At 36.3% G+C, this 72,089-nt stretch overlaps 1 protein-coding gene, 1 long non-coding RNA gene and 2 pseudogenes across 2 annotated transcripts; 3 read left to right on the top strand and 1 right to left on the bottom strand.

Moving 5' to 3' along the window:
- Positions 1–33,062: 33,062 nt before the first annotated feature.
- On the top strand, positions 33,063–34,244 carry LOC145063485 (putative carboxylesterase 7). The gene has a single exon (XM_079011078.1). The coding sequence runs from the start codon at positions 33,063–33,065 to the stop codon at positions 34,116–34,118; it is 1,056 nt and encodes a 351-aa protein (XP_078867204.1). The 3' UTR covers positions 34,119–34,244.
- A 1,828-nt stretch (positions 34,245–36,072) lies between these two features.
- Positions 36,073–37,693, bottom strand: LOC145062576 (uncharacterized). Its single transcript, XR_013687616.1, has 2 exons — positions 37,373–37,693; positions 36,073–36,241 (listed from the first exon to the last, which is right to left on the bottom strand). It is a non-coding gene; the product is annotated as an uncharacterized LOC145062576 (long non-coding RNA).
- A 16,876-nt stretch (positions 37,694–54,569) lies between these two features.
- LOC145063672 (putative carboxylesterase 2 pseudogene) lies at positions 54,570–55,718 on the top strand (annotated as a pseudogene).
- A 14,244-nt stretch (positions 55,719–69,962) lies between these two features.
- On the top strand, positions 69,963–71,024 carry LOC145064492 (putative carboxylesterase 2 pseudogene; annotated as a pseudogene).
- Positions 71,025–72,089: the final 1,065 nt, after the last annotated feature.

Here is a 72,089-nt window from a genome sequence, read left to right as displayed (position 1 = left end):
TCTTCTTTTCTTTCTTTGGTGTTATGTGCAATTTTCGGAACAGCCATCTGTCCCGAACTTGCAGACCTGTTTACGTAAAATAGAGGCCGAATTAGAGAAAATCACTTGAGATAAAAGTTGTGGGAAATTGTTTCTAATCTCCAGGGATACCTGATTCGAATGATTTGGAGTTACGGTTGAGGAGTTATGGGCAAAACACTGAACATGGGTCAAAATGTCCAAAACCCTAGAATTTTCTTTTTTAAGCAATGTACTTTGGAGTGTGGGATTGAAATTTTTATTGGCTTTTTGACTCAATGGGTTTTCACTACTGCTAATGACTTGTTTCAAGAATATAAGCCATTTTGGGTTAAGTCTTAATGGGTTAATGAACTAAATAACCCAAATTAATCAAAGTTGGAATTGTTGGAAAAATGACTAATCTGTCCATGTCTTTGAAAGATCATATCTCGATCATGGAAAACCCTTTTTGGTCTAAATCACTGCACAAAGTTTCATAATTGAGTCCTCTACACTTCATTAGTTTTGAAAAAAATCCAGAAATGCCCCTAGCTAGGGTATAAACGACCATTTACCCAGACTTGTCCGGAATAATATATTATACGATGCAGTTTTGTAAAATTCACCATAAATCGTAGGAACATCGTATGGAAGTGTGTGAATACTACTTATAAAGCTAAGAATCTAATCTATCATCATGTGATACAGTTTTGAAAAATATGAAGTTTAAGGTTGTGAAAACAGGTCTCGAACCGACCCTAATTTTAATGTAGAAATCTGGAAAATTTACCCATTAGTTATATTCATAATTAAGGCAATTTAATAACTAAAACTAACTCAATTTATTATTATTAGGAAGTGTGAAGGGCAAGAAGGTGTGAGTGGGTTTTGGGTTTCTTTGGAGGCTGCTTTGTTTTTTAGGTGAGTTCTTCACTACACCGTGTTGTGTTATATTTTCTTTATGTTAGCTTGTGTGTGCTATGTGTTGCTTATGCGGGTAGTATTAGGCGGAGTAGTGTCTAGTGGTTTTCCCTCACATATTGAGGATTATGCATGGTAGGACTCGGAGCATCCGAGTGGGGATCGGGCATAGCCAATGTGTCCCAAAGGCTCGACGAACTGAGCAAGGGGGATCGGGCATGGCCAATGTGTCCCAATGGGTTCGGGTACGGGGGATCGGGCTTAGCCAATGTGTCCTTAGGGCTCGATGTATTGAACAAAGGGGATCGGGCATAGCCAATGTGTCCCAATAAGGGTATGTCTGTTACTGATTCGTTCTTTGACATGCATGCGTGGTTATGTGTTTGATACCGTTTGTATCCGTATATAGGGGTAAGGATTATATGATATGATACTGTGTATGTGTGGAATTCACTAAGCTTTGTGCTTACCCCTTTTCCCTTAAAAATATATTTCAGGTACACAGGATGGTCGGGCATGATTGTACACACTGGCTTGAGACGGATTTTTGGAATTAATATTGAATTTATTGTGTTTTCATAAATTTTAGAATTATAACTTATAATGTTTGGAAACAGAATTGATCTTGGGGTTTTGGTATTTCATTTGTTTTGTATAAAATATATTAAATTGATGATTTATGCTATTAAAAAAACAAATTTATTGGAAATTTTGGGATGTTTCATATGGATTTTTTGATTAGTTATCAAGATGATGTGAATAAGATGGTGAATATGACTTGGTGAAGATAAAAGGATGTGATGAAGTTAAAGCAAAGCCATAAGTGAAGGTACAATTATCCTAAAATATGATCATCTCTTTGACTAAATGAAATCATATTTTTATGTATTTGAATTTTTAATAATTGCTATAAAAACTTAATTAATATCACTGAAATAATTTCCCAAGTGTAATCCAAATCATTATCTCTATAGAACCCTATATTCAAATTGGGTGCCCATCAAAATTCTTGAATATCAAGAATATCAAAAACATAGGAATAGTTTTCTATTTACCGTTTTTTCAATTTACTTGAATAGAAATTAATGGCAATCAATTGCGTTGTTGGCTCAATCCGTTATTCCACCGGGAAGAAAGAGCTTGAACAAAACCGATTTTCTTTCTATTTTCTTAATCCAGGTTTCTTTCACTGCTTATTTATATTTTGCATTTGATGTGGATGTATGCAAATTAGAATAAAAAAGGTTTGTCTGAGCATGCACTTATGGGATTCTTGGTTTTGAAAACTCAAATTCTTCCATCATTTCACACTTGGCTTCATCTTGAAAAGTGTAATAGATATTTGCAGTGTTTATACGGTGATAATGGCGGTGTTTATATAGTTATTTGTTTTTATTTAGATGGTTCGTTAAACATAAAAAAGAAACAAACATTTTTAAAATGTTTTTTTGACATAGACATTATTTATCTACTCATAGTACACAAAACAAAAAATATGAATGGGTAGGGTCAGTTAAAATTATGTTTTCTTATATCAAGATTTGTTTCGTAATGAAATAGAAAATTTGATCAATAAAATTGGTTGGTTACCGTATTATATCATTCAAAAATTGTTTTCATATGTTCTATTTAAAATAGGGCTAATGGCCATATAAGAATAAGAAATGAAGATTTATTTATTACGAACTTGAAAACGAGATCGATCTAAATTAGTTTTATTGCAAATCAAATCCAAAATAGTTTTTTATACAACAGTAAAGTTGGGCCATAAAACTATAAATAAGCATATAACTAAAAACAAATTGTAAATATATAATAAAACATGTAATTATATTTTTTAGATTTATTATTGGCTATAGCATCTCACAACCACATCAGCTCAACTTGTGGTAAACTACTTCCAGTACAAGTAGTTCTCAAACCCTATCCAACGTACACAAAAACAACTAATACACTACAAAATACATTGTTTGTCGGAAAAAAAACGAATTGCCGAATTAAAATTAATCGCTACTGATACTTACCAAAATATTGTGTCTTATTTTCAATATGATATGTTTCCAAAGCAAACTAATCGTTTAATTGAAACTAATTGTTGTTCCTCGAAAAAACTAATTGTCGAAACAAACTATTCGTCGTCCGTCATTTTGCACGATTAATAATATACAATTAATCATGTGTTGGTACACATTTGTAAATAATCCAACTCTTCATTTTTTATTTTTACTGATTTTGTATTTACCAGCATAACTTTTATTGATAATTGTTTAGATATACTAAATTATTTGCTCAAAAGAACTAACCGCCTCTAGAAAAGTATCTGCACCCGTCACTTGGCGCGAGTAATGGCTAGTGTGTGTGTGTGTGTATATATATATATATATATATATATATATATAACACTTGGTTTTGGATTTGCTTCGTTGCTCGGGGCTATGACCCAATCATCAATTGTTATAAGGTTTAGGACCTTAGGAAAAGAAGGATTTGGCCCAATCTGGATGTGGGTGTCATAGTATAAGTGATCCAAGTTTTTGATTGTGTCTTCGGAGGCCAAGGGTATAATCGTAATTGGATATCTCGATCTTTTATGGATTTTGGGTTTTGTTTGGGAGGTTTTAAGGTTTGGATGTGTTCTTAAGACCCTAGGTCTTCTCGCTACCTTTTCATGGAAATAAGGTTCGTTGGTAACGGACTTAGGATGAGGGAATTATGGTATTTTGAAGATACTGATAGATTTGGCCCCTAATGGAAATATTTGGCAGATTAGTCCCATGCATGCAAGGATGCATGCGCGTGTTGGTTGGGTACGCCCAGTGCATAAAGATAAGTGGTCACTGGTGGTTTTGAGTACGTCGAGCGTACTATGGGGCACGCGGGGAGTACTCCCTTTAGAGCAAAACCCTAATTTCAGGGTTCCTACCCTATATAAGCAACATTATACCACCCCTTTGGTCATTTTAAGTCAGCCATCACCCCTTTTGTAACATCCCGACTCCCAGGTATAATTTTAAACGCCTTGTATTCATTTTATTGAGGGAACTCGACGAGCTGGAGGCCCTAACTCGCCATGTCGAACCTAGTCAGCCCGCGTGGTTTACGGCTCTTACTCGACGAGTTGGAGGACCCCAACTCGACGAGTAGAGGCTGTGCATGAAAAACCTAATTTTTTTTAGGGTTTGCACCCTATTTAAAGGACCTTAAGTCCTTTCCTCCAGCCTCCTTACCACCTGTTGGCGTCCAGAAGCAACCCTAATCGATCTAAACCCTATTCTTGGGTGTGTGAGAGGCTAAAAGTATGTTTTTGGTGCATTTGTTGAAGAAGCTTGAAGATTAAGAAGCTTGGAATGGGAAGAAGCTTATAGATCCAGTATCTACATCGTTTTGGAAACTAGTAGAAGGTGAAAAGTCTTTACCTTGGCCTTCCATTTCTTAGATCTCTTCTTATGTTTGGATATGGGCATTTTGGTGAAAAATGGAGTCACTTTCGGATTTCAGCTTGTCACAAGGGCATGGTTTCAGATCTGGACTCCTCTTGGCCCTTATGGACATAAAGCCTCAAGCTTTATGAAGCTTTGGCCCTCCTCCATGTCCAAAGCCTTCTTCTAAGGCTACTTATGAGTGTTTTAGCCTCTTGGAGCTTTGCATGCACGTAAAGTTAGCAACTTTACGTGGTAACAACACCTTAGGAGCCTAGTTCTATAGTTTGGAGCTTTGGTTTCACTTAAAAGCATCTGAATGAGAAATGGACTAAAGGAACTTGACGAGTTGCATAGTCAATTCAACAAGTTGAATGAGGGTTTCCCGCCTTCTGGATTTTGCATGAACTCGGCGAGTTGGAGAGGCAACTCGACAAGTTGGTTAGGGTTTTCCTAACATTCTGGACTCTACATGGACTCGATGAGTTGTCTGGAAACTCGACGAGTCGACTAGGATTTTCGTGATTTCTTGAGTTCTGAAGGAACTCGATGAGTCAGTAAGCTACACTCGACGAGTTGGGTCAACATGGACTGTTGACCTTGATCGTTGACTTTGACTTTGACCAAGGGGTTGACCAGTTTGGCTTCTAGCGATATTTTAGTAATTTGGAAATTTATGGAAGTGGATCATTGGTGGATGTAGGTGTTTGAGTTTGGAGCTGTGTTTGGGGAGTTTGACATTATCATCCCAAGCTACTTGTGAGGTGAGTTGTCTTCCTATACTAACAGGGTCGAAGGCACCAATGCCAGCCCTTCTTTTGGATTTTTATCATGGTTATTGCATGATGATATGCTTAGTGACCTGTTAGGTCGGTATCATAGTATACAGGATGATGTTATGTTAGTCACCGGTGAGATCGGTATCCTAGTATATAATGAAGCTATGGTTAGTGATCTGTTAGATCGGAATCCTGGTTTTAGGATAATGCTATGTTAGTGATTTGTTAGATCCGTATGACTATCTGTACATGCTAGCTAGTGTATGCTATTTATGTGCACATGATTGTTTGATTGGGGCTTGGGTTGAGGCGGTCATGCTTTGTGCTTGTGCCAATATACCCACGACGGACCGAATAGACTGCAGACCTGGTTAGGGTGTATTAGTCAGGCCGAAGGCCCGGCGAGCAGTCTGGAAAGACTGAAGGCCCTTAGAGGCGATCAAGATGTGCCGATGGCTCGAAGAGCGGTCCAGATAGACTGATGGCCCTGTGATGCGGTCCAGTCAGGTTGATGGCTCATTATGCATGTTGTTTGTTATCATATGGTTATATTTGTATGGCGTTGGTATATTAGGGGAACTCACTAAGCTTCGGGTTTACAGTTGTTGATTATGTTTCAGGTATTTCTGATGATCACAGGAAGGCAAAGGCGTGATCGTGCACCTCCTTATATTTTTATGATTTGATTGTTGGAAACTCTGACATGAAACCATTTTGAAAACAAATTTGTAATAATTATTGGTTTTTGAATGATTTAAAAAGTTTTAAATTGACATGATTTTATGGGTGATACAAGTTGGTATCAGATCCTTGTCCTACTCTAAATCTTTGCTTTATTGGACTCCCTAAGTAGTATACCTCAACGGTTGTAGCAGTCCGACTCAAAAGTGGAAAAGCAACCACCTACGTCGATAGAGTGAGAGATAGGTCTCATATTGCATCCTAAGGTCAATCTTGTTTTCGGGGGGTTCGTAAGCTGCAAGAAAGGAGAGAGAGACAGGCTATCTCTTTTTTGAAGTCAGTGCTTATATTTGGCCATCCAGTTCTTTTAGTGAATTGGAGGAAACACTCGTGTGTATCCAGTCTCAAACTAGATTTTCAAATGGTTTTCAAAATACTAAAGGAGGATGCAAGTGTACGATCAGCCGGAGCCAATAAGTAGACCCCAAAATACCTTACGAATTATTTGATTTTGTGATATGTTAGGACAGCATGCTAGTACTAGGCTAGGGATCTTCAGGAATGGCATGATAGAATTACCAGATTATATGATGCCTGGTAGCCTAGGGTTTTTCCTTATATGAAATTGACATCATTACTGTAGTTTCTTAGTGTATGCATCACGACTGTACATAATTAACATCTTATGACCTGAGAATGTTTAGTTTGGCCTTATTTCCTGTTCTTGTTTGATGAAGGGCTTAAGGTAGGATCAGGTATTCGAAAGTATGTAGCATCCAGCATTGTGTGTGGCTAGCATACACGAGTGCTGCAGGGTTGGTGGAAGTTTCATGGGTGGGTTATGCGGGGTTAGTCGGCCAGTTATGAGATATTTAGCCTTCCTCTAGGAGTGAGGATTGAGCGCGCGCCATGCTTACGTATATTGTTAGGGCATTGTGATGATACTTGAGACAAATATGGGTAGGTGTGGAAGGTAGTATGGGCTCGTACTACTGAAAGCACAGGACCTATATGCATAGCAAGGAAGTAACAACTCTTAGGGCTTTGTTGGGAGTTGGTTCCCGGATTATTATATGGAATATCTGATATCTTCCTGGTATATTTTCAACATGGTTGTTACTAGACGATTTATGACTGGATCCGGATCAGGATCAAGAGATAACGGTCAGGAGGGACTAGTAGTGCCTGAGGTCATTGGTCAGATGAGTTGGATGCCAGGATTTGAGACATCATGCATGATAAGGTTGCTACTATGTTCCGGGCATAGTTATCAAAGATGTTTGGGTCTATCAAGACCACTATGGTGGAGTACTTTAACGAGCGTTATGCAGCTATTCCTGAGACGGCTGCCGCTGTAGCCGTAGCATCCGCTGGTAGTGGGACCAGTCGGGCTTTTTCAGTACCAGGACTTCGATAACACGAAGCCCTCGACTTTTAATGGGATTCAGGACCTGATTGTATCCATGAGGTAGCTGTTTGATGTGGAGGGATGTTTCTTCACATCCTCATGTCATGCTGACCAGAAGGTTAGATGTGCCCTAAACTTGTTGGGGTTCGGGGCAAAGGACTGGTGGAGGTTGATGACAGGGTCGTACACTAATGATCAGATAGCTGCGGTTACTTGGGAGCAGTTCAGGGATATGTTCCGTGATCGCTACATTCCGCGGGTCGAGTAGGAGCGGTTAGCTCATGAGTTCTTGGAGTTGAGACAGGATGCTGAGACAGTGACGGAAATCACCTTATGTTCACTGAGAGGGAAATGTTCTACCTGGATTTTGCTTCCGAGCAGGCTCAGATGACACGTTATCTGAGCATGCTCAAGATTGACACCCGTCATTTTGTTGCCACCCAGTGTTGCGATACACTGCTGGAGTTACAGGAAACCGCTAGGAGGCCCGAGCTTGAGATCGCATTACAATTACGGGAGCAGAGGCAGGCCCCGACACAGTCACATCCGGCGCCAAAGCGGTCTAAGACCGCTGATTCTAGGTCGGGAGGCCAGCATGTCCGCACTTGTCGCATGTGCGGGAAGGGTCATTCGGGGGTTTGTAGATATGGTAGTGCATGCCGCAAATGCAGCAATGAGGGGCACTTTGCGAGGGATTGCCACCAGCCAGCCCCAGTTCAGGATACGAGGATTTGCTTGATAGGTTTTATGTACTCTAACATTCCTATGGTGCACATACAACCCTAAAGCTTTGGATCTAAGTTTTCTATAATCATACATGCAACACTGTTTTTTCCAAAGCATAAAGCCTAAACTAGCATGCAAGGTAACATTTGAATCATAAAAAACAGTTAGAAGATTACCTTGTGTAGTAGCTTACTTGTCTTTGACCTTTAGGAGCCTAGCACCTCAAGTGTGATGCCTCAAATGTCTTATAACAAACCAAGAACAAGAGAATGGACTTGAGTGAGAGGTTTGGGAGATCAAAATCGGCTAGCGACAACTCTAGTGTGCATGGGGGCCGATTTTAGGGTGTTAGGAACTTCTTTTATAGCTTAGGATTACAACCATGCAAACCCTAATGACTCTTCATATTTCTTAGATCTTTTGGGCTAAACCTTCTTGGACTCTCACATAGGTTTAGTCCAACTCTAATCAAAATGAGTCATGAGTCCAACTAGAAGTATTAATGATTTACCTAATCAGTCCCTATATCTTTAATCAGTTTCTTTTGATCACTAAATTAATATCAAATTAATTCTTGATCAATACTAGTTAAAAAATATGATTTCTCAGTTAATATATTATACTTATAATATTTTAATAAATCAAAATAACCTCTTCCTCAAATATCCATCCTATCAAATTGTTCAAGAGTGTTACAACCCAAATTGACCATGCCATTATCGGTTCAAGTACATACCAATTATAGTTATGGGCTTAGACACCTAATCCAACAGTCTCCCACTTGGATAAGTCTAATACTATAATTGCCAATGTAGCTTCAAAATTCGAGTAGGAATCGTAGCTCTCTAAAAGCCAATGTCAAATCCTAACGCGCCATTTAGATAAGGGATCATATAATCCTCTGTACTTCAAGATATCATGCGGAAAAATACATGGAACATAGTCATACTTATTTTCCAACAGTTTGTTTCCTGACTTCTAATTTGTTTGACATAGAACTTAATTGAACACATCAATTTAGTCTTGAACGGGCCCGACACATAAGTCAAAACAAAATCATCGAGAGGCCCAAGATATCGCTTTTAATCCTCTTAGGATAAAAGGAACAGATAAACTTCGACTTATATGCTTATACTAACTACTTGTTAAATTATACACAACACGTTTTATAACATCAAGTCACTGATGTGGTTTCGAACTGTCAATGTACAATCAACTCATAATCAACAACTCATATATCTCGGTTTGACAATTATATGATATTATCATCTCACAATCACTCGTGATAAATTCCATGAAGTGATTCATGTGAGTGTGGGTTTAGTCCAATGCTCAAATCTTATTTCAAGAGCACTCATGAATGTTTGTAGCAAACCTTTGCAATGTCTAACACCTTAGACAATCTTACAATACCCATTCATGACAATCTACTTACGGAACCTACTCCCAAAGTATGATCGATTGTGGATAGTTTGAATAATCTTATTATTCTGGAAGTCAAAACATGCAAAACGAAACAATAGTAAATAACTGACACAAGATAGTAACTTTACTTATAAATAAAACTCCTTTTATTCAATCATCAAATGTCAATTACATTTTAGCTATTACAAGTTTCTAAATATCTATCTAATCATTAAAAATAATATCGTCCTTCCACCCAATACTCCTTGCATGGAACAAGTGCTTATACATGCTGAGTCCGTTTGTAAGGGGATCTATTGGGTTCTTCTCTGACAATATCCTCTTCACTACGAGTAATCCTTCTTCTACTTGATGTCATATAAAGTGATATTTTATGTCGATGTGCCTAGATCTACCATGATCCCTTAGTTCCTTGGCTAAGGCAACTGCACTTTCATTGTCACATAAAATATCCATAGGCTCCTTTACACCAGGTACAACTCTAAGGTATCCAATAAAGTTCTTCAGCCATATTGCCTCCTTTGCTGCTTCACTTGCTGCTATGTACTCTGATTCGCACGTTAAATCAGCCACAGTTTCCTATTTGGAACTTTTCCATGTTATTGCTCCTCCATTAAAGGTAAATACCCAGTCCGACTGAGAGTGGAAATTATCTCTGTCGGTCTGAAAACTAGCGTCACTATACCATGTCACTCTTAAGTCATCACTCCCATAGAGGGTAAGGACCCAGTCCTTAGTCCTCCGCAAGTACTTAAGAATTTTCTTTACTGTATTCCAGTGAGCTTTACCAGGGTTCCCTTGATATCTACTGACCATGCTCAAAGTAAGGGCCACATCAAGACGAGTAAATGTCATAGCATACATGATCGAGCCAACTACAAAAGCATATGATATTCGACTCATCTCTGTTATCTTAGCCTCTGTACTCAGACTTTGAGTCCTACTCAGTTTGGTATTGCTCTGGATCGGTAAGTCTCCTTTCTTGGAATTCTCTATGCTTAAACGTTTCAAAACCTTGTCCAAGTAGGTGCTTTAACTAAGTCCTATTAGTCTTTTACTCCTATTTCCACTACAAGAAAAACGTGATTTTGCTACGGCAGGAATCCATTGTGAAAAGCTGAAATTCCGTTGTAAAGGATGATTTGCTATGGAATTTGCAACGACCCATTTCCGTCCCTAAAAACGTCGTAGCGAGGGTTTGCAACGGAAAAAATACTTCTGTCACAAATGTGAGAATGTAATGAAATCCGTGGTAGATGGTATTCCGTGGTAGTATTCCATCACACAATCCGTGGTAGTTATTCCATCACAAAATTATGTGGTGGTGATTTCCTAGCAACTTTTGTGGTGTGATTCCCTAGTAAATTTCATGGTGGTCATTCCCTAGTAAATTCTATGGTGGTGATTCCCATGCAAATTTCGTGATGGTCATTCCCTAGCAAATTCTGTGGTGGTGAATCTCTAGTAAATTCCGTGGTGGTCATTCCCTAGTAAATTATGTGGTGGTCATTTTGTAGCAAATTCCGTGGTGGTGATTTCGTAGCAAATTTCGTCATGTTAAATCCCTAGCAAATTTCGTTTGATGACTTACTAGCAAATTTTGTGGTCATGAATCCCTAGCAATTTTCGTGGTGTATATTATATACCAGATTCCATATGGACCGATGGATAATTGATTTATAAATTATATCCAAATTATTTTGTAGTAATATATCGAATCAAAAATAACAAAAAAAATCAAAACCATTATATCATAAAATAATACAATAATTATTTATTACATGGAAAAAAGAAAGTTGCTAATCTAAAATAAATACTCTGCAATAAACATAAATCAACCTACTATTGTTGTTGTTTTGTAAAGGCATTAATAAGATCCAATGCCGTTTGAAGTTGTTTTTCAAGATGCTCGTCCCTTGCGTTGTTTTCTTCTTGTTGGGCGTTCATCCTTTCTTTAAGCTCTTCGTTTTGTTGTTTTTGTTTAGCAACAAGCTCCCTCATTTCTTCTATTTCATCATTTTTCTGGAATGTAAGATACATCCGTTTTACCGTTCTTATTGGGAACCGCCTTTGCAAAAGAGCCTAATCCATAACGTCTTTTTTTTATCATGACCACCAACAACAACATAAAATAGCTTGTCCTCCTCAAATTCAACACCTTCAGCTTCAAACTCTTTCCGTTTTTCTATATAGGCCGCCTACAAAATAAAAATAATATAAGTTAAAGGATATCAAATTTATGAATGATATTATGGACTAGCTACAATATAAAAGCTTAACACTGAAATGAATATTACATGAATTTGTCTACCTTTTTCATTTGTGAAAGTGACTCCATCGTGATTCTTCGTGTGTGTATACAAGAACAATTCACTATGGGGTGGATCACGTCCTAATTTCCTCTTCTGCATAAATACCATATAAAATGTCAAATCTCCCTATACTAATAAAAGAGTAGTTCTTTTGCCATGTGTCACCATGTTAGGCATTGTAATAAATATCATGACACTTGTCAATCTATTGGCACTTGTAATTAATATTATGACACTTATCAATCTATTAATTCTCCATTTCAAATTTCAAATTTCAAAATTTAAATCACATTTTAATTACATTAAATTAATAATATTAGAATAAAAATAAAATAAAATTTATATAAATTATAATAAAATAAAATTTATACAAATTATAAGATGATATATTTTAGGTATTTATTTGAATCAACGATTATAATTTTATATATAACTAAAAAAATATCTTTTAATTAATAAGTTATTTAAAATTATTAATTAATAGTTTTGAGTTTTTACTTAGAAAGTTTAATTAATTTTCTAACCGTGGTTCCCACGGGTTATAAACTAGTGTACATATAAACATATATAAACATTGATACGATGTACCATTAAAAAAATTACCAAATAAGAAGCTATCTTCAAATGACTTGCGGATCCAACGTTATGTGTAGGTTTTGCTACTCCATCAGCCACACCGTTACACCTATTTTTCTTGTTCTGCTTAGATTTTAGCTTGTATTCTTCTGTATTCCATTTTAATTGCCAGGAGTTCCATACTTCCTGTAGAATATGAGCTCGTTTAAAGCCATGTTTGTTTCTTTTTAGGCTCCACATGTTGAAGAGATATTGACCATAACTTTGTGACACTTTCCTTGCCCAAGCTTGCCTCACCAGCGAGTCTATTGTTTCATCCCAACAACATTTTTTCTACACATTAACAATATAAACATAAGTTTAAGTGTAAATGTTTACCAAACAACGATTTATCACATATAGTTAATTACCTAAAACTCCTCCCAATATAATTCGCACATTTCTTTGCTTACTTTTCCCTAAGTGTACCCTTCTTGATCTACTCTTTGTAAAAAGGACCGACTAAAAAAGTGTGCACAAGGGCCTGGTGGCATTAGCCTGCAAGTAATCTTGTGATGTGTTAAGTTATGAATTGATATGTACGTGTAAACCAAAAGGTTATACATAGAAAAAGTTGTAATTTATATTTGATTGGTAACTCACGTTTTTTCCAAACATGAACAGTTAAACGTACATCTAGCCCACAATATTCAGAGGAATTGTTTTCACCTTCTACACTTTCCACTACAGATCTATTCAATGGTTGGTTGTGTTGGTGATGGGGTAGATTATGGGATAGGTGTTGTTGATGGGGTATATTTTGGGGTAGGTGTTGGGATAGATGTATATGTTGAGGATGTGGTAATTCCTTTACTTTAGGAGGGTGTGGTAGTTACTGTAGTTGTGGAGGATGGTAGTGTAAATGCAGGTTTTGAGGTTGTGGTAGTAGATATATGTGTTGATGATGTAGTAGTGGGTGCCAGTGTTGAGGATGGTTTAGATGATGTAGGTGCTGAAGTTTTGGTTATTGATGTAAGTGTTGAGGATTGTATTGTTCCAGTTTCTGAAGTTTTAGATGTATTTTATAAGGACGGTGTGGATGTTGTAAGTGATGTCGAGGAAGTGGTATTCATGGTTGATGTTAATGATTTAGGTATAGGGGTTTTGTTGGTAGATGTTATAGGTGCTTTGGATGTGGTGGTTGGTATTGGGAAGTCGATTTCTTCATCTTGTAATTGTCTGTTTATGAATTTTGCAGCTGAAATCCTGTTGCGTTTCATAACCTATGTTGGAATGAATTTAGTTGGCTTCACACCGGATGCTCCTTTTGCTTTCGAGTTCGACATCTTTCTTGCTTAAAAATTAACAAAAAACTGTAGTCAATACCAATGTATTAAAGATGATAAACTACTAAAGAGAAGAGAGAAACAAACAATAAAAATAAATTATATATGAAGGCATTACTACGCATGCAAACTATTGAATACAATCAAAACTAATTTACTTGTAATTTAAGATGATAATATACTTGAAGATGATAAGAGAACAAGAAACGATCATCACGATAACAATAAATTAAATAAAAATAAATTTTAGATGAGTGACAACCTATATCACCAAAGTCAGTGTACAAATGTATAATGAACAAAGATTTTGATCAATTAGCCACCGGAGATGATGATTACAGAAAATGTAAACCCTATTTCTAATCAATAAACGTACCCTAATATGCAACTTAATTGTGTGTAGGTTGGAGGGAAAGGAATTGCGAAATATTTTGAAGCTCCGCTAATGAAAAATTCGAACTGTGCTAATTATCGCTAAATATTTAGCAATTCAAATTTATTAAATTAGTTCTAGATTGATAGATAGGGTATATACATCTAGCTAATGTCAAGAAAGAACATACACTAACGAGGTGTTCATACTATAATTTTAATTTAAAATTATAAACAAGGATTAAACATTAACAAACTTCACATCTTTATGATTTTATGTATAAACCAAAATTTATATATAAAAGACGTACGGGTCATGTCAATATATATGGTAGTTGCTTATGGTGTCATGGTATCACCCATGGATGACATATGGGTCATTGGTCAACATGGTAGTTGCTTATGGTGTCCATGGATGACATATGGGTCATTGGTCAACATGGTAGTTGCTTATGGTGTGATGGTATCACCCATGCATGACATATGGGTCATTGGTCAACATGGTAGTTGCTTATTGTGTCCATGGATGACATACGAGTCATTGGTCAACATGGTAGTTGGTTGTGGTGTCCATGGATGACATATGGGTCATTGGTCAACATGGTAGTTGCTTATGGTGTCCATGGATGACATATGGGTCATTGGTCAACATTGTGTAGTTGCTTATGGTTTCCATTGACCTATATGTCATCCATGGACACCATAAGCAACTACCAAGTTGACCAATGACTCATATGTCATCCATGGACACCATAAGCAACTACCATGTTGACCAATGACTCGTATGTCATCCATGGACACCATAAGCAACTACACCATGTTGACCAATGACCCATATGTCATCCATGGACACCATAAGCAACTACAATGTTGACCAATGACCCATATGTCATCCATGGACACCATAAGCAACTACCATGTTAACCAATGACTCGTATGTCATCCATGGACACCAAAAGCAACTACCATGTTAACCAATGACTCGTATGTCATCCATGGACACCAAAAGCAACTACCATGTTGACCAATGACCCATATGTCATCCATGGGTGATACCATCACACCATAAGCAACTACCATGTTGACCAATGACCCATATGTCATCCATAGACACCATAAGCAACTACCATGTTGACCAATGACTCGTATGTCATCCATGGACACCATAAGAAATTACCATGTTGACCAATGACCCATATGTCATCCATGGACACCATAAGTAACTACCATGTTGACCAATGACCCATATGTCATCCATGGACACCATAAGCAACTACACCATATTGACCAATGACCCATATGTCATCCATGGACACCATAAGCAACTACCATGTTGACCAATGACCCATATGTCATCCATGGACACCATAAGCAACTAACATGTTGACCAATGACCCGTATGACATCCATGGACACCATAAGCAACTACCATGTTGACCACTGACCTGTATGTCATCCATGGACACCATAAAAAACTACCATGTTGACCAATGAACCGTATGTCATCCATGGACACCATAAGCAACTACCATGTTTACTAATGACCCATATGTCATCCATGTACACCATAAGCAACTACCATGTTGACCAATGACCTGTATGTCATCCAAGGACACCATAAGCAACTATCATGTTGACCAATGACCCACATGTCATCCATGGGTGATACCATTACACCATAAGCAACTACCATGTTGACCAATGACCCATATGTCATCCATTGACACCATAAACAACTAGCATGTTGACCAATGACACATATGTCATCCATGGACACCATAAGCAACTACCATGTTGACCAATGACTCGTATGTCATCCATGGACACCATAAGCAACTACACCATGTTGACCAATGACCCATATGTCATCCATGGACACCATAAGCAACTACCATGTTGACCAATGACTCATATGTCATCCATGGATACCATAAGCAACTACCATGTTGACTAATGACTCGTACGTCATTCATGGACACCATAAGCAACTACCATGTTGACCAATGACCCATATGTCATCCATGGGTGATGCCATCACACCATAAGCAACTAACATGTTGACCAATGACCCATATGTCATCCATGGATACCATAAGCATCTACCATGTTGACCAATGACCCATATGTCATCCATGGACCCCATAAGCAACTACCATGTTGATCAATGACCCATATGTCATCCATGGACACCATAAGCAACTACTATGTTGACCAATGACCCGTATGTCATCCATGGACACCATAATCAACTACACCATGTTGACCAATGACCCATATGTCATCCATGGATACCATTAGCAACTACCATGTTGACCAATGACCCATATGTCATCCATGGACACCATAAGCAACTACCATGTCGACCAATGACCCGTATGTCATTCATGGACACATTTAGAATTAATTTTGGGATTAAAGGAATTAATTAAAAGTGTAGGGACTAAAAGTGCCATTGTTCAATAGTTGAGCAAAAGGGTCCAGAACCTTCCTTAGGAAGGTGTTGGACAATTTTATATGTATATATATAAGATTAGTCTAGAATTTCTAGAATATCTTATCATATATGGATAATCAAAGGAGGTGGATAATTACCATATTTGAGATAATGATATTTTATTCAGATTAGGGTTATCCATAGCATTCTTGGTGCACTATATAAAGGGTGCTAAACGCTATGATTTTCGGCCAATGATTCTAAGTAGAAAAAACCGAAAATTTGATCTCCTTCCTTCTCTCTCATATCATTCTCTTGCATTGTGTGTTTGTGAGCCATTAAATGTGTTACAGTTGTGACACTAAGTTCTCAAGCTTCAATATCTACGAGGGAATCATTGTTATTATAGTATAACAATCAAGGTATGTAACCTAACCCTAGTTTTAAGTTGATTTCGAAATTTGTAGTTACATCCAAGGGTTTATCATTTTGTGTTCAAGTTTGCATGTTCAATTAGAGAAAACCAACATCCAAAGCATTAGGGTTGCATGCACACATAGAAATTGTTGTTATGCTCAAAAATCATCAAGGAGTACACATAAACTTTGATGGATTACGAAGCCTAGGTCCATCAGGTGTAGCTTCATTATCATCAAAGTGATTTGTAGTCCCTACAATTATTACCTCGTCATCTACCACCTACATTAATATGTTATAATTATTAATAAAATATATGTATTTATTAACAAATTATATCATAAATATAAGCTATAACATATAATAACCTTTTCTGCTTTATTATCATCCAAATCCAAAACATCCTCATCGAACTGATTTGTACTCTGCCACCATTCCTCTAACGCCTCTTCATCCAAGACCTATATTAATACATTATAATTATTAATAAAATATACATATTTATTAACAAAATTATATCATAAATATAAGGTATCATAACCTTTTCAACTTCATTTTCATAAAAAAAAAAAAAACATCATAATCGAATTGATTTCTAGTCCGCCTCCCTTTATCTAAAACCTACATTAATACATTTAAATTATTAATAAAATATACATATTTATTAACATGTTATGTCATAATTATCGGGTATCACTAACCTTTTCATCAAAAGAATAATTTCTTTGAAACTGTGTCGATTCATCAAAATTAATGTTGTTAAATATACTTTTGTCATTCATTTCTTCCACGTTCACCTCGGTACATTGTCGGTTCAAATACACCTTGTGTTCGAGTGTAATTAACCGATTCGCCAACTCTTCTAAACTTGATTTCCGACTTTGTCTTGCTCTACCGTGGGATCAGCCACTAGACGATAGACTACACGAAGTTCGTCTTGCCTCCTAAAATTCTTCCAGATTGGGATGGATCTGAAGGCGGTTCACCATACACGTACTCTGTGATGGGTTATGTGCATAACATCAATCCTATGGTGTTCATGCAACCCTAATTGCTTGGATCTAGTTTTTCTACTTTGAACATGTAATAAACTTCCAAGACTTACAAACCCTAGATCTAGCATACTAGTAATCATATTAACATATGAATTAGGGTTTAGATCTTACCTTGATTGTTATGTAGCAATAACAATCAATTCCTTAGCTTCAGAATGCTTAGTGCCTCAAGTGTTGCACCTATAATGGAGTCACAAACACCACTAAGCAACTTGGACGAAGAGAGAAGAGAGGGGAGCACCAAAAATCGTCCAGAAACCCTAAGGGAATCATTCACCACGTTTTTGGGGCTTAGGGGCTCCTTAAATAGGTAGGCAATTAGGGTTATCTAACAAGGAAACCCTAATTTGACTGCTTAAGCCCTAAGCAGCCCATGGACCCCTTCTGGAACATCCCTTGGACGATTTCTAATGGGCTTCCCCATAGAATTCGTCCAACCTATTATTCCAACGTGATCCATAGCCCAATTGCAATTATCTTATAATTACAATTCCAGCCCCCTAAGTTTAATTAATCTCTTTTAGCCACAAAATTAACTCTTTATTAATTCTTGACTAATATTTATTAAACAATATGATTTCTTCTTTAATATATTATTCTCATAATATATTAATAAATCATAATTAAACCGTTCTCTCCTTAATTCATCTTATATATTGCTATGGTGAAGGCAAACCAAAAGGATCATGCTCATAATCGGGTCAAGTACATACCAAAATAGTTATGGACTTAGACACTAATCCAACAGTCTCCCACTTGGATAAGTCTAATTACTATTTTGTATAACTTCAGAACTTGATCAGCAATCGTAGCTTTCAAAAGTCGTTGTCAACTCTGATCTTATCAGATACGCGTGCCCTTTAAATAAGGGATCATATATTCCTCCATTCTCAAGATATTGTATAGACAAACGACACGAATATTAATCATTCTTTCTATACTGTTTCCCGACTTCCGATTTATGACAACTGACAACAGACTACAATTGAATACATCAACTTAGTCTCGGCTTAGCCAAGCGCTTTAGGGTGTCATCACTAAATCATCGAGGGGCCCCAAAGATATCGCTTTTATCCCACTTTGGGTAAAAGGAATGGATAAACTTCGACTCATATGCTCGCTTGCATTCACTCGTAGAATCACACACAACAATAAGTTTTATAACACCAAGTTACTGGTGCGTTTACTTATCAACAATGTGTAATCGACCAGTAAATAAAACCTTACACGCCTCAGTTTAAAAAATATACAATATTATCGACTCACAATCACTCGTGATAAAATCCATGAAGTGATTCTTGTGAGCGTGGGTTTAATCCAATACTCTAATCTTATCAAAGCACTCATGAACCCTGCAACAAACTTGTGTTATGTCTAAACTCTTTAGACAATCAACAGACTCTTCATGACAGTCTTCCTTCATACCTACTTCCAACGTATGACCGACTGTGGAGGTTCGAATAACCCAGTTATTCTGGAAGTCAAAACATGCAAACTGAAACATAACAATAATACTTAATCCTATATGGCCCCAAACTTGTGGGAGTAAATAAAACACTTATATTTAACCACCATATTGATTACTCATTATTTATCATTAAATGTTTCGGATAATCAACCCATTACTTGAATTACAACAATAGTTGTCCCATGCACAAAGCATGCACACTATGTTTCCTATGTTCCTTACTTTGTGAAATAGATCAATTGAAAAACTTTTCCAATAATGCTCATTTCACAATTCCCAATCCTTATCATTAGTGTTAGAACATAAGGTTCTTGCCACTACTAGAATATGCTAGATTCTTACATTTTATGCAACGATCCTTTCGCAAAGTCATAGCACAAAAGTCACCAAGACTTGGCCAATGAAATTACAAAGTACTTTATCAGAAATTGTTACAAGACAATTCCATAGACGCGAAGTCTCACATTCAAAGTACGTTCCTTTGAACATCCTTCTTGCATAAAAGTTTCTAATCTAGACATAGTCTCTCAACATCCAACTCCCAATATGGAAACATTTCCATATTTTCCATATGACAACTCATTCTTAATAGAATCTTATCTATTCCTAATAATGTCGATATGGTCCATCCAATACCATACTTCCAACTACTCACAAACAACCAATTCTCAGCGAACTTTGGATCGTCCTTTGAAAGTTGTTTAATTATTTTAGTCAAAACCGATTCTGGTCCTTTTTCCCTCTTAATTTGCTAGACATTTGGAAAATTTTAGAATGGTCAAATATTATAGCATTTGCAATCAATCCTATACCCGAATTGTATGGGACACGATGCATAATGTCTTACAAAAAGATATGATACTTTATCAATCTTCTGCCATAATATTTTATGTGTCACATTCTCACAATTTGCACTATGAAGAGGGATGCCGTAATCATAATCGAAATTTAAGAACACACTATGTATCCTTTGACTAAATTTATTAAAATTTCTCAATCTAAGCTTTAGAGTTTGAAACGAAGTATAATATTCTCTCCCTTAATTATAGGAAAACAACTTTTCAACCCATGCAACCTTGCAAATTGAATCTTTGTTTTTCTATAATCAATATTTCTAACTTGCAATACTTACCATAATAATCATACAAGAATAACACTTATGCTCCCACTAACATGATGATTATTATAATATAAGCATAACACTTATGCTCCCACTAGCTTTGACATGTATTCAGAAAACAGCTGAACTTCCAGAAAACAATGCCTATTGAATTTCTGAAGTACGAGTCATTGATACCAGATGCTTCGATAAGCCTTTATCTAAGCTTCTTAAACTTATGCACCTTTGCTTTAGAAAGCTCACATGTGTGTCTAGACAAATTCAGAACTTATCTTACTAAGTCCCAAATGTTTAGACTAATTGTCAAATCTCACAATTTGAACTATGGAAAAGGATACCGTAACCATAATCGAATTTGAGAATACAATTTTCACAATTACTATCTTCTTAAAATCTCTCTTAGTGAAAGCATTTCCTCACAGTCATTTTCATGAACGAGGGAATCCTATGACACTTAGATTTTATGGTGTATGTGTTCCTATCCATGTGAATTTGCCAAAACCAAAGTTTACGACAAATCCAAACTCATATGCATCGAACTTTCTTAATCTTGATTTCTTGCCCTATGGTAACACGAGTGCCCACCATGTCTTCCAAGTAGTTTAGCAACTTATCCTTACATATCAATGTACTTTCCATCGATCAAGGTGCTTTGTCTTTATGCATTCAAATGAGAACTCATAGAACTCACAAGCATAATTAACTCAATTGGAATGGCAAAGAAACAAAATAATGTCAACACGACAGGTTGTAAACCTCAAGTCGTGTGCTAGTGATGATCGATAAGGTTTATTCTTGATTTGTTCTTGAAACTTTTTCAAGATCATTAAGACTCCCACTGACTCCTTGACATATAGGATTCTCTTGTCAAGAAACATTCCTTGACAAAACAAATATTCAAGTGTGACAATAGTCAATTTCGGGTCAAGTCAAAGTCAACGAGTCAAACCAGTCAACTCAATTAAACCTTCTATATTAGGGTTTACGTTATGTAATTACTGTACAACTCACTATTTTAATGAGAAAACGTCACTTGGAAAATTCGTGTGTTTAATTTTCCTTAGCCTTAGTGCTAAACAATGAACCAAACCGATAAAACAATGTTGCATACTCATCTGGAGTGTGTAAGATCCTAAAACATGGCTTAATGGGGTTTACGGAACTTGCATTGCAAAGACGGACACTCAAAAATGTCACAAACGAAACCTCTCTCAATCGTATTCACTCTATCTCTCCCAAATATCTCTCTGAATGCCAAATATCTCTAAGTATGTCAAATCTCTCCCAGATCTCTCCAAGAATGTCAAATCTCTCCCAAATCTCTAAAATCACTCGGGGCATCTCGGCCCTTAATTTAGTCAAAAACCGCTCGAAAACGGAAGTCTCCGCGAAAAACAGCCTTAAGGAGCCGAAACCCCTCTTAAGGAGCCGAAACCCCTCTTAGGGTCGAAAGTCCTCTTAGGGACCGAACCCTCTTGGATAGGACCCGAAGGTTGCTGAACCGAACCCGAAGGGTGCTCTCGGGCCCAAACCTCGCACAAGGAACCGAAGCTACCTTCGGTCCATTTCGCCTCCTACCCCTTTCGCTCCATTTCGCCTTCAGCCCATGATCAGAAAAGACCGAACCTTGGCCAGGACCGAGAGGTCTTGTAGGAAAGCCCATTTCTTCCTGGTTTTCGATTCCGACTTCGTTTTGCTTCGTTTTTCATCGTTTTAACGCGGGATTTTCACCCAAAACTTTATTTTATCAACTAAAGTCTCATAATTCATTAATTCCCACGTTTTTCGTGCAAATCTTATCCATGAAATGAGTGGGTAAAGTACAAAGGTTGAGTGTTGACTTCGCTTTACCTTATGACACAAGCCACCACCCCCCACACCCACTCTATGACCAGCCACACCTCCCCACCTTACCTAGGTCACTTGAATGTCCTTTCTAATCAATCATCAGCCCCTCCCACGTTCTAGAGCTGGAATAAATCAACCTCTCTCCTCATTTACACTCACTTGCTCTCATTTCACCAAAAATCAAACACAACTTTTCTCTCAAACTTTTCCCTCTATTTCGAGACTCCAAGACTGATCATCAAGCTTTATTATACCTTTGGTAAGTATAATTCATCCTCCTTGTGATTATTACACTTCATTATACTCCAATCATCGATTGCTCACACAAACTCCATCACTTTGATGTTAGATTCTCGAAAATCTTCAAGGCGTCTTCAAGTGTTCTTGAGTTGAACACTTCCCTTCTCCAACATTCATCTCCTGAAATCACATAAGGTGAGTTCATACCCCTACATTTTCATGTTTTCTTAAGTTTTTAGGGGGGGGGGAATACAAGTTAAAACACCAAGAACATAACTAAACTTTTCTAACAGCTTTCATCAGAAAAGTTGGACTCCATTCACAGACTATTTTGGACAACTTAAACATTTTAGTTTTCAAAACTGTATTAGTTGCAAATAGTTCAAGTTATTAGATTTAAAAGGACTGCTTGCACATCTCCATATGATTTTTATACAATTTATGGTGATTTTTACAAAACCGCCTATCATTTCAAACATCAATCCGGACCAGTCTGTGATTATGGACTTGTTCACACAAGTTAGAGGTCACTAAAAATCATGAAAAAAATAATAGAGAAACTAGACTCATTTTCCAAACTCTCAGAATTTTTGGATTCTGATTTGGACCTTTCATGATTTTTCTACAAATTTCCTAAGAACGGGGATAGAAAATGTTATCAACAGAGAAATACTATCAATTTCATTTCACCTTGTAACATGTTGAGCAAGGTGTATATCTTTATGTGATTATATGTTATTACAATATACGACATTATTGTCTTAGTATGTAGACATACTTCAGTTAACAAATGGAGTTTGCTAGACAAAGCATAGAAATAACTATTTGTTATAATCAAAGTACATCTATTACATACAAACATTTGAATAAACTATGTTTAGTATAGTTTATGTACATTACTGCTTTTACCCTTGTTTTGATAAACTATAATATGTATAGTTTATGATACATTACATAACACACTCATACAAAAAGGGTACATTTATACAAAAAGGAATTTCCAATACATTACACGTGAATTCGTTAATGACTTTTGTGAGACATTCGCTTCACCTTACCAATAAGTCATGTATTGTAACCAGAGTCTCCTGGAGGGAGAGCGTGATAGTTGTGTATAGATCTATATTGGGATTGACAAACCCACACCTGAGCTGCTTGCAACAGCTGGACCGGCAGGTCTGTGGTGACAAGTGTCATAACAGTTCCGACGCCTGAAGAACGTCGTTTCAGGCCAACTAGGTCATAGTATGGTTATAATAACTCACATTAAGTATTAACAAACATAGAATTTACAGGGATTTCACCGAAATCAAACGAGTTTATGTCAATTTAAACTTGCATTGTTTTACTATAAATATGACAAATTATTTGTACATTCCAGTCTTTGTGTTTTAAGACTACATTTACACATTAATGAAAATATTGGATTTTCTGCAACGGACACTACTTTTACAAGAAAGGGATTTCATAATTGCATACAAAAACTTATGAACTCACCAACCTTTGTGTTGACACTTTTTCAAAACAACTTGTATTCTTAGGAAAACACTAAACAGGTAACCAAGTGCTTTTGAGGATGGGACATTAAGGCGTCAAACATTTCACATTTTGTCAACATATTGTAATTGATTTGGAAACATGTAATTCATACAATGATGTAACTTTTTCAATTATATATATGTTGGTTGGGTTTGCTTAAATCACTATTGCAATTGTTGTTATGATACTATACATGAAGTCCTCTACCCCCGGACGATTCCGCCATCCTTGGTTTGGGGGTGTGACATCAAGAGTTAGTGTAGTTTTACCAAGACTATCACTTCACATAATTGGTTCTAGTTGGTCTTTGCCTTATCCAAGACATCACAGCTTACCAATCTCAAATGTGCAAGAATAAGAAAACTTTTCCAAATTCCACATTTGTTGAGTGTTATAAACCTTCTTAAGACTTGTCACTCAATTCACGATCTTGGAGTATAACTATAAGACTTGTTATTGGAATGAAGTATGATCGACTTCTTGATTTAACCATTTCCACAATTCTCGATTCCTCTTCTTAGACATACAAATGCACTAAGACTCACATAGAGGATCAATTGAGATATGGTTCTTAATCATTAAGACTTATCATAAAACACAATAAAAGGTACTCTCCCTTCTTCTTAGAATAGAGAAACTTTTATCTTTCTGCCAAATTGATTCTTATTATTCGTTCTGCCATTAATTGAAACATTTTCAATCAACTCAAAATTACATTTAATCTTATAATTATATCATATTTACTAAACTTTAGTAAATCATGACGAATATCTTTATCACTCTTGTGGTGGACTTAATCAACGCACAACCTAGTGTACTTGATCTCCTAGTCCTTCACTTGACACTTTGTCAAAGAATTAGTCTAATTTCCAAATATGAAGTTTCTCATTCATCACACAACCAAGTTATATGATTCCAAGTTTCTGTCCAATTGAAACTTGGGCGATGAGAAACTCTCCCTATTTGGTAAATTTTTGACATTTCCACAAATAACATAATTAAAAATCAAATCCATTATTGCTAATAGTAGAAACATTCAAACACCAATTTTTCATACATGCCATTGCAAGGATAAATAAATAAGACAAAATCAAATTTTATTTTATTGCGGAAAAACTTTGTCCTTACAATGCAATTCAACTGAAAAACTATGCTATTACATATTCCTAAGCAATTTATTCTAACTCCAAGTAGTAGCTCAAAAATCCAATCTTCAAACAATGCGATCGAAATCCATTTTCTTCACGATTAGATTCAGATCACTTCTTCCCTTAAGCTTCCTCTCTTTTCTTGGATCCTACAATACATCAAAATGTAATATTATCACATCATGAATTAAGAATCTAGAATAGGAACTCAAAAAGAGTTAGATAATGGATTTTACCTGAAGTAGAGCCATACGTCTTGACTCTCCCATCTCTTAGATCTCTTAGGTAAATAGAGCAGCTTCGTCTCCAATGCCCCTGGCAATAAAAGAAAATGGACTCCTTTGGAATGGCACAAGGGACTATCTCAGGATTTACCTTTTTTGGATCTCCAATGTCACCATTTTCAATGTCCAATGAAGTTTGGGAGTTTGATTCACCAGACAAATTTGCTTGACCAGCACGCCAAATCATTGCTGATTCAGCAGCTATAAGCAAATAGGTAAGATCAATGAGGGTCACGTTGTGGTCCATCATATTGTACTCTCTAACGAACTCACTATATGATTCAGGAAGTGACTGAAGAACCCAGTCAACAGCCAACTCACCTGAAATCTCGACACCTAACATCCTTAACTTGTCAATGTGTGACTTCATCTCTAAGACGTGTGTGCACACAGACTTTCCATCTTCGTGCTTAATTGCCAATAGGGCTTGAGCGAGCTTGAACTTTTCAAGCCTTTGAACTTGTGGGTTAGGGAGAACAATTGGAGGAGGTGGAGGAAGTGAAGTATGATCTCTTGTTCCTCGATCATATTGTGGAACATCATCTTCATTTGGAAAGCTTGTTCCATGGGATTTGGGAAGACCATGATTGTCAGAACTAGACATCTACAAAACAGGAGAAAATTCAAGTTAAGTTGATTAGAATCCTTGATGTAACACCCAAATGAAACATCAAGGCTAGGATCCAACACAATACTCTACAACCTAGAAGAGGGATGTCATAATCTAGTTGCAGAATATTTGAAGGTAGGTAAATGACGATTTACCAATTTCCACCATGAAAAACGAAAAGGAAGTTTAAGTTTTAAATGAATTGAAACTCCTAGATCTTTTAAGATTCATTGAACTTTTCAATGGCATGTTTAATCTCGATTATGCCCTTCTATTTGTGACTGAGATGCCGAGGATCACAAATAAGGTGTGAATAACCATATGAATCACGTGGTGCACCCAATGCTACTATTACCTAATCAATGTGCCGGTTAGCCACACACGCTCCATTGATCTATGATAAACATCGAGCCACCCATCGCTACCAATGTCATCCCCAAATTAGTGTGTCGGTTAACCACACACGCTCCACTAACGTTTGACAAGGGTATGAAGTGTAATTCCATGGATTAGCATACAATTTCACATTTTGCCTGAAGTAACTATGATTTGGGAATTTGTAAAAGCATTTAGTTACTTTGTACTTCATTATACTTATAATGGAAGGTTTTTGTCCTATCCTACCTATTCGGCTAACGACCCTCCACTAGTCAAGAGTGCGGTGGGTAAGAGTGGATACCCATTCAATCGTCATTTTATAGGCAATTTCCTTAAATATCCCTTATAGACCAGTTTCGTGAATGAGGCCTACTAACGGTAAGACTGACTCTTTACTCATATATATATATATATATATATATATATATATATATATATATATATATAATATTAGACTTTTAATATTACATATATATAGTATAGGGTGTATTTTACACTTTATTAAATACTAGGTGGTTTTATTAACTTTCTCTTTTAATTAACCCTTTAATTAATTTAACAAAACCATGAGGGTTTAATTTGAACCTTTTCAAAATACTAGGGTTTTAGAATTTAACATTTCAAAATTAAACTTTTAATCAACTTTTAAATTCCAAAACTTGAGGGCGAGTTTTGAAACTTTTCAAAACATTAGGGTTTAACTATTTAAATTTCAAAAACAAAACTTTTAAGTTCAAATTTAAACTATAAAACCTAAAGAGTGCAAATTAAAACTTTTCAAACATACTAGGTCAAATATTTATCTAATAATAATCCTATATTGTCCATATTTAACCAAATCCAGTAACTTTGATAAGTATAAACATTCCAAACATAAAAAATCGATTTTAGGCAATAAAAACGAGTTTTGGTAATTATCCTTAACAAAATCTGCTCAAAAAATCGAAAATCCCATCAACAGCACCCTGGACTCGCCGAGTCCACTGATAGACTCGCTGAGTTCAGCCTACTCGTCGAGTCCACTGATGGACTCGTCGAGTCAGGGCTACTCGCCGAGTCCACTGATGGACTCGCCGAGTCGGCGGCGCAGACAGGAAAATATCGACTTTTTGATCCTTTGGTAGTTTGCTTTTGCATCTATTCACCTAGAAAAACGACCTAGGCTCTAATACCACTGATGGGTTATGTGCATAACATCAATCTTGTGGTGTTCATGCAACCCTAATTGCTTGGATCTAGTTTTTCTACTTTGAACATGCAATAAACTTTCATGACTTACAAACCCTAGATCTAGCATACTAGTAATCATATTAGCATATGAATTAGGGTTTATATCTTACCTTGATTGTTATGTAGCAATAACAATCAATTCCTTAGCTTCAGAATGCTTAATGCCTCAAGTGTTGCATCTCTAATGGAGTCATAAACACCTCTAAGCAACTTGGACGAAGAGAGAAGAGAGGGGAGCACCAAAAATCGTCCAGAAACCCTAAGGGAATCATTCACCACGTTTTTGGGGCTTATGGGCTCCTTAAATAGGTAGGCAATTAGGGTTATCTAACAAGGAAACCCTAATTTGACTGCTTAAGCCCTAAGCAACCCATGGACCCCTTCTGCAACATGCCTTGGACGATTTCTAATGGGCTTCCCCATAGAATTCGTCCAACCTATTATTCCAAGGTGATCCATATCCAAATTGCAATTATCTTATAATTATAATTCCAGTCCCCTAAGTTTAATTAATCTCTTTTAGCCACAAAATTAATTCTTTATTAATTCTTGACTAATATTTATTAAACAATATGATTTCTTCTTTAATATATTATTCTCATAATATATTAATAAATCATAATTAAACCTTTCTCTCCTTAATTCATCCTACATATTGCTATGGTGAAGGCAACCCAAAAGGACCATGCTCATAATCGGGTCAAGTACATACCAAAATAGTTATGGACTTAGACACTAATCCAACACTCTTAACATGACATATAATAAGAAGATCTTCTCTCCTCATCGCTCGGTGTCATGCTATGTCATTGTCTTCGTCCCTCCTAAAATAAATAAAACATATGTATAATGTTAGTAAAAAGTTCAAACAAACTATTAGAACAAAAAAAATACAAACCTTTGTCACATAGAAAATCCTGTTCACGTCGACCCATTTTAATTTTTTGGTTGCACTCCAATGCTTTATCTGAGGTGTATCTTTGTTTCTACGTAATGCATAAACAACTCGAACAGATGGAAGCATCTCATAGATCCATATCTATAATTTTAACGATTATATTAATAAAAATTATTAACAACTAACATACTTGTTATATTTTATAAATATATAATTATATATATGTCTACCTTGAATGGCGACGTAAATCCTGACACCGAGTATTTGAAAGTTTGATGAGGCTCAGGTAGTGATAATTGTTTATTGATTTTGTTTCATGTATCCTTAAGATCATCATGGGTGAACTCCCACAAGTAACTATTCCAAGCAAAACTATAATACAAAACTTTTAATTAGAATAAACATTACCATAGAAAATATAAAACTTTCAAATTCGACAAATAATACATGTTCCACCCATCCAAGTTCTCAGCCAAAAAAAACTAGTCTTGTGGCACACGATTGTTTGCTTCTTTCCCTAAAAACCCTTCACATAACACGTATATGAGACATGTTCTAACTACTTCATCGTCGGTAGCTGTTAAGAATTGCTGATTTAAAATGAAACTTTTCAAATCACAAATTTTCACCGAACTATTTATGTGGTTCGGAAAGAGACGTTCCCACAATAAACATCTTTTTGACTACTAATTTTTTTTCTGACACTTTTTTTCCAATCATTTTTGGATAAACTCCAAAATTAAATATGGTTATCAAATAAAACTCTTCGGGGCCATACACCATTTTAGTATCTCCCACTTTAAAATACAACCGCTTTATGTCTATACGTCTGGTTGTAACTGATGAAGAAACATTTTATGAAATAGCAACTCGTCCCCTTTTAATTGAGGGCATCCAACAAATAACCAAACACAATGTTTCTAAAATTTTCCCATCGCACACCATTCAATACTTTAAATACTTGTCATATGTTACATCCTAATCATTTTAGATTTACAACAGTTTTAACATTTAGATTTTTAAAATCATGCTGAAATACAACAACATTTTAGAATGTTAAAAAACTTTAACATTTAGATAGAAAGTTGTTATGGGTAACTATACTAAATAAAAATAAATAAATAAATAAATAACTGTAAAAAAATATATTATTATAAAGACATCGACAATTACAATCTACAAACTATTAGATTTAAACAACTTCGGCAATTACGTTCACAAAATAAATCAAATATCTATTTATGACGACATCCAAATTGTAACATATAATAATATGATTTTTGAGAAATAAATTGAATGTATATATATAAGCCATAACAAGTAAACCGATTGTATATAAACGATATTTTCATATATAAGCATATTTATAACGATATATATATATATATATATATATATATATATATATATATATATATATATATATATATATATATATATATATATATATATATATATATATATATATATATATATATATATATATATAGAATCAAGATCAAATAAGAAGGAAATTTTTGGTAAGAAGGTAAGAAGTTTTTTTTCTACATATTTTTTTCGCGAACAAACAAAATGAATCATTAGATGATTCATCTGTAAGATGATTCACAAGAAAAAATTCTCAAAAAAACATCTCGATGATTCATTTATACAATGATTTTGTTATTCATTAAAATTGTCACAAAGTGAATTTTTTCTTAATTTACTTAAAAATGAATCATAAAGATGTTTTTTTGGGAATTTTTTCTTGTGAATCATCTTACAAATGAATCATCTAGTGATTCATTTCTTTTGTTCGTCAAAAAAATATGTAGAAAAAAAACTTCTTACCTTCCTAAAAAAAATTCTTACCGGATCTATATATATATATATATATATATATATATATATATATATATATATATATATAAACGCATATTTATAACATCAACAATTAAATTAATAACTTTTTATAAACTATATGTACAACCTCAAAATGCAAAGGTACAACATCATCAAGCAACAATAATCATTTTTATATCAAAAAGTCATATTATTATAATATATTAACATATTTATATAACATATTAACACATAAACACTAAATATACAACCTCACAATGCACGATTTACGCATTACGCGTTTGTATAATTATAGATCCAATTATTAAATGTTATCAAAACCTTAAGACTACTTTTAAAGTCTACTAAATAACAAATAAGGAAAATGACTTAGGAGGGTAACTATCTCTTACCTGTGTTCACATATTGGCAACTTTTTTTTTTGTATATAATAAAGCAACTAACTTGTTTTAACTGTTTAAATTACACCAATATTACCGGCTAATACGTGTTTTAACCGGTAACTCAAATGGAAAATGATTTAGGAGGGTAACTACCTCTTATCTGTGTTCACATATTGGCAACTTCTTATTTTTTGTACATAAGAAAGCAACTAACTTGTTTTAACTGTGTAACTTCTCAAAAATCATAACCAAAATTTCGTTTTTAATTTAATACTAAAACCATAATTGTCAAACCATTAATTTAATACTCCGGCATCGGGCCTCGCTCGGCATCAGGACCCGCCTGACATCGAGCCCCGCTCGGTATATAGATCTGTCTCTCTTAGGCCCCGCCTGTCTCCGGGCCCCGCCCGCTAAACACAGACAATCATATAACATGCTAACACATAAAGAAACATACTTTACTGTATCCATGTCCTAAGAAACATACTTTGCTAATAATGAGATACGGAACATCGTCCGTACTCAACTAGTGATGAGATACGGGACCTCGCCCACACCCACCTCCCTACCAGGCACATACAAGTATCACACACACAACAATTATAATCTAACATGCAAACATTCATCGGGCACCCGCCCAACATCGGACCTTGGCCTGGAATAACATACTAGCATACAATGTCTAGGGCTAACCCCCAGGTCTTCTTACTCATAAACTACATGGGCTGGCATTGTGGCCTTAGACCCATTCACACAGTGAGGAGACTCACCATGCATTGTTGAAGCCCTGGATGGAACTAGCTGAGTACGGACGAAGTTCTGTATCTAATTATTAGCAGAGTATGTTTCCTAGGACAGGGATACAGTATAGTATGTTTCTTTATGTGTTAGCATGTTATATGATTGTATGTGTTTAGCGGGCGGGGCCCGGAGACAGGTGGGGCCTAAGAGAGACAGATCTGTATACCGAGCGAGGCTCAATGTCATGTGGGGCCCGATGCCAAAGTATTAAATTAATGGTTTGACAATTATGGTTTTAGTATTAAATTAAAAACGAAATTTTTTATCATGATTTTTGGGATGTTACACAGTTAAAACAAGTTAGTTGCTTTCTTATGTACAAAAAATAAGAAGTTGTCAATATGTGAACACGGATAAGAGGTAGTTACCCTCCTAAGTCATTTTCCCTTTGAGTTACCGGTTAAAACATGTATTAGCCGGTAATATTGGTGTAATTTAAACAGTTAAAACAAGTTAGTTGCTTTATTATGTACAAAAAAAAAGTTGTCAATATGTGAACACGGATAAAAGATAGTTACCCTCCTAAGTCATTTTCCCTAACAAATATAACACAAAGATCTAAAAAAAATAGGATGGGAAACACCTGAAATTGATAAATGAAGATTAAAACACAAAATGGGTAAAGATTTTACCATTTTGTCGGGATTGTTCACGAAACCATCCATTGCTTCCAAAGAGAGAATTCTTCAAAGTAAAAGTGTGAAAAATAAAGAGAAAAATATAACGTTTTTATACTTGGAAAAATATAGCAGATGGCTTGCTTAAATCTTCATGGCTAAATTTATAATTTAAATTTTTTTTTTTGATTATTTTTCACGAGGTAATTAAAAGATTAAATTATATTGTTCACGAAACCATCCATTGCTTCCAAAGAGAGAATTCTTCAAAGTAAAAGTGTGAAAAATAAAGAGAAAAATATAACGTTTTTATACAAAAATCTACAACGATTTACGTTTTCATTAAACAATGTGTACTAACATACAAAAATCCACAACGATTTCACGTGTACATTAAACAATGTGTACTAACCACCAATGTTGAAGTGACATTCAGCTTTAACATATTTCCCTCACATGTTTTGTTAATTACAATATATCCCTACTTCCATGGTAGAGTTAATTAAACCATCCATATTCTCCCATATCATATACCCGAATACACACTTACAAATTAGTTACTTGTTTTTTAATATATTAATCAGTTATTCAATTTTGTTCAAATGATATTAATACGTTGTGTAATTATGTTGATGTGTTCTTCGTTGCTGCAATTTGAGACCTTGTAGTTTGACTTCATATGACTCCTAATTCAAAGCTTTTACACTAGTGAGGGTTCAAATGAAATAATCCCATAATCAAAGGGTCTTTTCGAAACATTCTCAAACTGTCAATGCTTACGTTACTCCGTCATTTTCAGCTACATGCTTAACTCATTCTTAAATAATTCCCTGATCGAAAAACTTCTCCAAAATCATCGAAAAATGTCTTCTGTATTTGGATCGGGAAAGATAATAAAATCCGATGAATTCCTCCACCAAATCCATGGTTTTATACGAGTACACAAAGATGGCCGATGTGAAAGATTGGTGGGCTACAAGACTATGCCCACCGGAATCGATCCTTCAACCGGAGTCCACTCAAAAGACGTCGTCGTCTCGCCGGAAACCAACCTGTCTGCAAGGCTTTACATTCCCAAAACCACAACCCCAGATCGGAAACTGCCTATCTTGATTTTCTTCCACGGCGGTGGTTTCTTAGTCGAATCCGCCGCGTCTCCTACCTACCACCCTACACTTACCCTTATAACGGCGGAGTCCAACGTTATCGCCGTCTCCGTTAACTACAGGCTGGCGCCGGAGCACCCTCTTCCCACCGGATACAACGACTCGTGGGACGCGATCAAGTGGGTAGCTACCCATAGTAATGGCGGTGGTCCGGAGCCATGGTTAAATGAACATGGCGATTTTCAGAAGGTATTTCTCGCCGGAGATAGCGCCGGAGCAAATATCGCCCATAACATCGCAATCCGGGCCGGGTCAGAACCGATCGAAGCAATTAACCTCGAGGGTGTCATTCTTCTCCACCCGTATTTCGGAGGAAAAGATCCGATTGGATCCGAACTTGGGAAACATAAGCAGATTAAAGTGTATACCGATCAATTCTGGAAGTTGGCGAATTCTTCGGTGAGTGGGTTGGATGACCCGCGGTTTAACCCGGAAAAGGACCCGAAGCTTTCGGATTTTGGTTGCTCCAAGATTCTTGTATGTGTTGCAGAAAAGGATAGTTTTAGAGACAGGGGTGTGTATTATAAGGAATTGATGGATAAAAGTGGATGGCTTGGAAAGTTGAAGATGATTGAGACAAAGGAAGAGGATCATGTGTTCTTTCTCTTCAGAACTTCTAGTCCTAATGCTTGTACTTTGCGCAAAAGAATTTGTACCTTCATTAATCAAGTTAATAATGCCTCTCGTTTCTGAACAGTGGTACTTGGGTTTTCTTTTGTCACAACTCACAAGTGTAACTTGTAACACCCACGTAAATAAACATCGGAAGATTGTGATGTATTATCGGGTTTTATAAGAATAAGGTTCTCCTTCTAATCTTATTTTATGTTATTATTTTTGAACTAAAGGAGTGTATGGTTATTGGATTTAGAAAGGATTTTGAAGCAATTGGAATGCAATTTCAATAAAAATTGTGTTTAATTGATCAAATTATTAAAAAAATCTATTAAATTATATGGATGACTAAATTGTCATTCAGTGATTTTAGATTTTATTCATTTTTTTTATTAAAATGACAAAAATATCATTTCACACTCACCAAAACCCATTCCAACTTCATCAGTTATTTTGGTCATATTACATAATTAGTCCGTACATTTATTGGATTAAACACAACTTGTAATTTGGAATATCATGTGTTACGGTCAACTCATTACAATGTTATGTATACAATATTAAAAGTCAGACAAAATTACTTTACGAGTCTCTAGTTTGCTAAAATACATTGATTCAGTAAATCTCTCTCTCTCTCTCTCTCTCTCTCTCTCTCTCTCTCTCTCTCTCTCTCTCTCTCTCTCTCTCTCTCTCTCTCTCTCTACGTGTTACTCTTCTTCCTCATAAACACAACATCAACAATTTCTAGAATTGAAGTTTTAATCTCCGATGTTTTCTTCCTTAAATTCTATAACAAGAAAGCTATAGGAACCCATATCCATTTTCCTTCATTTATTATCGATGATTTCACTAAAGCCACCCGTCGCTACTGTAAGCTCTGAAATCATCGATGATTTCACTACATCCTCTGTTACTTCATCCTCCTCCACTGTAAGCTCTGAAATCTATTGATGTTGTGATCAAGAACAAAAGAAGAATGTAGAGAGATAAAGTGAGACAGAAATGACATCACCTACATATACTTACACTTCTTAATCAATATAGAATGAGATCACCTACATGTACTTACATATACATAGATACCTCGAATATACCTAAGCATAAATCTAACTACCGATATCTAACTAACTAACTAACCGGAACAAAGTAGTTAAATTACAAAAATACCATTGGGTAGTTAGGCACTTAGATTGATAAAACTAACACTCCCCTCAAGCTAGAGGGTAAGGTTGTAACCCCCGATTGGAAATGGCTTGAGCATTTTGAGATTCATTTAATGATTTGGTAAACACATCAACATATTGATCTTGGGAAGAAACATGGGACAAAGTAATCAACCCGTTTTGTAGTTTTTCTTGAACATAATGATAGTTAATTTTGATTTTCTTAGTAACGCTCATGGAAGGCTGGATTGCGAGCTATATGAATTGTTGCTTGGTTGTCACATTTGAGTGGAATTGGAGTAAGATTTGAGACTTCTAACTCATGAAAAAACCTTGTTCTATATGAATTGTTGCTTGGTTGTCACATTTGAGTGGAATTGGAGTAAGATTTGAGACTTCTAACTCATGAAAAAACCTTGTGAGCCAGGCTAACTTAGCACACACTTGTCGTGTCGATCTGTACTCAGCCTCAACTGAAGAAAGAGAAATAGTAGCTTGTTTCTTGGACTTCCAAGAAATAGGCTTGTCTCCAAGTAATATAAAATAGCCACTAACTGAACGGTGAGTGATTGGACAAGCAGCCCAATCGGAGTCACGATAAGCTTTTAGTGGGAAAGCGGGTTGATTATTGAAGAATATTCCTTGGGAAATTTTCCCTTTCAAATAACGCAAAACATGCAAGGTTGCATCAAAGTGAGCTTGATTTGATTGTTGATTGAACTGACTCAAATGTTGTACTGCATATGATAAATATGGTCTTGTGTGAACAAGAAAGTTCAGTTTTCCAATTAATTGTCGATAAGAAGTAGGATTGGTGAGAAGATACGACATGGAGGTATTAAATGAAGTTTTGAAACGTCCCAAAAATATGATCCAAAATTTTTTTATTTTTAATTTAAGTAAAACAATATTCCAAACATCTCAAATAAAATAAGTGTATCAAACATCATAAAAATCAGAGTGAAATCTCTAGTGTGGAATCCATATGGTGTGTACGATGCAGTTAACCCGAGCTCTTCCCTTTGGAACCGGAAGTACCTGAAACATAAACTGAAAACTGTAAGCACAAAACTTAGTGAGTTCCCCAAAATACCATATATCATACATATAGCATATAACGCGCCCCGCCCAATGAGCATAACGAGCCCCGCCCTAACTCGGATAACGGGCCCCACCCAATGAGTATAACTGGCCCCACCCTAACTCGTATAACGGGCCCCACCCACATACAGTTCATATCAAATAATAACATGTAAGATAATCATCGGGCCCTGCCCAGAAAGCATACAAGAACATACACATACTAGTGCCACACAAATAATAAGTATTCTAACATATCAAATTGGTGGGTGTCCAGACCACCAAATAAAAAAAATCTTAATACGACGACATACAAAAATGAATTGTAATAACAGTAATAGGGATCGAATCCATAGAGATTGGTTCGAATCAGAACTATGCATTTAGTTTCTACGAACTTTAAATATAAAATGATATGGAGGTTTTCAACATGTTAAATGCGATAAAAACTATTTTACAAAAATATCAAAAATGGAAAAATACAAAATCTATAAAATAAAACATTCAAATATCGGGATAAATCGCAAGTTTAACTATTTGACTAATCATCAAAAGTTTGTGGTGTAATGGATTTAATGGATACTAATTTGGCTATAGCAATCTAAGAAGCTTGAAATCACTTAGACTTTTCTCAGTTAATACAATGGTTAGAAAAACTCATAACATATTTTCTTAGTTAAAGTCATAATTTCCATGAAGTATGTAATTAATGAAAATTAACTAGCATTAAGATTTAAAAGTCACCAAATCCAAAAGGAGTCAAAATGTTTCACTACCATATTAGAGAAAATATTTTCATGATCGTGTGAAAGTAAAACAATCACAAGAACCATTTGTTGCTTGTTAATTTGAAAATCTATTACGTAATCAAGAAATTAACCAACTAATTAAATATTCACATATCTAAACTCATGATTAAAGAAATATGAACATAAATAGATGTTTTACTAGAAAATATTTTCATAGCATACCATCAAAACCATACAAAACTACTCCTAATCAATTAATTATTCCGTAGTTCACCTAATATTGGAAATAAAAACTAACTACACAAAATAATAATAACAATAAAAAGGATAGAAATTATACCAATACCGATTACGAAATGAAGATGACAAAGCTTCTTTAAAATCGTTACTTCTTGTTGCTCCAAAAACTCCATTCATAATCCAAGTATTAATACAAAAATCAACCTACCCTAATCTAATTTAAAAAATAAATAACTCATTAACAAATTATGATTGTGAAATCATAAAAGCAATGTTCCAAAAATATAGAAAGAAATATAAGGAAATAACACAAAAGAGAGAATGAATCTCCCTCTTGCGTCGTATCTCCCCACTGCCGGCGGATGATTGAATAATGTGATGCCCTACATTTCTTTGATGTTTGCGTTCAATTCCGCTGTAATTTTCTTTTTTGGGCTGTTGGATTAATCAGAAATGGGCTTGCACAAGTGCTCTATTGGGTTGCCATAAAATACTAACGTGGGCTGCATATTGGACTTCATGTATTGGGCTGCCAAAACTAAATTTAGCAGTAATCTGCATTTTGTTCATAAGACCAAAAACCCAACCAAAACATGTCTGAATCAGCTCATTTTTTGTGAGATTGAAGATCAAAGAGTTGGTAAGATGCTCGTAATATTTCAGTTCAATCGAACATCATTTTCCCCTCCGTTTGATCGCTTGTAGAAAGTGATTTGTGCTATGTATGATTTAGAGTTTACAGAGTTAGGACCGGAAGGTCCACAAAGTTAGGGCCAGAGGGTCCACAGAGTTAGGACCAGAGGGTCCATAGAGTTATGGGACTGGAGGGTCCCACTGAGACACATTGACCAGAGGGTCATACAGAGTTATAGCCTCGAGTGGCTAATATGTGTTGTATATGGTATTTTGGGGAACTCACTAAGCTTCGTGCTTACCGTGTTATGTGTTATGTGTTTCAGGTTCTTATTTGGATCGCGAGAAGGCGGCGGCTCGATTGTACACACACAAGAGAAAAGAGTCATGAATGGGGATCCTGGATTTTTATAATGTTGGAAACTTTGTTAATTATTAAATGGTGTTCATTTAAGATGCCTTAGCCTAGGAATTACTGCTATCTGTGATTTGCTTTTGAGTACGTGCGGGGTGTGAGTATCCAACAGGAATCCTTTTAGAGAGGGATCTGAGTAGAGGAGTAATATAGGAAGGATACCTAGATGAGCATTGGAGGAGCCTACTAAGAAGGTAGTCAGATGCCTGCGAGGGGTGAAGTTGCTTGAGCTCAGTGATATATTTTGTGTACGGGTATAGTAGGTAGAGTGTAAACTAGAGTGGTTGGACGTGTTGATCGAGATTATTCGATGCCCGAATGTTGCTTGCTTCGTGCTTTGTGGAAATCTCGGTGATGGGAGTCAACTACTAAGTGAATATGACGATATTCAGGAGGTAGATGGCTGACATCATTAGGAGTTCTTCAGCAGTTGATGGCGGAGAAGTGTGAGCACCAAGGAAGAGCCTAGGGAACGACCGTGGTCAGATGAGTGCGCTGACAGGGTAGAGCATTTCACTGAGGAGCGAACACATGTAAAGGTATGGACGAACAAGAAGGTTGAGCAGCTACTTAGGAAATTTGGGACGGTTCATGTGGAAAGTATGGGTAGATGTGGCAGGTAGTATGGGCCCGTACTACTGAAAGCAGAGGACCCATACTTGACGCAGGGAGTATTCTTGAGATTCTAAGTAGCAGGCTGGGAGAAGTGATGTCATGGTTTGAGTACCATGATTAGTAGCGGATTGCGAAGTGATGTCATGGTTCGAGTACCGTGATTAGTAACGGATTGAGAAGTGATGTCATGGTTCGAGTACCATGATTAGTAGCGGATTGAGAAGTGATGTCATGGTTCGAGTACCATGATTCGTAGTAGATTAAGAAGAGATAACATGGTGCGGGTACCATGATTCATAGCAGATCGAGAGGTGGCCACATGGTTTGAGTACCATTACATGCGACAGTTAGTGCTTCTGGTTTTACCAGTTATTTCATGGTGATTGTCTAGACTGAGATCAGATGTGAAGGAGTATGGGGCCAGAAGGCGATAATGAAGGAGTTTTAGTGGAGCATCCCTGGAAAGGGAAATTGAGTTAGCTCCGAGGGACTGTTGGTGATATGCCAGTTGGAGTCGCAAGACTCAGGGATGAGTAGGGATGGTGTGTTATTGAAGAATACAGTCTGGGCTGGGCGACCGGCTGATAGTGGAGATGTCACTTTCTATGACGTGAGTAGTGTTGTTCCGTTTCCTGTGGGAGACGTAAGAGGTATAGAGATTTCGGTTTCTGAGTTTGGGAATGAGCCCTATGAGATTTTACTGATGGTGATCTTCAATCAGGGTATATGGCAGTGGGTTTGTCGCGAGGTAAAGATGTAGCTTGAACAGGTCGTCAGTGGGGACTGAGATGATCAAGGACCAAGATACACCCTACTTGAGTATAGTAGGGCATGTGTTAGCTGCAGCGTCGGTCGACCAAGAGGAGAATATCAGGGAGGTGGCTCTTAATATCCTTGATGAGTATCGAGAGTGGTAATGTGGGTTCTGCTCTTATCATAAGTGTCGTGATGGAGTGTGGTTTGAGGAGTTGAAGGTGAGGATAATGATAGTTCACTATTTCCAGACTGAGAGTCAGGGTTGATACTGGACAGTTGGGAAGTCCAGTGATGGAATGTGTGAGATTCTGACTGACTAGAGGCAGTCATGATGGGAAGTTCTGAGGATTCATATGGGACTCGAGGTATTGGGAGTTGCTTGATCTCTGCTGGGGAGATCATCGAGCTTTGAGTAACACCTTCCAAGAGTAGGCTCAACGTTACTAGTGGAAACAGTCTGTGGGATAGATTGTTGGTGCGCTAATTGGTGATGGTTCAAACCCTAAGTGGGGGAGAACCGGGTATTTTATTGAGGGAATCAGAGATTGTTCGAGAGCGGTTGAAGATCTGGATATAGAGACCTGCGGTGTGGATTCATGAGTCCAGGGGTATTGTTGATCGAGGCTAGGAACAGAGCGTGATAATGCAGGTGGTATGTGTTTGAGGAAGGATGATTGAATTGGAAGACTCTTTGTGGGCCGTGCTTTTCGGGGTTAGCATATGTTGAGTTCGAGTGCGACCGAGTCACTGGTTTGTGGATGCAATAACTGAGATTTGCAAGTGAAGGTGTAGATTGTAATCTATACCCCGGAAGGGCAGCCTTTGAATCGTCAACCGATTTCAGGGTCGGTATGAGTAGTTTCAAGTGAGTAATGGTCAGTAGAGGGGGAGTTTCGGGTTTTCGATATCATGTTCAGAGCCATTGACGATGCCTCGGTGTTTCGAATTGGGAGATGGAATACTTTGAGGTTACAAGTGGTGCGAGAGGGAGATCGGTTGAGGGATTTTGCAAGATCAATGCGATATCCAAGCATGGGGTCGTAAGTATGAGATCAGTGGTTTGGGCAAAGTATCGTGAGATTGTGTGTTGATATCCGGGTATGATGTCCTTATTATTATGAGTTCTGAGTTGAGAGTTGGCAAGTGGTGAAACAAGTAGCTATGATTCCAGTGAGAGCTCTACAATTAATTGATGATTAAACGAGATGATTTAAGAAAGAGAATTGCAATGAGAAGAGGGTGTTGTGATGCTATGGGGAGTCGTAGTACTCACTAGTCAGCAAGAGGGTATTGTGATGCTACAGGGAGCCGTAGTACCACTGGTCAGCGAGAGGGTGTTGTGATGCTACGGGGAGCCATAGTACTCACTGGTCAGGGAGAGGGTGTTATCATGCTACGGGGAGCCGTAGTACTCACTGGTCAGCGAGAGGGTGTTGTGATGCTACGGGGAGCCTTAGTACTCACTGGTCAGCAAGAGGGTGTTGTGATGCTACGGGGAGCCGTAGTACTCACTAGTCAGCGAGAGGGTGTTGTGATGCTACGGGGAGCCGTAGTACTCACTAGTCAGCGAGAGGGTGTTGTGATGCTACGGGGAGCCATTGTACTCACTAGTCAGCAAGAGGGTGTTGTGATGCTACGGGGATCCGTAGTACTCACTAGTCAGCAAGAGGGTATTTTAATGCTACGGGGAGCCGTAGTACTCACTAGTCAGCGAGAGGGTGTTGTGATGCTATGGGGAGCCATAGTATTCACTAATCAGAGTATGGCGCAGAGGAGTTCTTAGGCTTGGGTAGCCTTACCATTTGAGTCTTCAGAAGCCTGGTTGCCGAACCAGGGGCAAGACAGAGGTCTCCGTATCAATTGGGAGTTGATATATCCCAGAATACTCGTAAGGGTCGGAAGCGAGACAATTTCAGATGAGTTGTAGCACTCGCTTGGGATAAAGCGAACTTCATGACTTGTGTGTCGCAATGAGCCAGGATGGTCATTGTGAGAAGGAAGTCGGTGAGACGTTTTAGTTTGCAATGAGTAACCTTGGAGGTTCATCTTTTGGGTCGGGAGCTGACCTGGTACTCAGTATTGAAATGGAAATCTTAGAGGAAGCTGGGGCTTATGTCTATGGGAATCAGAGGATACTTCCAAGTGAGTGTGATCTTTTCTTGCATTTGAGGACAGATTTTTGGGATTTATTCTTTCCGATAAGTTCTGATAAGTTGTTCAGGCGGTGGGTCATTAGTGGGTTATGACCTCTCTATTCCTCTTGAGTTCGACCGGGATCGATTGAAGAATCAGAGTTGATAGAGTGTTCTTAGAATCTGTTAATAGATGAGAGATTAACACGATGTTTTTCGAGGGTGGTCTGGCAAGGAGATAGACCGCTATAGTTTCCAGTTCTGAAGAGTCAGACCGCGTACCGCAGCGGCAGTTGGGTCTGTCCCTTTTCGGGATGGGAGTCCTGGTGGGATTGAGTGTTTTGGAAGTGATTGTTATATGGTTTGAGGACCTTTGGTGGTGCATCGCGGTTTGTTGGACTCGTTCTATGTGTTGGTAAGGAGCGATTTCGAGGGCGATATCTAATTCAAGTGGGGGAGAAGTGTAACATCTTGTTTCGGATTGTCCATGATTAGTTTTCATAGGCCACGAGCCGGGCATGAGGAGGTCTTGGGTTGCGACGAGTTGCTAGAAATGTAGGGCATCCCATTACTTATCCGTAGTTATGAGGATTCTTTTTGGAATCAAAGTTATATCGAGAAGCTATGGAAGTTTGGAGATTTGGCAAGATAAGTCCCTAAAGTTGAGAATTATGGCAGCGAAGTACGTTGGGCGTATGTATGCATACGCTTAGCGTACAATTGCGCGTGTTCCTTAAGCAAGAGACACCTGGTATGATGGGTGTACCAGGGGGTACGCTGGGCGTACTAGGCACAAAAGGAAAACCCTAATTAAGAGAAGTGTCCCTATATAAGGAATTAGATGGTCTCATTTCTGGCCCCCATCCTCAGTCCATAAACCCTCTCAAACCCTAATCTTCGTTAATGAGTTGGTGTGTGGCCATTGTGAGCTTATAAGTGTTCATGTGGGATCTTTGGAGTGAAGAAGGTGCATGGAAGAGAATAGATTTGGAGTCCAGACTTTGGATCTGAGCTTTTCTATGGTTGAAGCATCATTTGAAGGTATAAAGCTCAAAGCTTTCTCATCCTTTTTGTTTATGCAAGTTATGGTCCATTTTAGGGTTTTTGGTCCCAAAGCTTGAGGCTTTATGAGTTGTTGAACTCCAGAGCTTTATACCTGTCCTTTTAAGTGTATTCAGTGGAGAGGATCCATAAAAATGAGGTCTTGATCGTGAAAATCAACCCATGCATGGGATATGAGCATTTTGGAGTGAAGAAAGTAAGAGTTTTATGTGTTGTGACCTTATCAGCCATGCAAAGGCGTAAAGTCACTAGCTTTAATGAGTAAGAGCCCTTCGGAAGTCCAGATCTAAGAGATGAGTTAAGGTCTTAACGAGTTAAGACGAGGAGAAAGGATTAAGTATAATTGGGCGTACACGCAGCGTAATTCTAGTACGCCCCGCGTACTGGGTTGAGGTCCCCGATCAGTTTCATGCGCGCTTGTGTACGCTGAGCGTACTAAAGGGGGTACGCCCCGCGTAACCCCACTGTGGGCTTTCGAGTTAAGAGTCGTGTTGGGACTTAAGTGATGGGCCTGAGTTTTTGGGTTTGATGTAATAGAGCCTTGGACCAGGAAGTTATATGTTTATGTTTTGGGCCCTCGGGTTGGTCTTGTCATTTAGTTTGAGAAATTGGCTTGTGAGGACCCATTTATTATTGGGCCCTGGTGGGCCCAATGGGTTTAGGACGTTGAAGGAACGATTATTGATCAACCTCTAGACTCAATGAGTGAGAATTTGGACTAAGTTCTAATTGAGATGATTGTCGGACTGGTACAGAGTAGTGGCCGGTGCGCAGCAACAACATTTTATGGGGTTGTTCATCATCCGAGGTGAGTCTTCTCACTATACTTTACCAAGAGTGGTAATTAGAGTTATATGACAGAGTACCTTGTATGTTATTTATATGATGTGATACAGTGCATTATTTATATGTGATTTGTGCTATGTATGATTCAGAGTTTACAGAGTTAGGACCGGAAGGTCCACAGTGTTAGGGCCAGAGGGTCCACAGAGTTATGGGACTGGAGGGTCCCACTGAGACACATTGACCAGAGGGTCATACAAATTTATAGCCTCGAGTGGCTAATATGTGTTATATGTGGTATTTTGAGGGACTCGCTAAGCTTCGTGGTTACCGTGTTATGTGTTATGTGTTTCAAGTTCTTATCTGGATCGCGGGAAGGCGACAGCTCAATTGTACACACACAAGAGAAAAGAGTCACGAATGGGGATCCTGGATTTTTATAATGTTGGAAACTTTGTTAATTATTAAATGGTTTTAATTTAAGATGACATGTGTTTTATGAAATTAAAAATGAAAAATTTGTTTTGAAAATTCTCGTTGTTACAGTTTGTAACGCCCGTAGATCCGGTCTAGTCAATTTAGAGACGTTAAGCGTCAAAAATGACTTTTTGATAGAAGATTATTTAGAATGAATAATCTTAACAAAGTTGTAGTATATTTTACAAGGATTCTGTACATATAAAGAACGTTGAAATCCGAGTTATAACGAAGAAGTTATGACATGTCGAAGTTTTGCGACAGAACCAGCACGACACAGCGCGATGTAAATAATGAATTTACGATAAAGTGCTTTTTAGCCTTAGTGTTCTAAAAGAATGTTGTAGAGTTCGTTAAACCAAGAGCGTGCATAAAAAGAACGCCCAAATCTGACTTCGTATGAGGAAGTTATGATTTTTCTAAGTTTCAGCTTAGCAGTACGCAGCCCGAAACCCGAATTTGAGATCGAGTGATTTTTGGTCGAAACAATCTAATCGAGAATCGAAGATCTTGTTATTAGTAGTTCAAAGGTGAAAAGACAGTCAAAAACAGACTTCAGATGAAGGAGTTATGAATTTCTAACGAAGTTTTCCTGTCCCGGCCTACTAAAAATAATATATTATTAATATACTAAAAATAAAATCAAAATTAGCCGACAAAGTCTAAATGAAAGTTGTAGATCTTGTTTTTACCTACGTGTGGATATAAAGAACGTCGAAAACAGAGTTCGTTTGCGAAAGCTATGAATTTCTGAATTTCGGGGCGCGAAACCCCAAAACTGTCAGAGTTCACAACGTGAATACAGTGTTCACGACATGAACTCGGTATTTATGACTTCTGGATCCTGACAGACGCAACTTGTAATGACACATGCAATGACGACTGGACTCACGACGTGAATATTTGAGATTCACGACGTGAATCCAAAAAATCAGCCCTATAAATAGAATTCAAGGGGCAACCGAGTTTGGTTGCTCAATCTCTTCTCTCCCACTCCTGATACCCTCTCTAAGCCCTATTTTAACCCCCCAAAGCCCCAGTATCATCCCGAGACACGAAGCAAGTCCAAAAGCCCGAAGATCCCGAGAAGAAAAGAGTTTTCGAGCCGAAGCTCTGCCCGCGAGAAGCTCGGTGTGTGAAGAGATCACAGTTTCACCGAAGAATACTACTTCTACAAGCCGTAGTGCTGCCCGGTCATATTCTGATCAAGTGAGTGTGTATTTACTTTCTTCTAACACATAAATATTAAGTATTTTCTATGAAATACATGCTATGTGTGTATATATTGTAGTTTATTTGAGATGATTGTGGAATGGATGAACTATATTGGTTTTAATGAGTTAAATCGTATATGTATTTTGTATCTACAAATATGTTGGGTAGAACATGGGTAGATAAGATTGTTGGTATGTGATAAAATATGAGTTGGATCATGAGATAAAAGGGTAAAGAGAAACTTGTTTTAGATCTGGGAGTATGAGTCGTATCAGGAGGTTAGTTTTAGATCCGGGAATATGGATTAGGTAATGAGGTAAGTTTTAGATCCGGGAGTACGGATTATGTATTTTTGAACTATGTGTTCATTCGATAAGGTATCATGTGTATAGTCCCTTTTAGGAACGTGATTTTAATACGAGTATTGATTAAAGTATGAAATATATATATATATATATATATATATATATGTGTGTGTGTGTGTGTGTGTGTGAAATATTTGCTATTGCTCAAAACGTGTTATATATATATATATATATATATATATATATATATATATATAATTGATGATATACAAAATGCGAACCAGTAATGGTCCAGTATGTGTTAAGATGTGTATATATGATATTATTACTTAAAACTTTGTGTTAAGTATACACTAGTTAGCGTTTCCTAAACGGAGATAGTATCGGAAATCTTACATAATTATAAAGTTTGCATTTTCCCTTGATTGTCATGCACTTGAAACCCCCACAATAATTGCTAAAACCTCATGCATTTGAAACCCCCAAACCTTTTCACTTTCTTAATAATTAATCACACATAATCATTGGTAATTCATATGAGATAATAATTTGCTAAAACCTCATGCATTTGTATGGTATTAGAACATGTTTGAGTTTTTTGGGTTTTAGACTTTAGTAAATGGGTAATCCGTTTGATACGTTGGATTTGAAGCTATCTTATTCAAATTACCCAAAACAAGAGATAAATTGATTATATATATATATGCTCATGCATGTTTTGTACAAGCCTCAATCAAAATATAATATATCATGATTATACAATTAAGTGTCTTTTATTCCATTTTTGGCTTTATAACAAAAGTTTTTTTACGTGGCGAAGAAAGAAAACTTGAAGATGAATATTTAGGTTGAATGTTTATATAAGATTTGTTTTAAATATATAATATAGATATAAACACACAAATGTGTTTCAAATACAACCCATCACAAATTTAATGTTAAAAACTACAATATAACTCAAAGTGGTTTTCCAAATATAATGTTTATACTATAATATAATATATTAGAAGAATACCATATAGTAGACGAATCACATATGTTGTGCAGAAATTTAGTTGCATAGATAATATATTATAATTATATTTCATTTAAAATATGTTAGGGTCATTTGGTTATTACATTCTTGTATTAGCCACTATAGTCTCATATATTTTGAATAACTCTTTCAAAAATGATGTCTGTAATTTGAATATAACGTAATATCTTATGAAATATCTTATGATGTTTATTGAATGATATTATCTTCGATTGAGCACTTTTTAATTGGAATCAACTTTATTATAGTTAAAAATTTTGGCTCCGTTTTTTTCTTTTTATTAGTTCTAGAATATGATTTTTTATATTAACTTAAAATATGTCACTATCTTAAAATAGATTGAGAACGAGATTTTTTATATTTACTTAAAATACGGCACCATTTTCTATTCAATAGTAAAACTAATAAAAGTCGTTAAATACGTATTGTTATGAGGTTCAACATAAATAGACGAACACAAATGAGAATTCATATCTAATCAATCATCAACTAATTACATTAGATACTAATGTGTACATAAAAATTACATTTAAAATTTTAAACTAATAGTAAAAAAATTTCATTATTTATTATGATAAAAAATCTGTAAATCAAAAAATATACATGCTACTTAATCGCATACAAGTTTTATGTATGGCTTATTCACAATACATTAAACCATATATAACCATATTAAACTACATAATTATCCCACTGCGCAACGCGCATACATTCGCCTAGTTGATTATAAGCATTGTAGGTTTGCCTATTGATGGGTTAAGACTTAAATTGGGTTGTTTAGTTCCATTAAGTTTGGACATTGGGTAGCCTCTTATTAAGAGTACGTGTGTTGTGAGATTGATGATCGGTGGAGTACGTCCTACGTACAGAAGTGCATTTTATTTACGAAGTCCTTTTCAAAGCTCTGTGTCTTGGGTGCTGTTTGTGCCAAGGTACTATTATGTTCTCAGGTACGAGGCTTTCGCATACCAGAGTACTATAATGTGCTAGAAGTACTATCATGTACCAAGTCTTTTTGACAATTTTGTGTGTCGGTTACGAGAGCGTACGGGAGTAATCTAGTAGTATTTCCCCATACTTTTATTTTGAGAGAGCTTTGGAGTCAACGTTTCTTTTATGAAGTGATCGATCGAGCTTCATATGTCAGTGTTTTCTTTCACGAAGTAACTAAGGGAACTTCGCAGACTGTCTAATAAAGTGTGTCGGTAATAGACCACTGCTAGGTATGTCTGGTGTTATATTGTTGGATAGGGTGCCTCTGGGGTTGAAATACCTCATGATATTTAGGCCACTGCTAGGCAAAGTTCGATGCTGGGATAGGTAGAGTATGGGGGTATAATACATCATGATAGTCGGACCACACCTAGGCATTGTTATATAGATAACTACCCCTGACTTAAAATGTATTGTGGTTCTTTCTTTTACGAACAAAGGTTCGTGGTGAAACTTATTCCATTCCCCTCATTTGATGTCTTTATTGATCCTCGTTTGCTGCCAGGGAATTTCCGAAGCAGCTTCGTCAGTTTGTGGTTCATATCGATTCCTTAGGCTAGATCTCGTAAGATCATTGTATAGGGTCGGTATGTGGGGATCGACGGGATGGGATATATTGTTTTAGAAATATGATTTAAATGTTTATAATATTAGTGGTTTTGTAGGATCGAGATATACTTTATTATCACATTGTTTGAACTAAAAGTTTTCGTACTCTGTGTTCCTTAGGTGATTGGTTTCACCAGGGATATTTGAACTAAGTGTTCATTAGATATTTGAACTTAGTGTTCATCAAGGATATTTGAACTAAGTGTTCATTAACTGTTTGTGAACTAGGTGTTCATTGGGTAATATTGGAACTAAGCGTTTATTAGGTGTTCTTGAACTAGGTGTTCATTAATTATTATGAACTACGTGTTCACCAGAGGTAATCTAAGAACCTTGGCAACACTAGAGTTTGTGCCAGTTCCTTAGGGCAATCCTTAGGAATGAATGGGAGAAGGGTAATCGGTTCTTAGGATAAATCTTTAAGAAATAAAGGAAGATAATGGGGGTGGGTAATTGGATTGATTGTTTGATAAGTGAATATAATAATTATATTATTGTGGGTTGAAAACCCTATATGCTCACCAGGCTCCCAAGCCTGACCCTCTCAGTTTTCTTTGTATTACAAGTTATGGCACCAGAGCATAAGTTGGCTGACATAACGAGAGATTTTGGATTATAGGCCACTAGTTATGAATAACTGTTGTAAGGTCTATTTTGTTCTGTTTATGCTTTTGGTCTGTATTGAACATGGCATCCTGAGATTTTGTTATATACAGAAATTACATTTCTTTAAAGAAATGCTTTGAAAAATTCTTATCATATTTTGTTTTGGGAACAAATTCCGAAACTGTTTTCTTTAAAAGATTTCTCTAATTTTAAAAACAAAGCATAAACAAATCGGTCTTTTCTGGCTGTGAAATTGGGGATGTCACACAGTTGATTTCGATTTTATTGTATGCTAGATTAGGTTTTGAGAGCTTTGGAGGATTATTGCATGTACAAATAGAAAAACATATATCCAATGCTTTAGGGTTTGCCTGTGCACCAGTGGATTGATGTTTTGCTCATAACCCAACAGTGGTATCAGAGCCTAGGCTGGTTTTCTTTTGTATTTGATGCATAGCCTAATCGTTCAAGGAAAAAAGTTCTTTGTTTTTTGCTTCTGCCTGGTGACCACGACGTGGCATATATTGCCACGACGTGGTGGCGGGTCAGAGTGCAATTTTCGTGATTTTGACTAAAATTGAATAAGGATAATTACCAAAAATGTTTTTGGCTGATAAAATCCAAAATTTTTCAATATGGTATGGATTATCCTAATACAATTCAAAGATAATTGTCATAAATAAGATAATTACTTGTTTTATATGATAAAGATTAATTATTTGTATTTTGATTTGAATTATCTTATCAAGAAAATAGATTAGGTCAAATTATGTGATAAATATTAATAATACGATTAATTAATTATTTTTCAAATTTGATCTAAAAGATGTTTTAAAAAGTTTCAAAACTTGCCCTCAAGTTTTGGGATTTAAATTTGTAATTAAAAGTTTTAATTTTGAAGTATTTAAATTCCAAACCCTATAATTTTACAAGTTTAAAATTCAACTCTTATACTATTATAATATTATAAGATTAATAATTACATATATGTATAAGATTAAGCTAGTCTTACCGTTAGTAGGTCTCATTCACGAAACCGATCTATAAGAGAGGGGGGGAGGGATAAGGTTGTTGCCTATAAACTGGTTGTTTAATGGGTGTCCACTCTCACCAACCGCTTCCTTGATTGGTGGAGGGTCGTTAGCCGAACAGGTAGGATAGGGCAAACTAATTCCTCATTAAAAGTATAATTATTAATAAAGTAACTAAATGTAGGATAGGGCAATGGTGGCAAAGGGTGGCTCGATGTTTATCATAGATCAATGGAGTGTGTGTGGTTAACCGACACATTGATTAGGTGGTAAATGACATTAAGAGTACCAAGTACATTTGCATGGTTATTCACACCTTGTTTGTGATCCTCGGTATCCCAGTCACAAACTTGAAGGTCATATCAAGATTTAAACATGCCATTAAAAAGTTCAATGAATCTCAAAAGATTTAGGAATTTCAATACATTTAAAACCTAATAATCTTTTTCGTTTTTTCATGGTGGAAATTGGTAAATCGTCATTTACCTACCTTCAAATTATTTGCAATTAGATTACGGCATCCCTCTTCTGAATTATAAATAATTGTGTTGGGTCCAAGCCCTAATTTCTCATTTGGGTGTTTAAATTGGGGATTCTTATCTACTCTATACTTTGTTCCTTTTCTATTTTAGATCTCTACTTCGAACAACAACAATGCTTCTGGCTCGATCCCTTCCGGCTCATTCTCACGCATAAACATGTGTGGGAGGGTGATATTCGATGGGTCCAACTTTAATGATTGGATCCGTAACATTCGCATGGTCACCCGTTACGAGGACAAAGAGTATGTTCTCGACAAGGAGCTGAAAGAGGTCAATGTGAACACTGCCACTCCTGAAGAAATCGTTGCTTACGAAGCTCATGAGCGAGATGCTACGAAGGTTTGTTGCATCATGCTCGCAATGATGACTGCGGAACTCCAAAAGTCCTAGGAGGACTACTACCCCTACGAGATGCACCAAGATTTGATGGAAAGGTACCATCAAAGTGCCTGGCAGGAACGGTATGAGATCATCGCTGCAATGATCACAACCAAAATGAAGGATGAAGAGTCCATCACGGCCCACTTGCATAAAATGCAGAGATACGTGGACTGCTTGCTGAAGTTAAATGTTAACTTCGATGAGTAGTTGGCCATAGATATTATTCTACACTCCTTACCTTTTGCTACAATCAGTTTCGTATGACCTACCACATGAACAAAGAAGAGGTCACTCTAAGAAAGCTTCAAGGCTTGCTAAGGATTGCTGAGAGTAGTCTGAAAGGCAAATCTATTGCATCTACTCCTACTACTGTTGCTCATGTCTTGGCAATTGGGCAAGTAAAGGGAAAAAAGAGGAAGACTCCTTTTAAGAGCCACAAGGGAAAGTCTCACGATGGTACCTATTCTAGTGGAACCAAAGCTGGTCCTGCTGCTCCTTCTTCTAACACGAAGGAAGCAGAGTGCTACTACTGCCACGAGAAAGGGCATTGGAAACGAAGCTGCCCGAAGTACCTGCAGGAAATCAAGGATGGGAAGATAAAACCCAACTTTTCGCAGATATTTATACTATTTAATCTATAACTCATCACATGCTATGTATTGGGTCATCGATACAGGATGTGGTTTTCACATTTGTTCTGATTTGCAGAGTCTAAGAAGAAGTAGGGATGTAGAGCATGGGAAGATAAACTTGATCATGGGGAATAGGAAAGTGTCGCCTGTCACCAAGATTTGAGTTTACTCTTTAGTGTTTAGTAGTGGGTTAGGTCTAGATTTGAATAATTGTTGCTATTCGTCAGAAATGACACGAAACATTATTTCTTTTCATGGTTTGTATAAACAAGGTTTTAGATTTTCATTTAATAATGAAAATGGTTCTATTAATGATTTCTTTAATGGTACTTTCTATTTTGAAGTATTGTTTTGTAACGGAATATATGAAACTGTGATGGTTGCAAAAAACTTAGGAAATGATGTGTTGCATATCGATTCTTCCAATGGTTTAGATAAAGCATGCTTGTGGCATTGTTGTCTTGGACATGTCAACAAGAAGCACATAGCCCAACTCCAAAATGATGGAGTATTGGAGTCATTCGACCTTAGGGTCGATGACACATGCGAGTCTTGTTTACTTGGAAAGATGACCAAGTCACCCTTCACTGGTACTTGTGTAAGGGGTGAGGGTTTATTGGATCTCATACATACCGATGTATGCGGGCCCTTTAGATCTACCATAAGGGATACAAACCGATTCTATGTGATTTTTACCGATGATTATAACATATATGGGTATATCACTTGATCAAGCACAAGTCAGAAACCTTTGAAAAGTTCAAAGAGTTTAAGCAAGAAGTGGAGAATCAGTTGGGCAGGAAAATTAAGATGCTCCGATCCGATCGAGGAGGTGAGTACCTTAGTATTGAATTCCATGACTACCTCAAGGAATGCAAATTTGTTTCGCAATTGACGCCACCTAGGATACCAAAGTTGAATGGTGTAGCTGAGCGGTGCAATCGAACCTTCTTAGACATGGTTCGTTCCATGATAATTCGGGCTTCGTTACCGATCTTATTTCGGGGGTATGCCTTAGAGGCTACCACCCATATCCTTAATCTAGTACCGACTAAGAAGGTTGGCAAAACACCTCACGATATGTGGACAGGGAAAGCTCCCTCGTTGGCACATATCAAGAGTTGGGGTTGCGAGGCTTTCGTAAGACGAGAGACTCACGACAAACTCGAACCTTGTAGTGAGCGGTGTATTTTCACCGGCTATCCGCAGAAGTCCTTTGGATATCTCTTCTATAGACCAAGTGACAATATTCTCTTCGTTGCAAAGAGAGGGGTTTTCCGAGAGCGGGAACTCATATGCCAAGAGGACAGTAGGAGGCAAATTGATCTTGAAGAGCTTCAAGAATCAAGCGATAAAGGAACCTCTAACACTGGCGCTCAATCCGAGGAGGAAACTCATGTTGAACCAATTGACGTGTCCTTACCTCTTAGACGTTCCAATAGAGTTAGTGTTCCACCCATATTATATGGATTCCATATAGCTGCTAAGGGTGATACGTTTATCAGTGATAGTGTACTGATAAATTTGGATGAACCTAACAACTACAAGGAAGCCATGGTAGGCCCCGAGTCTGGAAAATGGAAAGAGGCTATGGACAACGAGATTCAGTCCATGTATGACAATCAAGTCTGGAACTTGGTTGACAATGTGCCAGGTTGTAAGACGGTCGGGTGCAAATGGATCTTCAAGAAGAAGACCGACATGGATGGGAAAGTACACACGTATAAGGCGCGATTGGTTGTGAAGGGCTTTACTCAAACTTCCAGAGTCGACTATGATGAGACCTTCTCACCAGTTGCGAATATTAAATCTATAAGGGTTATGCTAGCCATAGCTGCGTTTCATGATTATGAAATATGGCAGATGGATGTCAAAAACGCTTTCCTTAATGGGAAGTTGGCTGAGGATGTTTATATGAGTCAGCCAGAGGGTTTTATCAATGCAGAACACCCTAATAGAGTGTGGAGTGGCGTGTTAATGGTAGGTATCCCATGTTAGTGGTAGGGGAATGTGATGATGATGTGGCACCCACCACATATGTGGTATGTGGTGGGTATAACGGATGACCTTAGGGAATCATGAAACTTATTACGACTTTAAGACCAAAGTGATGGTGTAGAAGCTTGACAAAGTATAATGACTAGATTGTTGAGTTATGGAAACACATTAGAAAATGCAAAGTGACAATTTTAGCAAAATAGATAGCTATTATACTAAGGGTAGTACAGTACTACATGTAAGATATGAGAATACAAAGGAAAGAACTATACAACCATTAGAAGATATCTTAACAACTTGTATGATTGACTATGGAAGAAGATCGGATGATCATCTAACTTGCTTACAATTATCACCCAAGAATCCGAATGCAACCATTTGAAGCATTATATGGAAGGAAGCATAGGACTCCATTATGTTGGCTTGAAGCCGGAGAGAAAAATCTCAAGAGACCCGAAATTATTATATCATTTTTGGTAAATTAGTTTTAGCTTTTAGTTGAAAAACTGGTTTTTAGATGAAAACTAACTTGTAGCGTATAAGTTAGTTGGTAGTTGACAAACTAATTTATTTATTTATATTGTTTGATAAAAAGTAGCTTATAAGCTAAATTACAAATGTAAAATGACATTTACACATAAAATTAAGACTAACATTAGATATAATTAAAAGTATAGTTGGAATATTTTTGAAAAAACTTCAAAATAGCTTTACCAAAAATTAGTTTATAAGTTAGTTTGTAAACTACATTAAACTATTTTTTTTTTAAATTTGCCAAACAATTTTTATCAAACGAGACTTTAATATAATTATAGCGAACTAAAACCCATATGACCAAAAAGTTACTGAAATACAGTGGCCTTTTAATTATGTGAAATGTCATATAATTATCTTAATAGGCCTTTTAATCTTTAATCAGATGAAAAGTATATTTCACTTCAAATAATGTTTTTAGTTTCAAACATATAAAAACAATAATTAGTAAGACAAAAACGATAACCATAATTTAACGTTTTCATTAATAATGATTATCTTAGTAGATACTCCTTCTTTATTTCTATTTTCTTACATTATTATTAATAAATGAGCAAGTGGGCATATGAAAGATTAGTGTTATTTTCTCCAAATTTTCTTCAGATGGATTCATCATCAAATCAGATCGTTAAAGAAATTCCCGGAGTCATTCGAGTATACAAAGATGGCCGATTCCAGAAACTCGCCGGCACAGACGTCGTTCCCGCCGGTATTGACCCTTCCTCCGGCGTCCAATCCAAAGACGTCATCATCTCACCTGAAACCAACCTCTCCGCTAGGCTTTACCTTCCCAAAACCCCCACCAAAAAACTCCCCCTTTTAATCTACATCCACGGCGGTGGATTCATCATCGACACCGCCGCCTCTCCACTCTATCATGACTTCCTGAACCTCATCGCAGCTGAATCCAACGTAGTCATAGTCTCCGTTGACTATCGAACAGCGCCGGAGTACCCCGTCCCCACCTGCTTCAACGATTCCTGGGAAGCAATCAAGTGGGTCGCCGGAAACTGCCCCGAGCCATGGCTCAACGACTACGCCGATCGTGAAAACGTATTCTTTGCTGGCGACAGCGCCGGTGCCAACATAGCCCACCAGATGGCTATTCGGGTCGGGTTAGAGAATCCATGTTTAAGTATAAACCTATGTGGCATCATCCTGCTCCACCCGTATTTTTGGGGAAAAGATCGAATCGGGTCTGAAGGAGAAGACCCGCGGAAGACATTATTGGACGATATGTGGATCTTTGCCCACCCGGGAACAAGTGGGTTAGATGACCCGCTGATTAACCCTGCTAAGGATCCGAATTTGTCGGATCTTGGGTGCTCCAGGGTACTGGTTTGTGTTGCCGAGAAAGATATTGGGAAGAATAGGGGGTGGTATTATAAGGATAATTTGGGTAAAAATGGGTGGAATGGAGATATTGAGGTTATTGAGGACAAAGAGGTAGACCATGTGTTTTTCCTATTTTACCCTTCTGCTGATAATGCTAGTACTTTGCGCAAGAGAATTTGTACTTTCATTAACCACATGGACAATTAGCCTCAATTATGCAACTGCAAATCTACACAATATTGTACATAATAGAATAGAATAATATGATATTGTTTGGTTTTTGGGTCTTGGTTTTTTAACTTACTTTGGAGGGTTATTGTAAGCTATTATGAAATAAATTACTCTTACATAGAAAATGGATAGAAATTTAAACAAAAAAAGATAGAAATTTTGAACAAAAAAACAGACTACAACTCTTGATTGATTCCCTTTGGAGAGGTTAAGCCGATGTTTATGCCAACGGATTGAATATACAAAACAATTTTAAAAAGTTAATACAATTTAGGGTTGATGAAAATTAAACACATTCAATTTTATGTTTTGTATTAACTTGGTGATTATTTATTTATATATTTACTTTTTGCACATCAAGTCACTTAATGTAAAGCATCTCCAACGTCTATTTTCTATAACTTTTTATTATTATTAAAAACTTTTGAAATTTCTTTTACGATAAGGAGAAACTTCTTAATTTCTTTTAAAAAATTGGGTTTTGTCACGTTTGATCCTTATATTAAACAAAAATTTCTTAATATCATAATTATAGTTAGATATTAGATTTATTTTAAATGGTCGTCTGATTTGCTTTCTAACCGGTCCGAAGATAGGACCCGACCTCCGGTCCCAAGTATGTTTGTTTCCCTTCTACACCCTTGGACTCGATCAAAATCAAGGAAGCGATCTCTATTTTTTGTTAATTGGGTCTCCATTGTTTTCCTTCGTATCAAATTTATTCGTCATTTTGCTTGTGATCAGTCCCCCTTCCCTTGGACTCCGTCATCAGTCCATATGTTTGATGTTCTGATTTGCTTCTAACCCGGTTTAAACTTCTAACCCCGTTGATAACTATCAAACGACCCTTTAGTCTTTATATTTAGATAATTAATTGATTTAGTAAACCAAATAAAAATCAATATATTTTATAAAAATGTTATATAATTTAAAATCAATTTTCAAAACTTTTAAAATCAAGATATCAAATACTATAAAATATTACGGTTCCATAATCTTTTATCATTTTTTTAGTTTTTTAACTAAATAAGTGAAAATTTTATCATTATTTATAGTTTCGAAAAAATACCTGACAAAGTTATTTTTAGTTTTATTTTTTGGCATTAAGTGTCTACAAAAGAGACATCACTCATAACTCACTTGTATAAAAAAATTACATTCTCCCAATATAAAAAGTAAAACTAAAAAGATATTTTTAGTTTTATTTTCTGGCCTTAAGTGTCTACATTCTCTCCACATAAAAAGTAGACAAAGTTTCAATCCGACAATGAAATTTTGCAGCTTATTGTACAAGTGAGGGACTTCACCATCGATGAATTGACAGACGATACTCATGAAAAAGTTATTGTAAATGCTCGCAGAGAAAGAATCTCAAAATGAAGCAAGAAGTTCTATCTAGCAACCTCAAAAAACAATTGTCAACGCTGTGATGAGGGCCGTTGTCTTCTTGTTATCGATTACTTTTCAAATCAATCGGTTTTCCACCGAACATCTTTAGGCGGAGGTTTTGGATGAATAAAAAAAGTATTCATCAGAATTTTCGACTCATTATCCAATCATGCATACTATTTCATATTACGGAAGATGCAATCGGCAGTAAAGGTCTTTCGATGTTACATAAATACTATTATTTGATAGTTAGCCTGTGGAACACTAGCTTACTAGAATGATTAATGTATAAGAATAGGTGAAATTACTACTATTAAATATCTAAAGAAATTTTGTCATGGTGTGATTGAAATATTTGGCACTATGTATTTGAGAAGACAAAACATTGCGGACATTAGGTGTATACTTCATTTACATGAAGAACACGATAAGTTTTTATGTAAGTTAAGGAATTGTTGATTGTATGCATTGTGTATGGAAAAATTGTCATGTCATATGGCAAGGGTAATTGACTCGAGGTGATTATGATGTACCAACAATTATGTTAGAAGTTTTTGCTACTCAAGACCTTTGGCTTTGACATGCATTTTTTGGTGTTGTTGGTTAAAACAATGACATCAACATATAAAACCAAAGCACATTGTTCAATGATTTCTCATAGGGATATTCTATTAAAGTCCAATTACTATCAATGTAACATATTACACAAAATGTTATTACCTTACTAATGGTATATATCCGAGTGGGCAAGAACACAAATACAAGTGAAGGGGCATCGGTACCAGATAATTCCCTCTATTAATAAATTCAATCAGATAATCATTAACGTACAAAAGCAATATTGTAGTGGTTGGTCTGACGAGCGAGTAAAGGATATTGAAAGGAAATTGTTTTATTACATATACAATAATCCATTTAGATATAAGCATGCATGGGTATTTCTTGAGGATCAACCAAAACGGAAAGTGGGAGTGGATGGGGTTAATACAAAGATTAGAAAATATTTACTACCATCGTCTCATATTTATTTTCTATTTTTTTGACTTTTAAAGTCTTTTTTCTTCAACTTTGACTTTAGATATTTTTATTTCTGTTGTATATTTTAAAACACAATTCATTCATATATATTGCATCAAATATTAAATATAAAAAATATAAATATTTTAAGGTCAAAGTTGAAAAATAAAGGCTTTAAAAGTTAAAAATGGACAATAAATATTTGACGGAAGGATTACATTTTATTTTGTAATATATTTATTATATTTTAATTTTAATACATTTAATTTTAATTTTAATACATTTAATGAACAACTTAGGTATCATCAAATTCATATGATGAGATAAAACCTAAATGTAACGGATGGTGTTAATACAAAGATGGTGTTAAGATAGATAAATGATAAATTCATCAATTTTAGAAAAAAAAAAAAAACTTTTGAAAAAATTAACCATTAGCAATGTTATTTGATACAAGTTTTTTATACAATAAAATTTAGTTGAAAATGACATCACAAAACAATAAATTTTTAATAGGTTAACCATTGAAAATGCATTAGCATGTCACTATACTCCCCCAAGTGGCACTAACATAGATTTAATGTTGTTTTTTCTTAATTATATTTTATATTAAAGAAAATAACCATAATAGCTAATCTCTCTAAAGTTTTTCCAAAAAAATATCCAAAATTTTCAAAAATGCTAAAAATAGCCATGATTCTTACAAGCACACCGCCTGTAAAAATTGTTTTTATTTTGTTTGCAAACTTCAAACCTTCATAATTCTTTCATACGAATTCCTTTTGAGTTGAATTTTTTTATTGTGTTCTTTATAACAAAAGCTTTTCATTGAAATGTTACACAAGGGAAATCATACTTTTTTAGCTCCAAAATAGAATACTCGATGAAAGACGTGGAAAAAACTCAACTTCGATCCTTCATAAATTTTTCATATGAACCTCGTTTGAGCTGAAAGTTTTTCCATTGTGTTGTTTGTAGCAAAGGCTATCTATGGATATATTACACTCCCAATTTGGATGCCGTGAAATCATATTTTTTTAAGATCCAAAGTAGGCTATTCGGTGAAAATCATGAAAAAAAACATTCATAACTTTTACATATGAACTTCATAACAATTATCAAAGCATTTGGGTTCTCCCAATCAGAAGACGACCTGGAAAAATCTCAACAAAAAAATTTGTAGGCCACCTAGATTTCGTAGGTGTTGACCTGCAAAAAATATTTAAAAAAAACACATGCTACCTGATTTTTAGAAATGGCGACCTACGAAAATCTAAAAAGAAAAAACTCACAGACCACCAAGATTTTTGCAGATGGTCGCTAAAATTGTAGCTATTATGAACATTTTTTTTTTCTGATTTTTGGCTATTTTTTTGGAAAAAACTTTTATGTGGGAGACTAATATGGTCATTTTCTCTATATTAATCTTAAATTTATTATATTTATTAGTTGTTAATTTATTAAATGAAACTTGCTTCCTTTACTTCTACTTTACCAAAAAAGCACATGCACAACCAACATTGTCTACCTGTCACCTCCCACTGTCGTCGCCATGTAACACCCATAAAAACCATAAGAAATTTAAACTTTTTAAAACCAACCAAAATCATTTAGAAACATAGTTTTCAAAACATTTTCAACATCAAAGTCTCCCAAAATCATAAGTCAAAACATGAGGATGTGTATAGTCATCTGAAGTAACTAAAACATAACCCAAAACTGTAAGCCAACGTTTAGTAAGATCCCTCATAGTACCAACACACAGAAAAACACATAAACAAATAACATAAACGATAACAGCATATTGGGTCCAATCAACCATTGGGTTGGAATACCCCAGGCCCCTCAACCATCAGGTTGGAATGCCAATATATTATGGGTCCAGTCAAGCATCAGGTTGGAATACCCCAGGCTCATCAACCATCGAGTTGGAATGCCAATACATAATGGGTCTTGTCATCCTCGGGATAGAATACCTTCAGGCCCACTCAACCATCGGGTTGGAATGCCCCGGTCTGTTGGCTCACGTACAAAGCAGTAAGGCCTCAACCACCAACCAAACATGTTCACATATATCAGATAATCACATAACAGTCTACATACATTCAGACAGATCTACAGATCACTAAGCATAACATCCTCCTATATACCAAGATACCAATATAACAGATCATTACAATACAATAGAATGCATAATAGGATATCAAATCCAAAGGGCCGGTCTTGGTGCCTTCGACCCGTAAGTACAGTGAGGAAAACTCACCTCAAACTGAATCGAAGTTGATGAGGTCCCGACCCTGAATCTCAGCTATCTAACTGACACCTATTACCACCAATGACCAATTTCCATAAAAATCCCAAAATACCCTCAAGGTCAAACTTGGTCAAACTCAACTGGTCAAACCAACTAGGTCAACTTAGTCAACCCAGCCGAGTCAACTCGACCGAGTAAACTCAAGGTGTGTGTATATGAGGCGTACTCTGGAGGTACATTGGGCGTACACGCAACCTCGTAATTGACCACCATCGGGGTGGTTGACCTCGTACGTAGGGCGTACTGATGGGTTTTAGCCATAAGAACATCCTATGTGCTCATGCAAACCCTAATTCTTGGATCTAGGTTTCTCTATTGTACATGCATTCATCCAAGATTTAAACCCTAGATCTAGCATGTGATAATTGATATTAACATATGAATTAGGGTTTAGATCTTACCTTGATTGTTATGTAGCAATAACAATCTCAAATCATCCTTGTAATTGGCTTTAGAAAGCTTAGAGTCACAAGTGTCACTCCTCTAATGGCTCACAAACACCAAGAGCAAAAGGATGAAGAATGAGAAGAGAGGAGGCACCCAAAAAAACGTGTAGAAACCCTAAGGAATCAGTTGGCCACGTTTTTGGTGCCCTAGGGGTCCTTAAATAGTGAGGTTATTAGGGTTATCTAACAAGGAAACCCTAATATGACTGCTTAGGCCCTAAGCAGCCCATGGACTCCCTCCTTAGAGGCCTTGGACGATTTTTTAATGGGTTTCCCCATAGAATTCGTCCACTCCATCCTCTATGGAGTCCATTAGCCCAATATTCAACTATCACACAATTGACAGTTCTAGCCCCCTTTATTTAATTAATGTCTTTTAGCCACAAAATTAATTCTTAATTAATTATTGACTAATATTAATTAAACAATATGATTTCTCCTTTAATATATTATTCTCATAATATATTAATAAATCATAATTAATCCTCTCTCTCCGTAATTCATCCTATCAAGTTGCTTTGGTGAAGGCAACCCAAAAGGACCATGCATAATCGGGTCAAGTACATACCAAAATAGTTATGGACTTAGACACTAATTCAACACGTACTCCGAGTATGCAGGGCGTACCCTCGCAAGTCCCAAACTCCATTTAAGAGCTTAATGGCTTAAGCTCTTACGTCTATAATTTAGATGCATGGCTAAAATCCTCCTAGGAGTCATAAAGTCTCCAACTTTATGATCTAGTAGGTCCAATAAGTGCTTAACATAAGGTCTTATTCCATTAAGACCTTCTAAATGATGCATGAAGCTAAACTAACCACTTGGAACCCATTTTTATGACTTAAGACCCATCCCAGGGTCTGAAAGGACAACTCAAAGGTCAAGAACATGCCATATTCAAGATCTAACATTTTGAGACCAAAAAGCTCCATAAAGACACCCAAATCTAGATCAATATGCTAGAGGGATAAAGTTGCAAGCTTTATACCATAGAATGGTTGCAAGAGATGTAGAAATCTCAGATCCAAGTGTTCCACTCCTTAAAGATGAGGTTGGCTTCCTTCCTTCTTTTTTTAAGGCACCAAAAACACACTTTAAAGCTTGGAAAGGCTCTTCAAGGTGAAACTAGGTTGTACAAATGTATGAGGGGGATAAAGGCAGTTAAGGTGATTGAAATGAGGCCATAAGAGTGCTTAAATATGAGACACACCCTAAAAATTAGGGTTTCATTAACTGGAAAGTACGCCTAGCGTACATTGATGTACACCCAACGTATTAGGGCACGCCCTAGTACGCTCAGTGTACACCACGTACGCATGGCATACTCCCAAGGCCAAATGTAACGCCCCGTTTATTTAAATAAATTAATAAATATAAGTCTCAGAATAATTTGTGAAGAATTTTAGAAGTCGGAGATTAAAAGTGTCAGTTCCGGATTAGTCTTATAAATATTTATGAAGGTAAGGACCACGTGGTAAATTATCGAGACTTGAGATGGATAGATTATGAGAAATAAGGGTTAAATGGTTATTTTGGACTTCATTGTAAAGAGTTTTGAAAGTTAGGGTTTATAAGGTAAACAAATAAGGGTGGAGGGGCTGAAGTTGAAAAATCATATCATATGTTTGAAATGAGATACGGGATATACCCGTATCCCTTCCCCACCTCATTTCATCTTCAACCCTAAGCAATGAAGCGGCCGCCAACCTTATGCCTCCTTCCAGCCGCCATTCACTTCCTTCTTCATCTCCGACCTAGCGCCGCCATCTCCCCTCCGCTGTCAACAATCATTGTACCGGCGAAGAGAAGATCAATGCATCAATGTCGTGTTAATCGGGAGGAGCGGGAGAGTGTGGATTGTGGAAGTTGTGACTGTTGCCGGTGTTACGTCAGTCGGTGACGGAGGAGCAGTTCATCTCCGTCGCACCTGCTTCACTCCATTCTTTTCTCTCCCTCAGTTCGTTGATATTCCATAGTCCCTCCATGCCTCCTTCTTCTTATTCTGCCGGCTGTCACTGTTTTATCTCGTCACCACCAACCGCCGTGGGTGGTGGCTGCGAGTTTGGGTGGATGTGTGATGTTGCTTCGAGATTCATGTGACTATTGGCTTGCTGTCACTGGGAGCGAGCTCCTAAAGACCACCCCCTTCGTGTGTGCTGCTGCCTAACCCCGTCAAGACCGCTGCTGCCACCTTTCTATGGTGTTGCTGTCGCCATTCGCCACCAGGAGGGTGGTTGGACCTGGTTGCAAGCAAGAAAAGAGTGTGGGTGTTTGTTCTTTCTATACTTTGTGTTGTGTGTAGCTTGTTGGCCGGAAAAGTCGCTGCCACCACCGTGAGGTGGTGGCTGCCGCCAAGCATCGCCGCCGGCCACCATGGTGTGGTTGTGTATGTGGTTAGCTTAGTTAGTTAGTTAGTGTGTGTGTGTGTGTGTGTTAGTTTTGGAGTAAAACTTGTAATTGTAATTAGCTTGGATTATTAATGAAAATAATAACAACCACCACCGTAAGGTGGTGGCCGCCGCCGTAAGCCGCCATAGACCACCACTACCCGAAGTGGTAGTGGGTGGTGCCCCTCAAGCAAAACCCTAATAGACCTAGCCAAAACCTTAATGGGCTTAAAGATTCATTTTGGGCCTATTGGGCCATGTTTGAGTGGAAAACCCTAATTGTGAGTAATTGGGCCTTAGACTTTTATTGGACCTACTTTTGGGCCATTGGGATTAGATTGTGAATTAAGCCCAACCTAATTCATGTCATTTGTTAAGTAGAGTAAAGAACTTAATGGACTAAGCCCTTAATGAGTTAATTGAGAAAATATCAATATTTAGGAATTTACCAGGGCACACGAGAATTATCTAATAAGTGAAATATTAAATAATAATCATTGGCAGAAATTAATCTAAGCAATAATGGACTTAATGGATTAAGTCCTTAACGGATTAAGTCCCTAGTGGGTTAAGTAAGAAACACTTAACCATAGTTATCATTTGATGTGAAACCCTAATTTCACTTGGGCTTTGTATTGGGCCATCCGAGAATAATCAAATGGACTAGAGTAATTAGTTGGGCTTTAGGGTAAGGCCCATATGAAGGATTGGGCCCAATTTGGAAAATTGGGCCATAGATGGGCCATAGTTGGGGCCTAGATGGTTGTATGATATTGGGCCCTAGAATGATACATGTTGGACTGGACTAATCAATTGGGCCATATGTTGGACTTTAATCCCTAGTTGACTTTAGGCCTATGGATTGGGCCTTGGGCTTGGGTAAGCCAAGCTAGGGGTAATGTAGTAATTACCCAAAGCATGTATTTTTAGTTGTGTGTTAGAACCCAATTATTAATTGGGTGTTATTTGGTGTTGACAGTTCGGGAATCTGTCAGCCAGCAGCTGGGGTGGAGTCTGCGGGATTTCAGCAGTGTGGGATTGTGTCAACGGGACTTCAGCAGTGTGAGGTGAGTTTCCTTCCAGTAGGGACGGGTCTAAGGCCACAATGCCGGCCCGTTCAGTTAGCAGTAGTTTCCGGACTTCGGTCCGATGCAGTAGCTAGTATGTTTGATGCCTTCGTGGCTCAGACAGGATTTGTGCGCTAGGTTTTATGTGTTATGTGTTATGTGTTCCGGGCTACGGCCCGATGTAGTATGCAGTATATGTGTTCATGCTAGTTGCTATGTTATGCTATGCTATGCTCAGTCAGTTAGTTTCGGACTTCGGTCCGATGCAGGGGACAAGGTCCCAGTCGGTTCCGGACTTTGGTCCGATGCAGTTAGTTCCGGACTTCGGTCCGATGCAGTTAGTTCCGGACTTGGTCCGATGCAGGGGACAGGGTCCCAGTCAGTTCCGGACTTCGGTCCGATGCAGTTAGTTCCGGACTTTGGTCCGATGCAGGGGACAAGGTCCCAGTCAGTTCCGGACTCCGGTCCGATGCAGTTTCCGGGCTTCGTCCCGATGCAGTGGGCAAGGCCCAATATGTGTTTATATGTTATTGTATGGTATGTGGTAGTTTGGGGGAGCTCACTAAGCTTTGTGCTTACGGTTTTCAGTTTTGGTTTCAGGTACTCAGTTTTCAAAAGAGGAGCTCGGGGAGATTGCAGTGCACACACCATCTGTTCAGCCTGGGATGTTTATACTCTGATATGTTTGACAGTTGTTATAATATTTTGAGATACATTGCTTATGATTTCTATATGAGGTTTATTGACTATGGTTTTATCATTAAATTAAACGAAATTTTCAGACTGTGTTTTTGGGATGTTTCACCAAATTACGAAAATGCCACTAGGGCTCCTTTTACACATTTTCATGAACTTAAGGACCAAAATACAACATAATAAAATTATAGGATTTGAATTTAAAGTACCTTATCATCGGGATGTTACAATTCTCCCCCACTTAGATTACACTTCGTCATCGAAGTCTACTGTGGAGAATAACTCAGGATTGTGCTTCCGTATCTCAGCCTCCGGCTCCTAAGTCCACTCTGAGACTCTTCGATGTTGTCATTGTACCTTTACCAACGATACTTCCTTGTTGTGCAGGACCTTCATATTTCTCTTCAAATAGCTACCGGACTCTCAACATCGTTCAGGTGCTCATGGACCTGAATATCATCCAAAGAAACCACTACATCCTCATCCAACACGCACTTTCGTAGCTACGAATCAAGTAAAATGTTGTAACTCTGAACACATCTTATATAATCGCATCCTTCTGGGTTCAAACTGTGATGCTTATTTAAAGATTGTTTAGAGATAAATATGGAAATAGTTGTTAATGTATATAAAGATTCTTTAATAAGAGAATTGAAGAAGTTTAATACATGATTCACCCTTCGTAACTTCATTTTTTGGCATTCATGTGGACCGAAAATGCCAAAACTTTATGGTTCAGATTTGTTTACATGTATTTATATTTTTATGCAGGCGATCAACATAAAAGTCTAAACATAAATTATATTTATTAATTTAATAAAAAAAATTATAAATTATAATTTTTTTGCAAATTTGTGAATGGTCGTTACAATTTGAAATTATCAATAATGTTTTTCTTTCTCTACCGTGGTTTCTACGGGTTTTATATATATATATATATATATATATATATATATATATATATATATATATATATATATATATATATATATATATATATTACGTGTGCACCAATTACAAGATTCTCAAGTAGACTCTTTTATGTGGGAATTGTTATGTATGTTCTAAAAAATGAAGCTACTTTTAAAATAAGTTGAAACTAATCAACATGTAACCAAATTTGAAACTAATCAACATTTTAACCAAGGAAGAACATGAAAACGAGATGTAGAACCTATGATTGAAGGAGATGACTAGATACCCACATATTTCATGAATGAATTTCAAAAGGTAATTTCATCAAAATACATGTATGATCTACCAATAATCTCATTAATTATGGTCACCTTGTGATCATGGTTAATGAGATCATTGGCAGATCATACATACCTTCTAAAATGCAGGTTAGTGGATAGGGTGAATCAAGGTGAAGATCTTGAGGAAAAAGGTTAAAACTGTCCTATAAGAATGTAAGAATCTGTAGGTATGTTGGGTGTTGCTTCAAGAAAGCCGATGTTTTTATTTGGAAAATGAATTAAAATACATTAATAATGATTTTCATGTGATTATAATTCACAAGCAGATGAAAAATGAATGGCAAAAAGATTAATGTTCCATCCTGTAACATTAAAGATCAGGAAAAATTATCAACTCATGCAAGAATCAAAGACATGTTTTTATTTGGAAAACAAATTAAAATATAGTAATAATGATTGGTTTTCAAATGATTAGACTTCACAAGCAAATCAATAAATAAATAATGGCAATTAGCCTCCTATTTTATCAAAGCTACTGATTAACCACCAATTTACTTGAAGAAAGAAGCAGAAGCAGCAACAACAACGGATTATTTTATATTTCAAACGAACAAAAAATTAACCTCTTCAAATATATATGTTAATTAAACTAGGTGGAGGGAAGAAAGTGATGAAAATTCTTACTAGCTGGCAGCGGCAAAGGGTTAAGGTAGTGGCCTAGTGGGCTTATCGTGAAGGATAGGCAGGTATTTACGAGTTGATGGAAGATCAAAAGTTTTTTGTTAACATCTAAAGTTATATAGTAATTGTAGCTAGCCATATACACTAACAATTGGACAACACCTCAAAAAACCAAGACATACAAGAGGCGAGTTTTCTAAAATATAGCTTACTTAGTTACTTTATATGGCCTAGAAACGCGATCCTTGCGACTTAGCAATAATCCGTTTAAATTATATATGACATAGATTATTTTAGATTCATATTGTAGTTTCACAATGTTTAATTTAAAACATTATACTATTACTTACTTCTATTTGTACAATAGACATAAATTTATGTTTATTTTGATATTGAGCTTAAAATTGTAATTATCTTCATGAGTTTCTATGTAACATCCGGAAAATTGGCCTAAAGTTTTTGCCATTTTAGTGAAAAATAATAATAATAATAATAATAATAATAATAATAATAATAAAATTTTCTGGTAGCGATAGTAGCAACTTTATTTGTAGACTAGTTGTGAAACCCGTATGTTATACGGGTTGATTAAAACAAAATGTTAAATAGAAACGATTAAATGAGAAGTTTATTTGAATTTCAAATTTGAAATAAATAAAAATTATGAGAAAAAAAACATGCAAAAAATAAATAAATTAAAATTAGTGTTTAGTTATCAGACTCGTATACTAAACAGTTTACTTATAACAAAATGTTAAACACAAAGGTTTAAACTGTAAATTTATTTGAAATTGAAATTTAAATTTAAAATTTAAAATTTGAAATTAATATCATTATGGTAGGTTTAATTTATGGAAACTAATTAATAATATATTAGAAATGGAAAATGAAATAAATGACAAGTGGAATATAAATATATCTCTAAATTATGACAAAATGACATGTGACAAATTGAATGAGAGAACGACATATGACAAAATCATTCTTATTTATTAGAGTAGATTTAAATGTTGATCAATTGAAAAAGACCATGAGAGGAAGATAGAAGTCACATAAATACGAATATAGTGGTCATGTGATAAAATATTATTATATAGGATACCCAGCACGACAATAAGAAATTTTTTAGGGGTGGCGTCCATTATCATGAAACCAAGGGAAGGAAAATTGTAGGGTGCCAAAGTATATGCTATCGCCAAACTTCTAGAATTTGTTTTACCTCTTGTATATCCATTCATATTTTACTAATTTACCATCGCTCCTCTCTACATCCATATCTCTCTGCCTGCAAATAAAATTGACATTTGATCAAACAGTTGAGTTATTTTTCAATTTTAGATCAAGTGGGTCGGTATTTCTCTCAATTCTTTGGTAATAGATGTATACTTTGTAGCGAACAACACATAAGGGTAAAATGATCATTTTTATCATTCAACACATCCAATTAGACGCAAAATCAAACAATATGATTTTAGTAAGATGTAGATTTCAGTCAGATTCTAGACAACATCTAACTCAGTCATACTCGATCAACAACTATCAAACAACCACTTAATTCTTTACTTCCGAAATGAAAGTAGTACAACGTGTTTCTCATGTGTTGTGGTACATTTTATTATCGAGCAAGTGATAAATGGTTACAACTGAAGATTAAACTATGTGATTTCAAACCATATAAAACATAATACTTATTTTAAAAACATGTTTTCACGTATTAAATTTAAATCTGTTATTTTACTTTTTTTGAATGGTATTTATTATTTTATTTATAACCTTGCACCATGTAGTTCATCAAGCAATCTGTGTAATATCGAAATTGGAAACTTGTCTTGTAATGGTGACTTTGTTCAATACTCGATAGTTGATAGGGAAAATGACTTAAAAGCCCAACGAAGTTTCCAAACCATTCAAAAAAACCCAATAATGTTTTGTCTGTTCAAAAAAACCCAACGAACTTAACATTTTATCTAAAAAGTCCAACAAAGTTCCAAACCGTTCAAAAAATCCTAATTTTGTTTTGTTTAAGTTTGTTAGTTTTTTTTTGAACGTTCAAAACATGATCTGAGTTTTTTAAACGTTTTGGAAACTTCATTGGTCTAACAAGTCATTTTTCCGATACGGTAACAAGCCACGTCGTCTGTTTCTCTTATTTGATTTTCAGGAAAGTGTAACTTTGTTGGCTTTTTTAGACAAAATGTTAAGTTTGTTGAGTTTTTTTGAACAGACAAAACATGATTGGGTTTTTTTGAACGGTTTGAAAACTTCGTTGGGCTCGTAAGTCATTTTCCACAGTTGATACAAAGCCTCCATCTATCATATTTTCTTAACCAATAACAATAATACTCCTGGGTGATGAAAAAAGAAAAAAACTTATAGTGGGCTCATAATATATAAATATTGCATCTTCTTTTTAAGTTCTAATAAAAAGACAAATGTCTGTTAATAAATTAATGGAAGTAACGGTAGAAAGTGGCACACAAGTCATGATGAATAGAGGACTAAAGAGACAACAACTGTTGGTGACCCTTTAGTTAACAAACAAACTACGTAATCCACTGTCTTACTTAAAGTAGCTCAATTGTTTATTTGATATCGAGTACAAACGAATTTAGTTGATGTAGCAAATAGCAATGTGTTGGCTTATGTGGAATAACAAATCACCCACAAAAAGTTTATTAACAATATTAAAACTTTACTTTAGCAAATAAGGTTTAATGAATTAGAAGGATCATTTATTTTCAATTGATTTTTCGCATGTAGCATTGGAACCTATTGCCTTTTTTTTTTTTTTGCCATGCTTGGTCTTTAAAGGTGGGTTGTCATATTCAATTAATGGGACATTGTAGTGACAGTCAAAAAAATATCTTTGAAAAAAGAAAAGCAACTTTGACTCTAAAACTATAAATAGAATGAGAATTCAAAAGAAAAATAAAATAGTTGGATAAACAAATTTATGTTGATTTTAAAAAAAAAAAATTGAATAGTTGGACTTTCCAAACAAAAGTTTTTAGTTTATTGGAATTAAGGTAAATCTTAAATATTACCATCATATATTAATTACTAAAATATGTTTTATTCAACAACTCCTACACTTTTTATATTTTTTTATAACATATGTTAATATTATTATATATTTACAATTACAATTACCGATTATTTATACTATGATTATGGTTAAAGCAAGCTTCCATTTACATTACTTCTACTCTCTCAAAAATTTCCGCAGATGGATTCATCACCGAATCAGATCGTTAAAGAAATTCCGAGAGTCATTCAAGTATACAAAGATGGCCGATTCAAGAAACTCTCCGGCACCGACACCGTTCCCGCCGGCGTTGATCCATCCTCCGGCGTCCAATCCAAAGACGTCATCATCTCACCTGAAACCAACCTCTCCGCCAGGCTTTACCTTCCCAAAACCCCCACCAAAAAACTCCCCCTTCTAATATACTTCCATGGCGGTGGATTCATCACCCAAACCGCCGCATCCCCCTTCTACCATAGCTTCTTAAACCTCATCGCTGCGGAGTCCAACGTCGTCATAGTTTCCGTTGACTACCGAACGGCGCCGGAGCATCCCGTCCCCACCTGCTTTGAAGATTCATGGGAATCAATAAAATGGGTCGCCAGAAACTGCCCGGAAACTTGGCTATATGACTTTGCCGATCTTGAAAATGTATTCTTCGCCGGTGACAGCGCCGGTGCTAATATCGCCCACCACATGGCTATCCGGGTCGGGTCAAAAAATCCGAGATTGAGCATGAACCTACGGGGTACTATCTTGCTCCACCCGTATTTTTGGGGGGAAGATCGAATCGGGTTTGAAGAAGAACACCCATGGAAGGCTTTAATTGAAGATATGTGGATCTTTGCCTACCCAGGAGCAAGTGGGTTGGATGACCCGCTTATTAACCCGGATAAGGATCCGAAAGTGTCGGATCTTGGATGCTCCAGGGTACTGGTTTGTGTTGCTGAGAAAGATATATTGACGAATAGAGGATGGTATTATAAGGACATTTTGGGTAAAAGTGGGTGGAATGGAAGTATTGAGGTTATTGAGGATAAAGGGGAAGACCATGTGTTTTTCCTATTTAGCCATTCTGGAGATAGTTCTTGTACATTGCGCAAGAGAATTTGTACTTTCATCAATCACATCGATAAGTAACCTAATCATGCAATTAGTGAATGACAAATGTCTGTCAATATAATAGAATAATAATATGATATTGTTTGGTGTTTGGTGTTTGGTTTTTCCACTTATTTTGGAGTGTTATGTATAGCTTTTATCAAAATAAATTAAGGTTATGCAACCTAATGTTGTCATAAGTTTCTTTCTTATAATGAATCAAGGAAGAATAATATGGTTTACTTACTTTGAGTTAAATAAAGTTGACTGCACCTAGATTTCAAAAGAACGGTTATTGTGTAAGGTCAAGAGCATATCATTTTGGAACACTATGTGAGAAAGAATTTTTTTTTATTTGGTTGAAATGTCAAGCAAGGTGTAATTTTTTTGTGGCTTATTGTAATTTTTTGGAAGTTTAATAAAATTATGTCTTGTTTGTCCATTGACATATGTCACATCAATTGAACCATATTAAATATTATGTTCAATTTTATAGTTTTTCAATTACTGTTTTTTAGAAGTTTATTTCATATGTTTTTACCGAAATCATTAATCATTTGTTTGAATTTAATCAACTTGTTTTATTGAAATCCCAAATGATTACATTATTATCATAAACAGTTCAACTAAGAAAGTCGTTTTAAATGAGTATAATTGTGTTTTAGTGTCTCCGCAATATGCCTACGATATGAAACACATAGGTTGCTTTGTAATCAAATAAAATATTAGAAAGAAAGAAATCAACAAAGAAAATACTTGGTACCATATACACATCCACATGGTGTAGGGGGATTTGTCTTCGTTTGTGACATCCTCAAAATCACGGCCAGAAAAGACCGGTTTGTTTATGTTTTGTTTAAAAATCAGAGTAACATTTTAAATAAAAGTGTTGCGGAATTTGTCCCAAAACAAAATATGATAAAGATTTATCAAAAGCATTTCCATAGAAATGTATTTCATTAAAAGACTTGGGATGTCGTGTTCGTACAGACCAAAAGCATAAATAGTACAATATAAACCTTACTACATTATTTCATATCTACAGGCCTATATCCGTAATCCCTCGTCCAAACATCATATCTATGCTCAAGCGCCACTACCTGTAATACATAAAACTGAGTGGGTCAGGTTTGGGAGCCTAGTGAGCACATAGGGTTTTCAACCCACAATAAATAAG

Source organism: Lactuca serriola, chromosome 7 (assembly GCF_051521515.1).
Source record: "Lactuca serriola cultivar US96UC23 chromosome 7, Lser_US96UC23_V15, whole genome shotgun sequence".
NCBI classification, from domain to species: Eukaryota; Viridiplantae; Streptophyta; class Magnoliopsida; order Asterales; family Asteraceae; genus Lactuca; species Lactuca serriola.
The sequence above is the reverse complement of the archived record's forward strand: the minus strand, read 5'-3'. Positions and strand labels throughout refer to the sequence as shown.

Excerpts from the sequence above, each read along its gene's own strand:
- LOC145063485 (XM_079011078.1), top strand. The coding sequence starts at position 33,063 with ATGCTTAACTCATTCTTAAATAATTCCCTGATCGAAAAACTTCTCCAA.